This window comes from Eriocheir sinensis, chromosome 36, assembly GCF_024679095.1.
Source record: "Eriocheir sinensis breed Jianghai 21 chromosome 36, ASM2467909v1, whole genome shotgun sequence".
Classification (NCBI taxonomy): Eukaryota; Metazoa; Arthropoda; class Malacostraca; order Decapoda; family Varunidae; genus Eriocheir; species Eriocheir sinensis.
Window position 1 is genome coordinate 11,875,208 of NC_066544.1, and position 71,600 is coordinate 11,946,807.

General features: G+C 43.1%; 2 protein-coding genes and 2 long non-coding RNA genes across 15 annotated transcripts in view; 1 reads left to right on the plus strand and 3 right to left on the minus strand.

Annotated features, from left to right (window-relative positions):
- LOC127007801 (protein GUCD1-like) overlaps positions 1 to 4,613 on the minus strand; it is a 5,454-nt gene extending 841 nt beyond the window's left edge. The window contains exons 1-4 of one of the 2 annotated variants that reach the window (XM_050879169.1): positions 4,451 to 4,613; positions 3,000 to 3,188; positions 1,812 to 1,938; positions 1 to 1,386 (exon numbers count right to left, since the gene is read on the minus strand). The exon at positions 1 to 1,386 is cut by the window's left edge and continues 841 nt beyond it. In XM_050879169.1, the coding sequence (XP_050735126.1) occupies positions 982 to 1,386; positions 1,812 to 1,938; positions 3,000 to 3,184 (717 nt within the window). In that variant the 5' untranslated portion in view covers positions 3,185 to 3,188; positions 4,451 to 4,613 and the 3' untranslated portion in view covers positions 1 to 981. Of the gene's footprint in view, positions 1,387 to 1,811; positions 1,939 to 2,999; positions 3,189 to 3,689; positions 3,731 to 4,450 lie in introns of those variants that run through there. The other variant, XM_050879168.1, reaches the window with a different exon arrangement.
- Positions 4,614 to 7,102: 2,489 nt separating this feature from the next.
- On the minus strand, positions 7,103 to 51,994 carry LOC127007802 (retinoid-inducible serine carboxypeptidase-like). Its single transcript, XM_050879170.1, has 10 exons — positions 51,820 to 51,994; positions 26,602 to 26,840; positions 23,349 to 23,489; positions 14,991 to 15,080; positions 13,830 to 13,940; positions 12,851 to 13,109; positions 10,820 to 10,993; positions 10,145 to 10,222; positions 9,528 to 9,685; positions 7,103 to 8,994 (listed from the first exon to the last, which is right to left on the minus strand). Exons 1-10 carry the CDS (start codon positions 51,977 to 51,979, stop codon positions 8,929 to 8,931), a joined length of 1,476 nt encoding a protein of 491 aa, XP_050735127.1. The 5' UTR covers positions 51,980 to 51,994; the 3' UTR covers positions 7,103 to 8,928.
- LOC127007804 (uncharacterized) lies at positions 37,724 to 42,373 on the plus strand. 11 transcript variants are annotated; one of them, XR_007760580.1, is made up of 6 exons: positions 37,724 to 40,542; positions 40,578 to 40,822; positions 40,858 to 40,962; positions 40,998 to 41,172; positions 41,206 to 41,310; positions 41,346 to 42,373. It is a non-coding gene; the product is annotated as an uncharacterized LOC127007804 (long non-coding RNA). The 11 variants fall into 11 exon arrangements; XR_007760571.1 differs by having other exon boundaries at positions 40,858 to 41,172; XR_007760573.1 differs by having other exon boundaries at positions 40,858 to 41,172; positions 41,206 to 41,275.
- Positions 42,461 to 45,892, minus strand: LOC127007803 (uncharacterized). The gene is made up of 2 exons (XR_007760569.1): positions 44,508 to 45,892; positions 42,461 to 44,046 (listed from the first exon to the last, which is right to left on the minus strand). It is a non-coding gene; the product is annotated as an uncharacterized LOC127007803 (long non-coding RNA).
- Positions 51,995 to 71,600: the final 19,606 nt, after the last annotated feature.

Here is a 71,600-nt window from a genome sequence, read left to right on the forward strand (position 1 = left end):
AGCCAATTGCTGCCGGGGTGGTGCCAAGAAGCTTGGCTCCCCACAAAGCCACCTGGAAGCCTCTCCACACTAAGCGTTTACGTTCCTTGCTTTGTAGTCTGCACACAGCATGCCACACCTGACCACTGATTTAGTGATGGATGTGGATGTTGAGATTAGCTGTCAGCAATTTTTATGTGTACTGTCTTCCTTGAGAAGGGTGTGAAGCATGAGAGATTTGGCACATCAAGGCTGCTCACTGTGGCTCTGAGGGGAGGCAAAGCTGGCTGCCTCACATCAACAGGACGCTACCTACCACCTGACAAAAAAACTCTGTGCTCCAGGCATCAGGGAACAGGCTATTGTAAAGTTCTCAAATGAACCTGTTACTAACCATGAAGTTTGTGTAGTATTATGCAACAAGTGAATAACTGCTTAAAAACTAGTGGGAGGTAATGGAAAGGGTGCAGGTGTTTGCAGACATCAGCACAAATGGTGTGTTTTGGTGGCAGTCAAAGGTTTGGCAGGTCATGTATTGTTGAGTGTGGCCAGTAGAGCCACGCGAGGCACAAACCTCTCTCGTCACAGCCTTCAGGCCTCCATGGGACATGTGCAGACAAACACTTTACACTAAAACAAGAACAATAGGTCACACAGCATCATGAGCCTCATCTTCTTAGGTTTCCATTGTATAAAACTCCTCCATTCACAAGACCTTTCACTCATGTGATATTTAATGGGTGCAAAAGAAAGGACTTTACAGATGTGATTCCAAACAAAGATTTGAACTCTTAACTTCAAAGACAGAAAACTATTGTTGGCCCTCATGAAGGAGGAACTAGATTATAGGAAGCTTTCAAGTGTCTGCAAACCATGTCTATATGTCTTGGAAAATGCACAACTCTTGTTCCCTGAATAATCACTCACTTTTTACAACAGTAGATCCTTAACAGTAATCGACACACATAAATAAAGTATTAATTGGCTCCTCTACTTAAATATTCATACACAAACTGACTCTTCGCGTGAATCGTTTTTATATATAAATATTATGTCTTCATCAGTCCCATAACTCTGCCTCGCCTTGTCCAGCTTGACAAAGGATATGGAACAGATGCGATTACCAAACGAGGGATTCCTATAGTAGATGTGTCCCTTCTTCATGTCAAAGCCGACAAGGAGGATGTAGTGTCCCTGGTAGGGCGGGGAGCAGGGGAGGCAGGAGCGCAGGTGGGGCATGGCACGGGCGCAGCGCAGGCACACCAGCAGATGGGCGTTGGTCAGCAGGATGACGGGGCCTTCCTGGTGCAGGTGGGCCAGGATGTCGTTGATGGTTGTGACGCCTTGCTCCACCACCACCCCGTGATCCTTGGCCGCACGGAACCGCTCCAACACCCTCTGGGCATCCTGAGAGTGAGGAGCTGATGGTTATAATGTCTCCAGTTGTTTTCTTTCCTTTTTTTTAAGTTAGGAAGACATACCAAAGGCCAAACAAGCAAACAAAAAATGACATAAAAACACTACTACTGCAAATATATCAGATGACAGAAGGAAATTATCAATTCAGATTACATTGCTGTCAGATGTATGCACTTTATAAAGATATTTATACCTGGTGTAACTAAATGCACATGAAAAAGTTGATTTTCAAACTGTTTCCAAGTTTAGCGTAGAGTGTTGACCTAAACACAGCTGCTGTTCTTTTGGGACTTTAATGAATTTTTCAGTTGAACCTTTCATACTTGTTGTGTGGAAGGACAGAGGTTTATAGGCAGGTCATGCACTGTGTGTGAACCTTAATTTAAGACGGAGTTAAGAAGCACTGCGCTTACTTTATGGAGGACGTGGTCATAGAAGCTTTCAGAGGAGAAGCCCGGGTCCACGCCCAGAGTGATTGTCATGTAGCGGTGCTTGATGCCAAACCTTTGGAGCAGGTACGCAAGATCAATGCTCCATGTGCTGCAAAGAAAGAGTCTGTGAAAAACAATCCTAATGATTTGTCTTCCACAGTACTGAAGAAGAGGGGGAAAAAGAGGGGGGTGGAGTCAAAGTCAGTCGGAGTTGCAACCTTAACCTTAGTATATAACTTACTGTCGTAGAATAGTGGCAGCAAGACTGAGACTCCATAGCATGAAACAAAGGGCTGCCATTATGTCCCAATTTATATACAAAACTTAAATCAGCCCAAAAATATCATACAGAATTGAGGTGTATAAGGTATCTTCCATGCAAGTGTTCTGCTTGCTTATCCTCATCTTTATGCATCAGCTCTCAGACCAAGCAGATTATATATCACAAGATGAAATACTACAATTATGTACCAAGGAATGAATAAAAACATGCAAAATAGTGTTTGATGTGAAATTTTTACACTGACTGTACTGCAAACTGCTACTTTTGATGCAAGAACATAGAAACATGTTTTTCACAGTTCAGTTAGAGACCCCAACCCCCTTCAAGCTTAGACTCTAATGCTAAGCCAAGCTTTCCTATTCAAAAATATAAAAATAAAATATGTGTTTATTATTTATAAAAAAAAACATACAAACAAACTAGGTAGGGGTGGGGGTCATCTAGAGGTGCATGGTTGGGGTCGCCTGAAAAAAAGGTTGGGAACCACTGAGTTAGAGGATAGAATGGCCTACCTAAAAAAAAAAAAAATAAATAAAAAAAAAAAAAAAAAATGGTGCAATAAAAATGTTTGTGGTAACCCTATTATTTTTCACCACAATATAGACTATATGTTTTTTTCACCCCAAGCCACATTAGAAATAAGACTACAGTACTGAAAAAAAAAAAAAAAAAAAAACGTAATCAGTAGGTCAGCAACAAGGCAAATGTCTATTTCAGTAAAACAATTCAAATAAACCCAATAAAAAATACTTGTTTGAAGAAAGTTTTAACCAGAATGCTGATACATAGTTTTGAAGTGAATATGGAGGACAAGTCAGGTATTAAAGTGACAGTCCTGTCAGCAACACCTGCTGGAGAATAGCTGGGCCGCCCCTCCCATGCTGTACCTCTTATCGAAGCCCTCCTCTTGGCATATCTTGTAGAGCTGAGAGGAAAACCTTGACCTGGTGGAGGGCGGGAGCACCATGGTGACGCAGGCCAGGCCGCAGTCCCAGGTGTGCCGCTGCTGCACGTGCTCCACAACGAGCATCACTTGCTCCTCCGTGGGCTGCGTCCCCCCCATCCTCACCATTGCACTGAAAGGCAACCACAATTTCATTTTTGTGGGTATTGACTACAAGATGAATGCAAAGGGAAAGGTTTACCTGCAAGTTGTAGTAATTAATACTGTAGTATTGCAATTGTGTCAAGTTCAAGAAAAAAAATCACACCAAGATATAGGAAATTTCCAGTCTTTCACCAACGTCACTCCAAGCTGCCAGTTGTGATCAGTTGCCGCCACCAATGTGCATGACAAACCCGGTTACGGGGATTATTCATGAAAGGGTAGCCTATTAATTTCGAGACGCCGACTGTTTTTTTCAGGACAAAATATGATACTGTTTATTATGGATAGTATTTTTCTACAGAAATCACTAAATGATTGACTTTTCAATGCTTTTTGTGCACCTTCCACCAAAGCCACAAAGTAGCTCATAGAGAGGTTCTGTTAGCTTACTGTTTCTATATTTCGCTCACCGTTCACTAAGATCAAAAGTGGACAAACTAGAAAAAAACAAGGCAAGATTATGTTTTACCTGCTGCGTATTCCCCCAGTGTGCATGTGTACTAAACAGAAGAGCGACTTATTTCTGCAAGAAGGTATTTCTTGCAACACTGGCTGGACCGCCACCGCCATATCCCATCCTGTGCCAAGTATTTTTCCATCGCCCCGCATAGTGTGCCAGATAAATTTAAACTAACCTAACCTACCTATTGGGGGCTTTGCCCCCCTTGATCCCCCTTCCATTGCGACAAAAAAGCAATACGGCAGTGTGTTGTACACACAAAATATGCTTCATGTATGGGGCTTGGCCCCCTTCTATTTTCTGGAAGTCACTTGCTACTGCACTGCATTCAGGGACTAAAAAAGAATCCATGTCGTAAGTATTAACTTTGCCAGAGGAGGCCACCCTCTCGTGAATATTATCCCAGGTTACAATTTTCAAAATTTAATTTAATAATAAATTAAGGGGGCTTTGCACCCTCAAACCCCACCTGCTATGGGGGGCTTCGCCCCATTGACCCCCCTACATTTGAGTGTATGAAATATCGCTGAAACTAGTGATTTGCAACATTCAGCACAAAGAAATGTTGAAAAGAAAAACAGTTGCTGGGATTTCCATGGAGTGTTTCGTGATCCCAGTGATAGTGCCACACGGCCTGTGCACCACGGGCGGGAAAATGACCCGTGAACCCCAGGGGGCCAGTGTGCCGCGGCCTTGGGAGACAATGGGGCCGAGACGTTTAATAGGGTCGCCCCTGACACCCCTGGCCTCCTCAGGGCGGCCCCACGTACCTGCCTTACGGGCCCTTAACGCTGCCTGGGGGGCGGGGCGGGGCGGGGCGGGGCGGGGTCACGGGGCCACTCCCTGGCTGGCTGGTGTGCCGTGCCAGTGTCAGTGTGTGGCCTCCATGCTGTGTTGTGGCCATCAGCTGGGCGCGCACTGTTGCCAGATGACGCGCCTCTCTTATCTTCTTCCAGTGTTGCCAGATGGTGCAGAGGAAATTTCAGTAGATTATTGCGAGATAATTCAGTAAGTAATTTGGAAAAGTAATATACAAATTATTCATGAGATTGATAAATTATTTCTGAGATTAACTTTTCATTACATTTTTAACTGTTGAATTGAATTGAATTGAAATATTTATTGTTGTAAAATACAACAAAGGGGAATGGCCGTCTTGCAGACAAACCCCAACTGTTTTCATATCTGCAACAACTAACAAAATATGTAAAGCATAGGGCCGATACATTTTTTTTCATTATCTGTAATAACTTTAGCTTTTCTTACGTGCAATAACTCGTACTTTTAGCTTTTCGTTATATGTTTAGCTTTATCTTATCTACAACAGCTTATATTCTGGGCATTTTAGCTTACCTCTCATCTCCCTTGTTGTATTTCTCTGCAACAATAAACTTCAATCAATCAATTTACCTGCAACAATAAACTATCAATCAATCAATCTTCTTTCGTCCCGTTGAATTGGCGTGTGGTGCCGTTGACAGTGAACAACCCCCGCGAAAACCCTGCCATTTCAAACCGGAGTGTTGCACCTTCCTCTTGTGTTGCGGTGTGTTCCCCCTGAGCCGCCTTGATACGCTAGGTAGGTGGACACTTATAACTTTAAACAACTTAACTGTGGATTATAGAAAGTTAGGTCCATATTTTTAAACATATCGGGGCCCCATTACCGTTATCAGGACACTCTCCTCCCGAAATTGACTTCTCTTTCGGCCACTCGTCTCCAGTCTTTTTAGGGTAACTTCATTATTTTCTTTTTTTTTAAGCCCTTGATCTGTCCTTTGCTGTAAAAAAAAATCCCATGGCAACAACTTTTATTTTTAGCTTTTTAATTATCTACAATAACTTAAAGGTTTTTTTTCTGCAATAGCTTACATGTCTAGCTTTTTGTCACCTTAACAACTTATAATAATTAACCGTTTTAATAATAATCGGATTTTCATTGGTGATTTTTCTCTTCATGGTGCAGAGGTTGTGTATATTTAGCTTTTTAATTATCTACAATAACTATACTGAATTTTTAGCTTTTTTCTTCTCTGCAATAGCTTACATGTCTAGCTGTTTGTCACCTTAACAACTTATAATTAACCATTTTAAAAAATAATCAGATTTTCTTGGGTTATTTTTTTGTTCATGGTGCAGGGGTCGTGTATTTTCAGCTTTTTAATTATCTACAATAACTATAATGAATTTTTAGCTTCTTTCTTCTCTGCAGTAGCTTACATGTTTAGCTTTTTGTCACCTTAACAACTTATAATTAACCGTTTTAAAAATAATCGTGTTTTCATTGGTGATTCTTGCATTTATGGTGCAGAGGGCGTGTAAAACTATCACTATCATCACAAAATCGTCCATAAAAATCCTTGCAACTTCTATGAGAGGCTTTTTGGACAATTTACAGTATCACCCAACCAACGATTTTCTTAAGTGGCATAACTCGAAAAGTAGACATTTGTGACGGAAATGAGGTACAAAATCATGCAGTTCACTACATTTATCACCAGAAAACATGAACCACATGAGAAAATCGTTGGTTGGGTGCTGTAAATTGACCGGCTTTTCAAACAGGCGAACTTAGACGTTGATACATTTAAGTGAGATAAGCCGGTCAGAATTTATAAGCCAGTCAGGTTTGAAGATACCCAAGTCATGTTGAAAGATTATTAAGCGTTAGTTATTATAGTTTAGGAGGTATGACAGTCAGATTCTAAGATACACCAGTCAGAAGGTAGAGTAACATATCTGAGAAGGTTTATACAGTATCGTGCACATTGAGAACCGAGTGTGAAAAGACTAGAGTATTTGAGAACATAACGTAGCTACAGGAGATGGTTAAGAATCCTCTGCTAAGTCCAACCCCTTATGAACAAAAAAAAAACAGGCATCAGTAGACAGAAATAGGAATCTTGTGAAAATGACCTCACCTTGAATTGGATCTTATGATTTCCCAAGACGGTTGAACTGCAGTCTCGTTAAATATTCAGAATTCTTTAGTGATATCTGTATTAATTTCCAAGGAGTAATGTAGGGGTTGAAAATACTGGGAATTATCAAACCCACTAGATGAAGCTGGCTGTATTTATATGCTTTGTATTGTACGAAACAGCAAATTATATGGTAATACTTTCTAAGAGGTCCGCCTCCCCCTCCGCCACACCAGCCCCCCCCCTACCCCCCAAGACAAGCCTGAGGAACTGTGGGGAACCGGAGTTTTGGGGGGGAAGCCAAAATCACTGAAAAATGGGCTTCCAAAATTTCCCTAGAAAAAAAAAAGACCCTCTCTCCTCTGTTTGTAGATTCTATAGGATTATTTTCTTTTATCATCAACACCTAATTTTATCTCCATGTGCAGGTATAAACAGTGTATCCCCCAACTCTACCTTTCATCTTTACAGGTTAGTGAGGTATATATCAAGACACTCATGTTATAATAGTACCTTTATTAAACAATTATTAATATATAATGCATCACATATCAACGAGACCATCACACTCTTCCTTTATATGTAGTAATGCCTTGAATCCACCTTCACAATGTATACCTTCCAATTTATCAAGTCCTTATTGTCTTAACATCATCCTATTATCCTTTATCTTAGTATTATCCTATTATCCTTCATCTTATCATCATCATCCTATTATCCTTCATCTTATCATCATCATCCTATTATCCTTCATCTTATCATCATCATCCTATTATCCTTCATCTTATCCTTTACGTCTTCCTTGTAACAGTAAAACCACAGATCATTTTTCATTCCTCGGCAGGATATTTTCACTTATCTAACTACATGCACCAATCTAATTCTTCTAATCTAATACCCTGGGAATTGAAGGTCAGGCGTAAAGAAAATAAATACTCGTCAAAATTAATATTACTACTTCCTATTATTTTGACAGTTATTATTTTCATACCTCTGCTTAAGTTCTCCAGGTTGTTGTTGTTTAATTCTTGTCATGATCACTAATTAGAATGGCCACTAAAGGAGCATGCACTATAAATTCCCTCGTTCTTTTACATGGTTACTACACGAGAAGGCAAGAAAATGAGCACCTCTTCTCCGTCTTGTTTACGAGTTCTCTTCACAACGATACAAACACCTTCCTACATAACCTTGATAATCCCCCGCACAGCCTTTCTATCTATGAACTTTGTGCTTCTTAATATCTAACTATTCCTTTCACATCCAGTTGTTCAAAAGGCATCTCTGCTTAACTACAACTAATTGCTTCTCACTATCACAAATAAATGTCATTCGGATTATTGATATGCCTGAATGATGAGCGACTGATTAATATGCCTGAATGATGAGCGACTGATTGATATGTCTGAATGATGAGCGACTGATATGTGGACAAGCTTACTGAACAACCTGCTTTGCCTTCAGCCACTCCTTCAGGCCCCAGCACCGTTGCCAGATTATCGTACTCAGAGCCGCGTATTTACTGGTTTCTGGCCCGTAACTGTTGCCAAGAAACACCAATAATCAACCATATATGAAGGCAGTTATTTGGGTGATGGAAGCAGTTTTTGGGTTGGAAATCGGCAGACATAGAAGGCAAAGAACGACAATCTGGTAATGTTGAACCCCAGCCACCCAGGACATGAACAGAGTAATTATTGTAACCCCCATGACTCACACGCACCCGGCTCACACACACGCTATTTGCATTGACCTCACAACATAACTAATGACCTAGGTTGGACTCACAGGTCACAGCACAACTAGTGACCCAGAATCAGCTCACTAATGCTATCCCTGTGGGTTAATGTATCACAATGGCTCAGAGTAAAATGGCATTGCTTTGCCTCCAATATAGTGTGATATGCTATGCAAAGCTCATGCCCAAGCCCAACTTACATACTAGACTAAGTGAACCCTTTTGAAGACATGGAAGTATGCAAATGATCAATGTTAATACTGTTGGTTCAGCCTCCCAGCCATACCTGCCCCAGCCACACACACAGGTAGGCCACACTTAACAACCCACAGACACCATTCCAATTAGCACTTGTATCAAGGACAAAAATACCCTGACAAGTTGAGTTCAATTGTAAAAAGTAATCACAAAGTCAAGCATGATTATCCATCTTTATCTAGCCTTAACTTGCTTTTCTTTTTTATACTGCAACTCAGATTTTAGGGTTGTTTTCTTCTCTGATGGTACAAGTTGGAATGGTGCACGTGCATTGCTAAGGAGCCGTACCTGTTGTGCAGCTCACCAAGCACCTGTGAGGCCAGCGTGTGGGCTACTTCTTGGTGCCCACGATCTCCTCCATCACCCGCATGGCCACGTCACTGGCATCTGCGGGAACCTGCAAAATATCGCCATGAGACATTACACCATTGAAAAATTGGCATTGTGAAGATCTCAAAGTAATTCATGAACAGTTAGGTGTCTCTGTATGTTAGCCCAGTGAAACCTTCAAGTGATAATGATGTTTGACATGTTTCCAAGAGTATTGTTCATTGCTACTAATGTCAAGACACCCAAGACACCCCCTCCGTGGTGTGGTGGTTAGCACACCAAGCTACAATTCTTGAGCCTGAGTTTGAATCCCAGCCTGGGCAGTCAGCACACAGCCCATTCAGCCATTCATCTTCATTTAGGGCTGGTTGATTAATGGGTACCTGGGAAAGCCTGGGAAGGTTGAGTGGTAACCCAGACGTTGCACCTGCCCTGTGTCATAGGGCAATGGGTCCTCACCCACCACAGGCTCAGGGCAGTGGGACGGAGGTGAGCACCACTGCCAGGCGCAGCTATAGTGCATGTCTCCAACTTTGCCTCACTTTAAAGTCAAGAAAAATATTCAGAAATACACAAAATCAACTCTCTCATCTGGCTCACCATGTGCCCAGCATTGAGAATCCAGTAGAAGCTGAAATTCTTGAAGGACTTTGAGAAGGCCATGGTGCCGCCTGTGCTGTCCACCATCGGCTTCCTGGTGGACTGCACCCACTGCTTGGTGCCGGCCCAGTGCATGTTCTCAACCCACTTCTGGGCACCTGAAATATTCATCTCCATTAGCCATGATGTCCCTGAGGCTCTGAAGACAACTTCATCAGCTGACACTGTTGCTTAGTTTGGAGAACTTTCTGTGTAAAATTTGAATATTTTTAAATAAGCTTAATTAAAGTTTGTGACAATTTAAGTCCCCAAGACATGGGAAATAAGGAGATATCTCTGTACTGTATTGCAGTTTACAGAGTGTGACTAAAAGGGATGTAATTTCCATGTCCCAAGAGCGTGATGACACAAGATGAACCTTCCTGATCACCCGGGACACTGCTCAGAACAGTCACATGTGAAGTCTTTTCAAATCTTCACCTTCCTTACAATGTGAAGAGAAATAGTGAAGATAATGATAAATTTTTGTGTGTGTGTGTGTGTGTGTGTGTGTGTGTGTGTGTGTGTAAGGAAGGCAGAACATGGAGCACTAGTGTCTCGTTGGGTTGACCACTCACCTGGCGTGCACACGATGAGGTCCAGCTGGCCGTTGTACACCACCACCTTGAGGGAGGTTGTGTTCAGCAGCATCTCCACTGAAGAGGAAAAAATGGATCGAGTTCAGAAAGGAGGAGATAAATTTCCGGTGGCAGGGATTGAAGAAGAAGAAGAAGAAGAAGAGGGCAGAAGACGACCAGGAAGGCCAAGGAAGACGTGGAGAAAGGTGGTGGAGGAAGATATGAGGAGGCTGAACATCACGGCAGAAATGGCTATGGACCGGCAACAGTGGAGGAGGCTCATATCCCGTCCAACCCCACCATAGGGAATAAATGGACGTTAAGCGATGATGATGAGGAGGAGGAGGAATTAAACCTGCAACCAACTAGATGGGAGGCAGTGCTATATGCAATTGTCTAAAGAGGCAACACTTTATCTAAATGGGATTTTTGGAGCCTCTGTGTCTAATAGGTCACTACAAATGGAATGCAGACCAGATGCTTCCAGGCTAGTGCAGAATAGCATTTGAATCCCTTGGGCAAAACATTGGGTGCTGTTTTACTTTTATGAGTCAAACTCGTGTAAACAAAAAAAAAGGAGTCCGCAACACATTGTTTTATCTTTGTCTAGGAACCTATGAATATATACAACAGCACAGAACCCTCTTACTTTATTATCACTCACTGCACACTCACCATTTGGGATGGCCGAGGTCATGAAGTCTGCCGAGAGGGCGTCAAACACCTCCTCACTCTGGCCTCCCCAGGTGACGTTGGCGGGAACAACCTTGAGCTTCTGCTTGATTGGCCCGTTCATCAAGGCGTCCAGGGTTGCAGAGATTCGGCCCACATGATGGTAGTACAGGTATGCTGACGGGGGAATGAGAAGTTAGTCACTCAACAGACATGCCACACAACCCTCCTTTCTCACAGTCATACAGTATATTAGAAGTCTGCTGATTGGTGAGGAAGAACATGACACTATCTCTAGGGGAGGCAGTGGCTGAGTGGTCACTGTGTGGTCTTTGAGGGCCCAAGTTCAAGTCCCACCCGCTGCTACAAGCTGATAATTTGAAGTCATCGCTGAGTGACCTAACGGCCATAGTGTTAGTCTTCCCCATTCCCTACCCGTCCCCATCCCCACACACGGGACTGGGGTATGGACAAGCCACCCCGTTACCTTCCCATCCCCGGGACAGATATGAGCTACCAAGCCGCAGGTCATAATAATGTTGGCAGCACTTTCAAACCAATAATTACAGAAAACGAAATAAATAATGCATTTCTTACACACCATTGTATTCATAGACATTATATATCATAAAACAAAACAATAGCGTTGTTGATCTACAGGTAAATAACAAGTAACGTGGGTAAGTTAATTTATGAGACAGGTTGGTATCCATGACTCGTCACACACCTGGGCAGCCACACCGGGGTTGCCAGGTCGTGTCATTAATGGCATTTTTGTCTTAAATCAAGCCAAGAAATGCCCTTTTTTATGGTATATGTTAAGTATTCCCATAATAATGACATATTTAGTCATCAGTCTGCCGTCTTTTGACATTCTTGCGGACAATTATAAATGAATATTCAGGAATAACTGTACGTTTACAATCAAATGGAAACACCAGAGTCTTTACAAACTAAAAAATATATATTAACTTTAGCAAAGTTTGCGATATAATATCAGTCATACAAATATTCTGATGCTTTTCAATATATGTCCTTCTATAATAACAAATAGAACACTATTTACTCATGAAATATACGAAGGATAAGCCAAAGATGTCCTGCTCTCTACCCCGCGGAGTCAACACTTTTCCCACACCATCCGCACCCTCACGGGGTAGCGTAAAACAACCCCAACCACATAGGGACGCTTTACACCACGGTTTATGGCCACGGGTAAGGGATGGGAATGGAGAAGTCTAACACTATGGCCGTAAGACTACCCACATGCTGTCCTGAAGACCACCTATCAACCCGGACTCTAGAGACACTCTTTCAAGTGGATCAAAGTTGAGCTTTTAGGGGCAGCATGACCCGAGCAAGGCAGCACCACTATAAAAACATGCACCATTACGGGCTGGGACCAACCACCAGGCCCTATAAAGAGAGTGTACCAGAGCTGAAGGAAAAACAAAAAAAGGGGGGAAGGAAACTTTAGGAGCGTTACGAATAGATTCATCACTTTTCAGTTTGGATTCCTGATTTGCTTTGAAAGGCTACAGATGATTACATGTGCCAACCATGTTCTCTTAATACCAGCCCTCTTATAAATTACCATAAGAAAGTTGGGGAATTACTTTATGAGCACCAACCCTTTTAACACATGGGATACGAGACTATAGTGAAACCAAATTGTCGAGGCCGTTTTGGCGTTGGCTCTCATGGGCTCATTTCTCCCCTCTGCTCCGCCACACAGTCCCAACACCTATTTTTTTTCTCTCATATGTTACCTGTAGCTTACATATGAGAGGAAGAGATAGGTGTTGGGACTGTGTGGCAGAGCAGAGGGGGGAAAGAACCCACGGGAGCCAACGCCAGACCAGCCTCGACATATTTGGAAGACTATGGTGTGCAACTGACACAAACTCTCGATCATTTTAGCATGACTGTGATGAAGCAATAACAGTAGCAGGCTGGAGTCATGTTTAATTCATAACGTTATTTGCACCAGATGACTTTGGTGGTACATTTTTGAAGCCTGCAAATCCAGCTTACCAACTTCCGGGGTCTTGAAAGTGTGGTTGTCCCTTATTGGCAGTGGAGTTGTGGTCCCCGTGATGTGGTTGGCAGTGGAGGAGTTGTTGGGCGTCTTCAGGATGTTGTAGAAGTTGACTCCATTGGTGACCCTCTCGATGAGCTGCTCCGCCTCGCCCCACAGCTTGGTCGAGTCAGTCATCTTGCCGGCCTTCACTGCGGCGGCCACCTCGTCGGTCTTGGCGTCAACGGAAGCCATCCCGGCCGAGTCAATCAGGGACTGTGGAAAACGTCACATCATGAAACACCAGTCCGAGATATACATAGTGCACACCTAACATAGACCCGTCCAACCCCAAAAGAAAAAGGACACTGAACAAAGAAAGCAAAGAAAGAAGACACCTAACAGCCTCTTCTTTTATAGTACTCTACATATCTTCAATAAGTCTGCAAAACCCATAACTGAAGCAGGAAATACTTTGTCAACCGAATCATCAACAGAACCAATCACAGAGGCACCATAACATATAAACTTTTCTTCCCTTGGTTTGAAGTAGAAATAAACAGAAGCTTTCATTTTCTCCTCCCACACACTTACATATGTTTAATGAATCTGCAAAAAGCTATAACTGAAACATTGACTAATTTACCAACTGAATCGTATGAAAAAAAAATCACAGAGAAATATAGAACCTTCTCGTCCAAGTCTTAAGAAGCAAACAAGAGCTTTTATATTCTGTTCCAACCTTGTAAATGATAAAGAAGATGAAGATCGACTAAAAATATTTGTTACTGATCCTGCATGTCAGATATTACAATGCTGGACTTTACAAGAGAAAACAGAATCAAACCACTCTATTTGCTGTCATAAAAGTAACAATTGGAGTTTTTTTTGCTGTTGTTGTTTTTCTTTGCATATTGCCCTTGAGCTGTTTACTGCAAAAAAATCAAGGAGTTAACGGCAGAAAAGTTTGGTGTGTTTGCCTTCACTGTGACTCACCGTGGCATAGAGGTATGGGCCCCAAGCCTTGACAGCATCCACGGGAGAGATCCAGGAGTCCCCCATGACAAGACCCGCCAGCTGGCACCGCACCTTCTTCTGGAGCACCGCCTGTGGACCAAAGACAACCATGAAAATAAATAAAGGAAAATGTGGAAATGTATTATGTGTAGAGAAATTATTAAATCCACCACAAGAAGAAAGGATGATGGCATGGTGTTGAGGAATGGTAAGCCTAAGAAATAACTCAAGAAAATATGAAATGAGCGTAAAACAAGATGTGAATAAACTTGAAATAAGAAAATATGAAACGAGAACCTCTGAAATGAACTTGGGAATATGTAAAACAGGAACCTAAATGAACTTCAAAAAATATAAAATGAGCTTGAGAAAATATGAAACCAAATGAACTTGAGAAAATGTATGAGAAACAGTGAAGTGAATTAAACGTGGTATACATCCACATACGACTCAAGTAACAAATTTCACAAGTGGAGGAAAATCAACCCGGACCAATATCATTAACACAGAAAATGGGTCGCTGCATACTGAACGATTTTAAGGTTGGACTAACAGACACCAGAATTTTTTTCATGTTGTTCATTAGCAATTACATGGCTATTTTGGTTATTTAATTCCACTTACAGGACCAAGTTAGCTATAAGTGTTGGAATATCACAGTTAATTCGACGTTATTACAAGTTCAGTCGTAAAATGTTATAAAAAATCAAGAAAACCAACCAACTGTGCCTTGAAAAACAGGTCGAAGAAGACAAATTAACCACAATATTCTTAACCCGGCAGCAACACGGGCCAAATTTGTGGCTTTACCGTGTAGCAGCAACAGGCCAAATTTGTGGCTTTACCGTGTAGCAGCAACAGGCCAAATTTGTGGCTTTACCGTGTAGCAGCGACAGGCCAAATTTGTGGCTTTACCGTGTAGCAGCGACAGGCCAAATTTGTGCCATGATATAAACCCCCCAAAATAGATGATGCATAAACTGATCACAAATGCTTTGATATATATTATGAAATGGTTTGTGTGAGTGATGATTTTTTCTCATTTTTCTTGCTTAGAGGGACCATTAAGAAACATGATCCCCGCTGCTACCGGGTTAAAGACTAATGCAACGTTTTAAAAATTAGGCGACAGAAACCTACCTTGCTGAGAGCCTGTGCAAACCTGGCCCCCATCTTGCCGCCATAGGACTCCGTGAAGATGTACAGAGGCACCTTCTCGAACTCTGGCACCTGTGTGGGAGAGAGGAAGAATTACATAGATTTACATAGATCATCATACTACACAGGTCCTATGGTCCAGACTAGAGGAGGGTGTCAAACTCTGGCACCTGTGTGGGAGAGAGAAAATTACTTAGATTTACATAGATATTCAGACCACACAGATCCTATGGTCCAGACTAGAGGAGGGTGTCCTTAAACTGCGGCACCTTTGTGGGAGAGAGAATTACATAGATTTACATAGATAGAAAAATAAGAAAGATGGAATAAAACAAGAAAGAGATGAAAATTAACTGAATGGGTGTGGTGGAAGGAAGAAAATTAAAGAAAAAAGAAAAAGTAAGAAAAATGCATAGTAGACTTAGATAAAAAAAAAATATGGAAGCACTTTAAATTTAAGCATATGACTGCACTGAGAGAGAGAGAGAGAGAGAGAGAGAGAGAGAGAGAGAGAGAGAGAGAGAGAGAGAGAGAGAGATTAATAGCAGATAATGGAGCATATATTAAACTTTATTTGTGTGTGTGTGTGTGAGGGGGGAAGGAATATTTATATATGAGATTGATTACACGTCTGTTATCTGTCTTCCTGTCGAGGCGAGAAAGTTAATTAACCGCCCACGTGAACCAAGAACATTTGCACCCAAGACAGACAGACAGACAGACAGATGGATAGACAGACAAACACTTGGGATGTAATAGTTAAAGTGATGCAGAATGGCAGCTGATGCGTAAACCCACACACACACCCACACCCACACACACCCACACACACACACACACACTCACACAACCCACGCTGAACATGAATCTTTTTTTTTTTCTTCTTCTTTCAAATCCTTAGTTTTATTCTTTCTTCCTGTCACTTCTTTCCTTCATCATCACTTATTTACTTCTTCCTATTTATTTTCTCTCTCTCTCTCTCTCTCTCTCTCTCTCTCTCTCTCTCTCTCTCTCTCTCTCTCTCTCTCTCTTAAATACAAAATACAACGTTCCCTTTTTATTCACAGATTTTATACTTTATAATCTCAAATTTGAAAAAAATGTATGTATATGAATTAGTGTACATAGGTCTTAGCTCGTATTGTAAGTTATGCTATACAAATACATAAAGAGAGATGGGGGGAGGTTAAGGAAGCAGGAAGGAGGGAGGGAGGCAAGAAGGGAAGGATATATGATTATTAAGTAGAGGAGGTTGAAGAGAGGTGGAAAAAGAGAACACAATAACATAGGGAGACTGCAAGAGGTCGAATGGTCTACACAAGGCAGCTCCAGATTCCCCCCCACTACCACCTGTCATCCTCGTCCATGTAGCTATCAAGTCTACATTTAATTAAAACAAGCTATCGTCCCTGCACTAACTATGTGATTGCTGCGTCTATTCCATTCCCCCACCACCCTATTACTAAACCAATGCCTTCCAATTTCCCTCCTAAATCTATACTTTTCTCATTTAAATCCATTACTGCGTGTTCTATCTTGCTGGCTAATTCTCAGTACTTTATTTATATCGCCTTTGTTGTAACCCTTGACCCATTTGAGTTTGAAGATAAAGGGAAGGAGAGAAGGGGTTGAGGAAAGATGAAAAATCCATATCAAGTATTTTTTTTAGTTAACAATCTTCAAAAAATATCAAGATAACACTGAAGTTCAAATGAAAAAAAAAGAAATAAAAGCTTGCCATCAATTTTCCAGTTTTTTTTTATATATTACTATTTATTTTGCAGATGAATATTTTTAGTTAACAGATCCATCCCCATTTCACTAGACAACACTAAAACTTCACAAATGTCGCTATTATAAAACAAATTCAAAGCTTACATCATCAACAATTCATTTTTATTCATTCATTATCCTTTTCTCTTTTTTTCAGGGCAAATGAGAGTGTATGTGTGTGTGTGTGTGTGTGTGTGTGTGTGTGTGTGTGTGTGTGTGTGTGTGTGTGTGTAACTTCCCCTTCACAAGCAGTGGATTACTTCTTGGGCCTCGTTTCGGTAAGTACCCGCTAAAAACACACTGCAAAGAGGTGTTCCCGTTGCCTTACTCTGTGCCGTGTTTGCTAGAGTGCATTGGCCTATTGAACCCACTCATCCGTGCATTAAAACCCTCCTTCTTAATCCACCCTTCCCCTCACCTTCCCTTCCTCACTTCCTCACTCCCTCACTTCTTCCTCACTCCCTTCCCTTCCTCCCTCCCTCTCCCTTCCCTTCCTCTCAGACACTCTTCTTTTACAGTAACTCCTGATTTTAGTTTTAGTTTTATGGTTTCGACACATGATTCCATATAGCAAAGGTGTGTGTGTGTGTGTGTGTGTGTGTGTGTGTGTGTGTGTTAGAGAAAGAGAAAAAAAAATCAACAAAGAGAAAATAAAGAAAACTCAAGCAAATAAGATAAAAAAGTAAATCGTGGCTATTCAGGGAGAGTGGATGTGACGTCAGAGGTGTGTGTGTGTTTGTGTGTGTGTGGGGGGGGGCTGGGACAGGTGTGGACTCAAGGTCAGGTATGGGGGAGAGGGAGGGGGAGGTATGGATATAGAAGGAAGGTGGGGATTAGGGAGGGAGGAGGTAGGTGGGGAAGAGGTGTGGGAGAGGGAAGCAGGGAGGAGATATGGGCGAGAGAAGGGGAGAGGTAAGAGGGGCGTAGACTGGGAGGAAGGGAGGAGGTGTTGGTGAGGGAAGGAGGGAGAATGGGAGGGAGGAGGAGATGGAGGGAAGGAAAAGAAGGAGGGAGGAGATATAGGCGAGGGAAGAGGGGCGTAGACAGGGAGGAAGGGATGAGGTGTTGGTGAGGGAAGGAGGGAGGAGGAGATGGAGGGAAGAAAAGGAAGGAGGGAGGTAGATAAACAGGAAGGAGAGGAGGAAAAGATGAATAATGGAAATGAAAGGAGGGGAAGATAAAAAGAAGGATAGAAGAAGTAAAAAAGATGAAATATGGAAAGGAGAACAAGGAAGGAAGGAGAGGGGGAAATATGAGTAAGGGAAAGGAGAGGAAGACAAAGACAAAAGAAAGCATAGAAGAAGTAAAGGAAAGATGAAATATGGAAAGGAGAGGAAGAAAAAGATAAAGCGATAGATAGATAGACAGACAGACACAAATGTAGATAGATAGGGATAGATATATGGATAGATAAAGAGATGAAAGATGAAATATGGAGGAGAAAAGCGATAAAGGGAAGGATAGAGGAGATGAAAAATGGAAAGGAGAGGAAGATAATAGGAAGGACAGAGAAGGTAGAGGGAAGAAAAAACCAAGGAAAGGAGGAAAAGAGGATAATGGTGAGAGATGGGACGGGCTGAAAAGTAATTAAAGAAAGAGTCTAAGGAAAAAAAGGGAGGAGAACTAGGCCATTAAGAGGGCGGGGGAGAAGGGAGAAGGGAGAAGGAAAGGGTAGAGGAATGTGGGTCAAGTGGGGTCAGGTCAAGTCAGGTCAGGTGTCTTTCCTCTTGTATATTTCTCGTTCTTTCTCTTCTGTTATTTCGTCATGGCTTTTTCCACAGTATTTATTGAGTGTCTTTTTCTGGTTATTTTATTCAGTCTTTTAACTTCAAAGGTTCACCAAGCATGTCATGTTGTAACTTCACTTTTCTGCTAAATATTTTATCTTCTGCGAATGTCATATTAAACGTAAATCACATGTCTGTCTGTCTTCTAAATTTCCTCCCTTTCCATTCTTAATTTTCATGGTTATTTTGTGTGAGCTTGCAACTTATACCTCTAACAAAAAAAAATGTCCACGTGATTCACTATTCTTTTAATATATTTATCTATGTTTATCCCGGTCGTTGTTCATCATTGTCTTTCCCACTGTGTCCTTTTCATTATTTCAGTATTTTTTTTTTATTTACTCATGTGCATCATATAACGAAATCGAAGACAATAACAAGAGAAGAGTTGAAGGGAAAGGAAGGGAGGAAAGTCAGGAGAGGAGATGGGAAGAGGAGGAGGAGAGGGAAGAGAGGAGAGAGGATGGAAGGGAAGGGGGGGATCATGGAAGGGAAGATGAGGAGAGGATGAAAGGGAAGGGGGGGGATCATGGAAGGGAAGGAAGGAAGGGAAAGGGAATGGAGAAGGGTTGGGAAGAGAAGAGAGGAGATAGGATGGAAGGGAAGGGTGGGGATCATGGAAGGGAAGGAGAAGGAGGAGAGGGGAGAGAGGATGGAAGGGAAGGGGGGGATCATGGAAGGGAAGATGAGAGGGGGGAGAGGATGAAAGGGAAGGGGGGGGATCATGGAAGGGAAGGAAGGAAGGGAAAGGGAATGGAGAAGGGTTGGGAAGAGAAGAGAGGAGATAGGATGGAAGGGAAGGGAGGGGATCATGGAAGGGAAAGGGAATGGAGAAGGGAAGGGAAGAAAGGGAGATGAGAAGGGATGAAAAGGAAAGACAGGAAAAGGAGGGAGGGTGATGAAACGGGGTAGGGAGGAAAGGAAAGGAGAGAGAGGATGGAAGGGAGGAGAGAAGGAATGCATGAAAGGAAAGGAAAGGAAAGACAGGAAAAGGAGGAAGGTTGATGAAACGGGGTAGGGAGGAAAGGAAAGGAGAGAGAGGATGGAAGGGAGGAGAGAAGGAATGCATGAAAGGAAAGCAAGATGAGAAGGAAAGGAAAGGAAAGACAGGAAAAGGAGGAAGGTTGATGAAACGTAGGGAGGAAAGGAAAGGGAGGAGAGAATGGAATGGAAGGAAGGAGAGAAGGAAAGTGAGATGAGAAGGGAAGGAAAGGAAAGGAAAGACAGGAAAAGAAGGAAGGGTGGAAACGTAGGGAGGAGAGAATGGAGGGGAAGGAAGGAGAGAAAGAAAGTGATGAAAGGAAAGTAAGATGAGAAGGAAAGGAAAGGAAAGACATGAAAAGAAGGAAGGGTGGAAACGTAGGGAGGGGAGAATGGAGGGGAAGGAAGGAGAGAAAGAAAGTGATGAAAGGAAAGTAAGATGAGAAGGAAAGGAAAGGAAATAAAGGAAACGAAGGAAGGGTGGAAACGTTTTTGTCTGATCCCTCTTTTCCTCCTTTCCCCCCAGCCACAAGTGAGGTCAAGCAAGGCCAACGGTCAAGACAGGTGGGCAGGGAGGGTGCGGGGGAGGAAGACGTTTTGGTAGGGGATAATTACCTCTCGCCCAGGTGTCAGGTGATCGGCGTGGGTGACCTCCACTATATATACCTGCCAATAATCTCTCTTCAATGCTGGACTGACGCCATTCGAGGGTTTTTTATGATTACTTTTAAAACTCGTCAAATGTTTGCCTCGAGGTGATTTATACGCTTCATAGATAGATAGATAGATAGACATATATAGGTAGATAAACACATACGTAGGTAGATAGGGATAGATGGATAGATAGATGTATAAAAAGAGGGAGAAAAAAGCTCGAATCGTTTTATACACCTCATAAACAGATATTGAGAGAGAGAGAGAGAGAGAGAGAGAGAGAGAGAGAGAGAGAGAGAGAGAGAGAGAGAGAGAGAATGTTACTAAGCGGAAATAAGCATAATAGATTGCATTACACATAGCGACGGGTGACTCGGCAAAACCCAGCCTTTATAGCCAAGACGAATCTAGTTGGTCAAGAAACGGTTTTTCGCCTGGCTGAGAGAGTTTAACCCTTCAACATCTTGGCCAGACACACAGACACACCTCGTGCGGAACATAGTGAGGCAGGACTTAGCTCTCGGAAGGGGAGGTGGGGGGGGTGGGGCGATCGAGGTGGGTTGGTACGACTGATCTTCTTTTCGATATTGTGTTTACATTATCGTTCTTCATGGATAGACAGGTCAATTTAGAGTATGGAGACGATTAACTATGAGTGTAGAGTATGGAGACGATTAACTATGAGTGGCTAACTAAACTATCTAACAAATTAATCGACCAACTGATTTTTTTTTTTTTTAGCTAAGTAACTAACAAACAAAACTAACCAACTGACTCTTATTAATAACATAACTTATTAACTTAATTTAGAGAATGGAAACAGTTAACTATGAGTGGCTAACTAAACTATCTAACAAATTAATCGACCAACTGACTATTTTTTTAGCTAAGTAACTAACAAACAAACAAAACTAACCAACTGACCCTAATTAACAACATAACTTTAACTAACCAACTAATTAACCAACTAACAACGTCCACACACACACACACACACACACACACACACACACACACACACACACACACACACACACACACGTCAGAATTTATCAAAACTGTAATATCTTCACTTTTTTTCATTTGACGTCATGGGGTTATTAACATCATATCGTGGCGTCATTCACTAATATATCGTAATTACTCCCTACCTACTCATTTCTAATTCCATCTATTCGTTGCGTAATTACTCCCTATAGGCCTACTCAGCGGTCTATCGAATGACGCTGATTTTTTTTTTTTTTTTTGGGGGGGGGAGCTATTTTTTTCTTTATATTGATAGATTACCAAACGAAAATTTATCAGGCGGGAATAGATTAAGGTTAGGAATTAAGTTATGGATGTTTTAGATAGTTAGTTGTTTGTTTGGTATTTACGACACGAATTAATCTGTTAGGAATGAAGTTGTGGATGTTTTAGTGAGTTAGTTGTTTGTTTGGTATTTACTTCACGAATTTATCTGTTAGGGATGAAGTTGTGGATGTTTTAGTGAGTTAGTTGTTTGTTTGGTATTTACTTCACGAATTTATCTGTTAGGGATGAAGTTGTGGATGTTTTAGTTAGTCAGTTGTTTGTTTGGTAGTTACTAAACGAATTTATCTGTTAGGGATGAAGTTGTGGATGTTTTAGTGAGTTAGTTGTTTGTTTGGTATTTACTAAACGAATTTATCTGTTAGGGATGAAGTTGTGGATGTTTTAGTGAGTTAGTTGTTTGTTTGGCATTTACTCAACGAATTTATCTGTTAGGGATGAAGTTGTGGATGTTTTAGATAGTTAGTTGTTTGTTTGGTATTTACTACACGAATTTATCTGTTAGGGATGAAGTTGTGGATGTTTTAGTTAGTTAGTTGTTTGTTTGGTATTTACTTCACGAATTTATCTGTTAGGGATGAAGTTGTGGATGTTTTCGTTAGTTAGTTGTTTGTTTGGTATTTACTACACGAATTAATCTGTTAGGGATGAAGTTGTGGATGTTTTAGATAGTTAGTTGTTTGTTTGGTATTTACTACACGAATTAATCTGTTAGGGATGAAGTTGTGGATGTTTTAGTTAGTTAAGGAATGAAGTTAAGGATGTTTTAGTTAGTCAGTTGTTTGTTTGGTATTTACTACACGAATTAATCTGTTAGGAATGAAGTTATGGATGTTTTCGTTAGTTAGTTGTTTGCTTCGTATTTACTACACGAATTTATCTGTTAGGGAATGAAGTTAGATGCCGTTGTCTGTCTGGTATTTTCTTTTTTTCATTCATAAATATCCTTCCGCTTATTATATGTCATCCTGTCAGCCCCCCCCTCCTACTCCTACCCAATACCCCCTCAAGCAAGGATATGACACATGAACGCACTCCACGACAGACTCCAGTGACAGGCATTTCCGGCTGCGACACACACACACACACACACACCCACACACATACACACACACGGACTTAACCACATGCTTCACTACCAATTAACTTTTTTTTTCCTATATTTGCCATACTATTACGCAGAGAGAAAATTAGCATGTAGTGAGTAGGTAGGAATAAAAGTGGGGTAGGTATAGGAGGAAAAGTGAGTAAGGAGGAAGGAAAAGTGGATAGATAGGAAGTGGATAAGTGGGTTTGTAAGACGTTTATGTGTGTATATATATGTTGTTCTAGTATATTTATATTGTTGGAATTGATAAAGGAAATGGCCGAGGGAGGGAGAGCTTGTAAGAAAGGGAGGGAGAGCTTGCATACTTCTATAGGGAGGGGGAGCTTGTAGTAAAGGGAGGGAGAGCTTGTAACTGAAGGAAGGGAGAGCTTGTATACTTCTAAAGGGATGGGGAGCTTGTAAGAAAGGGAGAGAGAGCTTCTCAAAAAGAGAGGAAGGGAGAGCTTGTCAAAAAGAGAGGAAGGGAGAGCTTGTCAAAAAGAGAGGAAGGGAGAGCTTGTCAAAAAGAGAGGAAGGGAGAACTTGTCAAAAAGAGAGGAAGGGAGAGCTTGTCAAAAAGAGAGGGAGGGAGAGCTTGTCAAAAAGAGAGGGAGGGAGAGCTTGTCAAAAAGAGAGGGAGGGAGAGCTTGTCAAAAAGAGAGGGAGGGAGAGTTTGTCAAAAAGAGAGGGAGGGAGAGCTTGTCAAAAAGAGAGGGAGGGAGAGCTTGTCATAAAGGAGCGACTCACCTTTTTGAAGAATGCGCCCATGAAGTTAACAAGGTCGGTGGCGATGGCAGAGTTGTTGGTGGGCAGCAGCTTGGGATCCTGCACGTAGCTGTAGCCTGTGCCCACCGGGTTGTCCACGAAGAGCACGTTCACCTCCTTGGTCTGTATGGGGATAGGCGAGCGTTAGGAAGACTGAATACAAAAGCTGGAAGGGTTAGAAAAAAAAAGACCAAAGAAGGGGCCGTAGCAATGACCTTTCCTCCAAATAGACCTATAGTTCAGTTTTCCAGATGAGTGTTTCCCCTGATATATGAAATGTTGACATGAAAATTCGATAGCAAAAAATAAAGCTTGATTGTCAGACCTTGCTTTCCGATATATTGAACGTTAACATGAAAATAAGTCGGTAAACAAAAAAATGAGGGCCATATTAAACATCTCATGGCTTACACACCCACGCTTGACAAGGCTTTCGTGCAGGTTGTGAGTTTTTCCATGGGTAGTTTTATGAGCTCAGTGATGGTGTGACAAGGGTTCTGCACCGTGAATGCGAAAAACACTCATGAGAACCTGACTAATCCTCTTCGTGGCCCTTGGAGATGTTTGTTGTCAGAGCTGCAAGCGTCTCAGAATACGAGCCTCGAAGGAACGGAATATAGAAGCCTTTGGAAATAGTTCACGCGAGAGGCGGAAGCGACTATGAACACGGGCCACAGCTTGATTGCCAGACCTATTTATTTCCTTTGCCACGTGGAGTTCTGTCAGGCCCCACCACCACACGAGGCCTCCACCGCTTACGAATTCGCATATATTGGGGGTCCTGCGTGTGTGTGTGTGTGTGTGTGTGTGTGTGTGTGTGCACCTGCCTCACCACCTGTCTGCCCCGCGCCGAAGGAATATACAGACTGCCGACCGTGGGATTTTGTTGTTGTTGTTGTTGTTGTTGTTGTTGTTGTTGTTGTTGTTGTTGTTGTTGTGGTTGTTGTTGATGTTTATGTAATCGTGGGTCGCTTGTGGCTGTTTCCCTTTTATTTGTCAAAGTATCGATCGGTATTTAGTTATTTGATTGTATTTTTTTTTTTTTGTCTTTTATTTGTTTATCTATATATGTATCCAAGTCTTTGATCGTAGTTTTTTGCCTTTCATTTGTTTTATCGATGTATTTATGTTTTTTTTCTATTATTTATTTTATTTGTATTTTTTTTTTTTTTTTGCTTCTTATTGAATCATTTTATTTATTTTTTTCATTTATTATTTTCTCTTTTCGTTAGTTTATTGCTTATTTACTTATTTATTTCATTTATACGTATACTGTTTGAATTCGCTTATTTCATTTTATACTATTGCTTTCTCATTTTATTTTTTTATATTTGTTTTATTTACTCATTCTGTTCAAGTTGTTTATTTCCTCTGCAATGCTGATACCGCTCAATATTTATTTGCATACTGTTTAAACTCGCTTATTTCATTTCATATTATTGCTTCGTCATTTTATTTTCTTATTCGTTTTATTTACTCATTTTATTCAAGTTGTTTATTTCCTCTGTAATGCCGAGATCGCTCAGTAAAAGATGGCTTAGTGTTTTGTCCGCTCGTAAAGAACCAGCCGTGCGCCGCGCCAGGTCATGTTAGCGCAAAGAAATGCGGGGAGGCGGAGCGAAACTTTTCTTCTTTTTTTCATCTTTACCTCAACCCGCGTGACTGATCTGAACACGGCCGGATGATGACGATGATGATGATGAAGGCGTGTAGAAAGACGAACGAAGGTGACACTAGCCATTACTCTCTCTCTCTCTCTCTCTCTCTCTCTCTCAAATTTAATCCGTGTGACTTTGATTGAGACTTATATATTACGTATACCAGGTCATTCTCTCTCTTGGGGGGGTTCCTCTCTCTCTCTCTCTCTCTCTCTCTCTCTCTCTCTCTCTCTCTCGTGGTTTACCTATGGGTTTGTGTATCAGCGGCTCTCTCCCTCGATGGTCCAGTGCAAAAATCAATGAATAAGTAAATCAAGAAAACCACCGTCGCGTCAATTATTAAACATCCGCATCGAGGCAATAGTATCAAAATGCGTAACTTCATCAACTTAACTGAGTCTATTCCGTAGCTCTTAGTGAAGGAGTCGTATCACCTTAGATAAGTGAACAAGATATGCCTCACATTTGATAAGGCGCCTTTTTTTCTTCATTATTTTCTTCGGGTAAGATATGCGTCACAACTCTTTGATAGTAATCGACTTATTTTTTTTTCTTTCCTTCATTTCTTTTCCTCGTGAAAGATACGCGTTACAACTTTATCAATGCGACTTTTATTCTGTCTATCTTTCCTTTTTCCTCGAGTAAGATAAACATTACAACTCCTTAATTAGGCAACTTTCTATTCCTCATACCCTGTCCTTAAATAAGATATGCGGTACAGCTCTTTACGAAGGGAGCTTTTATTCATTCGTAATACCTTCTTCTCAAGTAAGACGTGGGTTAGGACTCTTTAATAAGGTGACTTTTCATTTGTATATTATTTTCCTTTCAGTATGATACGCGTATAAGTTAAATTAGGTGACTTTTTCTCCATCCATTTTCTCGTAAAGTTAAATAAGGCGACTTTTTCAACATCCTTCTTTATCTTTCATTTCCTTTCTTCATCTGCGTCGTCCGCCGGGGATCGCCCAAGACAGAGGGTGGAGTGTGAGGTTAATGAATCTTGCCTCGAGTGTTACAGCCTCGAGGGGGATGTGGACCACGTGAACCCGGCGTCTCTCAGCCTCGTGGAAGTGTTGTTGTTGTTGTTGTTGGCGGTGGTGGTGGCGGCGGGAGGGTGTGTGATAATCATGCATGCTCATTACCGCTACGGCCAACACATCTAAATTAGTGCGCTCTCTCTCTCTCTCTCTCTCTCTCTCTCTCTCTCTCTCTCTCTCTCTCTCTCTCTCTCAAAGCAGATCATTCTATTCACGTCTTTCTTTGTTGTGCATGAGAGAGAGAGAGAGAGAGAGAGAGAGAGAGAGAGAGAGAGAGAGAGAGAGAGAGAGAGAGAGAGAGAGAGAGAGAGAGAGAGAGAGAGAGAGAGAGAGAGAGAGAGGGGAGGGGGGGCAAAATATACAGTAAAAAAAAAAAAAATGAAGCCAAAATACAGACCACAACAAACAGGAGAAAGAAAGAGGAAGAAAAAATAATAATAAAAAAAAAAAGGATGACAAGACAGACCACATGAACCTTTACAGACGAAGGAACACATGCAAAAAAAAAAAAAAAAACACGAGACCCCATTTACTCACCCAGGCATTCGTCCGATTCTTGAGACTCGCATCCTGGGGGCCGATCTCAAGGAAGTTCCCGATGCCCGTAGAGGAAGCCCCGGGCCCTCCCTGCAGCCACACCACCAGGGGGCGTGAGCGGTAGTCCCCTGTGGCCGTGGTGTAGTAGAGCCAGAAGAACATGTGGGCCCCGGGGCGAACACTCACGTAGCCCCAGCTCTCCTTCGCTTCCCCAAGGCCGCCTCCATCTCTCCTCGACCCTGACATTGTACAGAGAGGGAAGTGAGTCACCGGTTGATCCGTGTGTGAAGGAGAAGGGGGGAGAGGAAGGGGAGGACCGGGGGAGGGGAGTGGGAAGGGGAAGAGAGAGGGGGAAAGGGGAGAGGGGTTGTTTTTGTTTGTGAGGGTGGAGAGGGAGGAGTGTGTGTGTGTGTGTGTGTGTGTGTGTGTGTGTGAAGGGAAGAGAAGGGTGAGAGGGGTTGTGTTGTGTTATGTTTCTCTGTTTTGATAGGAAGGGGGTGTTTGTGCGCGTGTTTGTGTGTGTGAGAGGAAAAATTAGGGGTTGTCAGATAATAAAGATAGATAGACATATAGATAAACAGACATACGTAGATAGAATAAAATTGACAGGTAAAAAGATTGACAGACAGACAGATACACAGCAATAAATACAACCATGAATTATGACTAAACATGTGTGCCTGTGTGTGTGTGTGTGTGTGTGTGTGTGTGTGTGTGTGTGTGTGTGTGTGTGTGTGTGTTCTGTTTGTCTGTCTGTCTATTTATCTGTTTCTGTCTGTTTCTCTCTCTGTCTGTCTGCTTTTTTTATTCTGTTGTGTGTGTGCGTGTGTGTGTGTGTGTGTGTGTGTGTGTGTGTGTGTGTGTGTGTGTGTCCGCCGATGATAGATTGGTATGCCACATGAAGCTCAGCACCTATACCTGTATACTCTTTGCACAGGTGTTCTGGAGGGGAAGGAGAGGGAGGGGGGGTAACAGGGGACAGGTGAAGGTCGGGGGGGAAGGGGAAGGAGGTGGGGGGCTATCATAGGTATACACGTGCAGGTGAATTTTGGGGGAGGGGGGGGGGGCAGAAGCTAGGTCTTTGCACCCAATATCATAAGGGGGGGAAGGGAAAGGGGGGAAGGGGAAGTACCGGGTGACTGGCCTTAGAGAGAGAGAGAGAGAGAGAGAGAGAGAGAGAGAGAGAGAGAGAGAGAGAGAGAGAGAGAGAGAGAGAGAGAGAGAGTCAAGGCATTTTCACATCAGGATAGGAAAGGAAGAGAATGGAATGTAAGAAAAAGGGGAGGAAATACAGTGAAGGAAAAAATGGGAAGGAAGGGAAAAGAAGGAAAGAAGGAAAGGGTAGGACAAGTAAAAAAAAAAATGGAAGGGAAGGAAGGAAAGGAGAATAAAGGGAAGGGAGAGAAGGAAAGATGGAAAAGGTAGGAGTAAAAAAAAAAGGAAGGGAAGGAGAGAGAGAGAGAGAGAGAGAGAGAGAGAGAGAGAGAGAGAGAGAGAGAGAGAGACTGACAGGCATAGACAAACACAGACAGAGGAAGTAATGCATGCAAGTCGTTATCTCACAAAAATTGCTTCCTATCATTACTTACACAAACATACGATTTCGGCAACGCGCGTCGATAAACAAAGACACGTGCCAGTATCATAACATTGGGAAACACTTTGGCATTTCGTCACCAGAACCGCGATTGTTTTGCCATTAAATATATGACCATGGTATAAAAAATAATAATAATAAAGAGTTAAAGATAAGAACAAAATAACGTAAACAAAAACTCCATAACCACGACAATAACAATGATAGATGGTGAGGAAAGGAAGGGGAAGGGAGAGGGAGTGAGGAGGGGAAGGGGAAAGGAGAGGGGGTGAGGAAGGGAAGGGGAAGGGAGAAGGGAAGATGGGAAGGGAGAGGGAGTGAGGGAAGGGAGAGGGGAAGATGGGAAGGGAAGGGGAAGGGAAAGATGGGAAAGGAGAGGGAAAGAAATGATGATACAGGAAGAAGGAGAAGAAGGAAGAGAATAAAAAAGAAAAACAACAACACTATCAGAACAATAACAATAACAAAAACAATAAATAAATAAGCATAATGTGAAAAAGTGTAATAATTAAAAAAAAAGAGAAAGAATAAAAAAGGAAAAAAAACAATAAATACCAACAGTAAAATAATAATAAAAATAATGTTACTCAAAGTCTGCCCAACATCGTATATCAACCTTTTTTCAATATACATCTTTTTCTCCTTTAAAACACCTCTTACTTTTCCCTTCTAAACTTAAACAATGTCACTCAAAGTCTGCCCAACATCGTATATCAACCTTTTTTCAATATACATCTTTTTCTCCTTTAAAAAAAAAAACCTCTTACTTTTCCCTTCTAAACTTTCACTCGACTTTCTCTTTCCACGGTCTTCTCCAGGTAGGTGCACTAATTAACCAACTAACGTGCGACAGGTGTTACAGGTTACTCATGACGGCCTACACCTTTTTAATCCACTGTAATCGTGTATGTCATAAACTTTCTTTTTAACTTTTTATTCTCTTCTTTCACTTTTTAACAGCCATGAGTAGGTAAGTCCATTTCAACTTTTTATTTATTTAAACATGAGAGTATTAATATATTTTTAAGTGTTATGAGCTAAGGAGAAAGGGGGAAGAGGGAGAGAAGTGAAGGGAGAGGGAATGATTGAAAGGAAGAGAAAAGAGGGAGAAGAAAAGGAGAAAGAGGGAAAGAAGGGAAGGAAAAAGGGAGATGAGGGAAGGGGATGGAGGGAAAAGAGGGAGGGAAGGGAAGGAAAGAGAGAGAAAAGGGAAGGGGATGGAGGGGAAGAAGGGAAGGGAAAAGAAAGAGAAAAGGGAAGGGGTTGGAGGGAAAAGAAGGGAAGGGAAAAGAGGGAAGGGGGAGGAGGAGGGGAAGGGAAAGGAAAGAAGGGAAGGGGAAGGAGGGCGAGGAAGGAAGGGAAAGGAAGGAAGGGCGAGGAGGGAATGAGGGAAAGGAGGAAAAGGGAAAGAAGGAAAAGGGAATAGAGAGAAAAGGGAAGGGGATGGAGGGAAAGAAAGAGGGAGGAGGAGGAGAAGGGAAAGGAAGGGGGAAGAGAGAATGAGGGAAAGGAGGGAAGGGAAATGAAGGAAGGGGGAAGAGTAAAGGAGGGAAAGGAAGGAAGGGAAGGGGAAGGAGGGCGAGAAGGGAAGGGAAAAGAGAGAGAAAAGGGAAGGGGATCGAGGAAGGAAGGAAGGAAGGGAAGGGGAAGGAGGGCGAGAAGGGAAGGGAAAAGAGAGAGAAAAGGGAAGGGGATCGAGGAAGGAAGGAAGGAAGGGAAAGGAAGGGAAAAGAGGATCTGCGACTACATAAAGAGAGTTGAAACGGAGGTAAAGTGGAGTGATGATTGGCAAGGGGCAAGAGCACAGATGTTTCTTTTTGGTGTATCTAAGTAAAACGAAGGCCATTTATCCCCCCCCCCCCCTCTCTCTCTCTCTCTCTCTCTCTCTCTTCGTGTATGGTTAGTTAATAAGTTGACTAAATACTATCTTCCATTACTTAATTATTTCTGTAATGTGTAAATTTGTGGGTTTATTTTTGTTAGTTTATTTCCACATCTAAAATTGTTACCGTTTTTTCTACTTTATTATTTTTTTCTTGTAACTCTTCTTTTGCGTTCAGTCCCCCTTCCAATTTCTTTTATCTTTCTCCTTCTTCCTCCTTGTTTCCCTCGTTCTTCCTCCTCACTCATATCCCCTCCTACCTCCCCTCTGTTCCTTATTCATTTCATTTATTCCCCATCTTCATCCTCTTCTGCGTCTATTCCCTTCTTTTAATCTTTTCATTCCCCTTTTTCCCCTCTCTCATTCCCTCTTCCTCTTGTTTCCTTTCCCTCATTTCCTTTTCTCTCTTCCCCTCATTCCTCCTCCCTTCTCTCCTTCATTCCCCTTCCTTTCTCTTCCTCCTTCCCCTTCCCTTCGCTCCCTCATTTCCCTTTTCTTCCTTATCATCATTCCTCCTCCCTTCTATCCCTCCTTCCCCTTCCCTTCTCTCCCTCCTCCCTCCTTCCCTTCTCCCCTCTTTCCCCTTTTCCTCCCCTTCCTTTGTCTTTCGCCTTACCTTCTCTCCCTCTCCCCCCTTCCCTTCTCCCTCTGTTTCTCCTTCCCTTCTCTCCCTTATTCCCCTTCCCGTTCTTTCTCTCCCCTTTCTTCCCCTCTTCCTCCCATTCCTTTGTCCCCTCTCCCCAGCATCCCCCCCCCCCTTTTTCTCTCTACACAATATACCTGGCAGGGGTTTTTCTCAGGTGCATCCCCCCCCCCCCCCCCCTCATGCATCTACTACCTACATACACCTTACCAATCATCTCTCTCTCTCTCTCTCTCTCTCTCTCTCTCTCTCTCTCTCTCTCTCTCTCTCTCTCTCTCTCTCTCTCTCTCTCTCTCTCTCTCTCTCTCTCTCTCCAACGCCACGCAGCCCGACCTCATGGCGCCAAAACCTCCCCCCTCCTCCTCCTCCCCACCTCATTACCTATTCCCTCCCTTCCCCTCCCCCCCTACAGCTGTGTGTGTGTGTGTGTGTGTGTGTGTGGTTGGTACCTATTTCACGCATTTGGGTGTTAGAGATAGAGAAGTGATCACTGTATTTTTTTCTCTCTCTCTCTCTCTCTCTCTCTCTCTCTCTCTCTCTCTCTCTCTCTCTCTCTGTCTCTCTCACAGCAATGCATCGATGCAAATAAAGCGAACAGAATGTTCTTCATTAAAAGAAACTTTTATTCAAGAATAAAGATGTAAGCTCTACAACAGTTTAGTCAGACCCCACTTGGAATATGCGGTACAGTTTTGGTCTCCCCACCATGCAAAGGATATAGCTAAATTAGAAGGTGTTCAGCGTCGGGCAACGAAAATGATCCCTTCCTTGCGCAACAAATCCTACGAAGAAAGGCTTTCTACCCTTAACATGTTCTCTCTTGAGAAACGTCGCCTCCGAGGAAAACTGATCGAATGTTTTAAAATACTTAATGGTTTCACGAATGTAGACAGATCAACATTGTTTCTGATCGATGACACTTTGCGCACGAGGAACAATGGCGTAAAACTCAGATGTAGACAAGTAAATTCAGATTGCACCAAATTTTTCTTCACCAACGTTGTAGTGCGAGAATGGAATAAGCTTCCACCATCAGTGGTCCAGTGCAACACGATTGACTCCTTCAAAAATAAGCTCGACCGTCACTTCCTTCAACGTAATATTAACTAGAGTAGAAATGCAACGTTTTGGAGTCTTCTGATTAATGTAAAATCACTTAGGTTTAAGGACAGACCACCAAGTCTGGACCATGGGGTCTGTGTGGTCTGATTTTCTATGTAAATCTATGTAAATCTCGATGGGATTTGATTTGGGCCTAACGTTTTTTCTCTTACGAAGGTGACTGGAGAGAGAGAGAGAGAGAGAGAGAGAGAGAGAGAGAGAGAGAGAGAGAGAGAGAGAGAGAGAGAGAGAGAGAGAGAGAGAGAGAGAGAGAGAGATGAGAGTTTGTGCACATGACGCAATATTTGTGTGAATGTCGAGGACTCTCTCTCTCTCTCTCTCTCTCTCTCTCTCAGGTATTTCTCCAACACTAAAAAAGAATAAAAAGAATAAAAACAGGTTAGATGATAATAGTTTGGCGCCAGAAAACACCAGAGAGAGAGAGAGAGAGAGAGAGAGAGAGAGAGAGAGAGAGAGAGAGAGAGAGAGAGAGAGAGAGAGAGATGAGAGGAAAAGGGACGCATACCGGACTAAGCCTATGACCAAACTAGGCAATCTCACTCCTAATGTAGAACAGTTGTTGACTTTGGGACTGGCGGACTCACCGAACTGATCTAAGTAGTAGTAGTAGTAGTAGTAGTAGTAGTAGTAGTAGTAGTACGATTATGTGTCGGGAAAATAGACATGGATGGAGGTATCTTTTGTAGTAGTATTAGTAGTAGTAGCAAAGTAAATACAACAGGCAGGGCAGGTAGAGTGAGGAGAGGGGAGGTGAGGAAGAGGAGATTGCCAGAAGAGTGTGAGGCGAGGGAGAGAAGAGTGTAAGAGTGAGGAGTTGAGGAATAGTTGAGTGCTCGAAGAATGCGAGGAAGGGAAGAGTGCAAGAGTGAGATATGAGGAAGAGTGCAAGAAGAGTGAGAGGTGAGGAAGGGTGCAAGAAGAGTGTTAGGGGAGGAAGAGTATGAGAGTGAGTTGAGGAATAATAGAGGGCAAGAAGAATGCGAGGAAGGGAAAAGTGCAAGAGTGAGATATGAGGAAGAGCGCAAGAAGAGTGAGAGGAAGGGAAGAGTGCAAGAAGAGTGAGATATGAGGAAGAGCGCAAGAAGAGTGAGAGGAAGGGAAGAGTGCAAGAAGAGTGAGATATGAGGAAGAGCGCAAGAAGAGTGAGAGGAAGGGAAGAGTGCAAGAGTGAGAGATGAGAAAGAGTGCAAGAAGAATGAGAGGAAGGGAAGAGTGCAAGAAGAGTGAGATATGAGGAAGAGCGCAAGAAGAGTGAGAGGAAGGGAAGAGTACAAGAGTGAGATATGAGGAAGAGCGCAAGAAGAGTGAGAGGTGAAGAAGGGAAGAGTGCAAGAGTGAGTGGTCAGGCAGAGTGAAGATTGGAAGGAGGGAGGAAACCACGATCCGAAGAATTTTCCTGGTTATCCCCCCTTGTCCACCCCCCCACCCCCCCCTAAAGCACTCTACGCCGGAAATGTTGCAGTCACTTGAGCCGCGGTAAATATAACCCAGTCAGTCCTTAGATACCGTTAGGGAGCAATATTTTAGTCAACGTCGAGCATCGCCTCCCACTTTAAACATATTCCAAGAACCGTGACTCTAAAAGGCAGGGGGCTTCGTGGTGCAGTGGTTACCACACTCGGCTCGTAACCGAGAGCGCCCGGGTTCGATTCAAGGGCGGAGTGGAAACATTTGGGCGGCTTTTCCGATACCCTACGCCCCTGTCCACCCAGCAGTGAATGGGTACCAGGTATTAATCGGGGGTTGTGTCCCGTCTCCTATAATTCCTTCCCCTTCTGTCTTTCTCCGGCATATGACCACAGATGTTGCGCCGACTAAACGAAACTTTCCAACTTTTTTCCCTGTAAGCAAAAAACAACGAAGGCATAAGTGAGATGAGAATACATTACGAAAAATAAATGGTTGTCATAAATTAGAACTCAGGCAGTGAGGAGCAAGAGAAAACATTACGAAAGAAGAAAATAACGGAGGCACAAATGAGCAGCAAGTGGAAGCAGGCAAGTTATGTCGACGTTGGTTGGCCTTTTGGGGTGGACTAGACCTCTTCAGACGACCTTCAGGCGGGGGTGTGGGGGAGAGTCTAGTTCTTGGCGCGATCTAGATAATGGCCATTGACGTCACGGGTGTTGTTTACAAGATGACGTTCTGTGCATGCGCTTGATGTGTGACTGCCCTTAACCGCGTACGTCCTACCAACTATTGACCTGCCGTATCCTTTCTTTCTTGTTACCTTCGTTTGAGGTGATGTAGCCATGTACGAGTATGCTTGCCAACTACTGACCTACCCTGGCTTTTCTTTGTTACCTTACCTTAGCCATTCTTAATACCTTAGACTTAGACGATGTAGCTATGTATGCTTGCCAACCTACTTACCTACCCTTGCTTTTGTTTCTGTTACCTTACGTTCAGGGGCCGTATACTGTATGCTGCCTCCCACTATCCTACCCTTGGCCTCTCTTAGTGTTACGTTAGTTTGAAGCGGTGTACGTTGCTATACTGTATGCTGCCTCCTACTATCCTACCCTTGGCCTCTCTTAGTGTTACGTTAGTTTGAAGCGGTGTAAGTTGCTATACTGTATACTGCTTAGGGAGGGGGACAAGGTGGGGTAACCAGGAAAATTCTTATTGGATCGTGTTTTTTTCTCCTCCTTCCCATCTTCACTCTGTCTGATCACTCACCCTTGCACTCTTTTTTTTTTCTTCACCTCGACTTCATCTCTCACTCTTCTTGCACTCTTCCTCATCTCTCACTCTTCTCTTTCTCACATCTCATTCTTCTTGCACTCTACTGCTTCTCAACTCCTCACTGCCACACTCTCTGTTACACTTTCCTTCCTTGCTCCCCAAAATTGTGACTTTATTGCCTGCCTGCCTGCCTGCCTCTCTCTCTCTCTCTCTCTCTCTCTCTCTCTCTCTCTCTCTCTCTCTCTCTCTCTCTCTCTCTCTCTCTCTCTCTCTCTCTCTCTCTCTCTCTCTCTCTCTCTCTCTCTCTCTCTCTCTCTCTCTCTCTCCAGCCACGCTTCAAACCCATTCACACGTCTTTGCTTGATCTGTTAACACGTCTCTGATTTTGTAACCTTTCTTTTTCCTTCCTTGCCAAAACTGTGACTTTATTGCCGCCCACTCTGCCTCTCCCCAGCCACGCTTCAAACACATTCACTTTTCAAATTCACATTCAAATTTGACCTGTTCACACGTCTCTGATTTTGTAACCTTTCTTTTTCCTTCCTTGCCAGAATTGTGACTTTATTGATGTGACTTTATTTTCACCCACTGTCCCCAGCATCCGACCCATTCACATTCACTCTTGTTGCTTTACTTTCTTTGTCAAAAATGCGACTTTATTGATGCTTTATTGACCTTTTATTGTTGTTTTTTCCATGTCTTTAATTTTAACTTGTTTTGTATAGTTTTATTAGTGTTGTTTTTATCACGTTTTTAATTTTAAGTTTTATTTATTTATTTTCATTTTATTTTATTTATTGTTTTATTTTATACGTTTCTAATTTTAGTTTTATTAGTGTTTTTTTTTTTATTAGTTTTATAAAGGTTATCAGTAAGTTCGGCGCCATATGACCTTGCAGTTGTGGCGCTAAGCAACGAACGCCCCAATAATCAATCAATCAATCCGCCCACTCTGTCCCTAGCTATGCATCGGACACACTCACATTCCTTTTCGTGTGTCGCCTTACTTTTCTAGCCAAGCAAATTTACTGAGGTGATTTTATTCCCCGACAGGTAGCGAGCAGCGAGTAGCGGGCTTTTTTTTATCATTGTTTCCTTTTTTTGTGTGCCCCTGAGCTGTCTAATTTGTTGTAAAAAAAAAAAAAGAAAAAAAAAAGATTGAAAGTTTCCGTTCATAGGTATTTCGATGGTCAGAGATTCCTTTAAAACGTATCCGATCCGTGCAGGCGAAGGTCGTGCCGGAGAGGGAATGCAGTAGTGTGAACAGGCGAATTAAAATGAAAGTATAGAATTCACGAAAAGTATTACGAAGAGGAACCGTTAATTACGAGAGAGAGAGAGAGAGAGAGAGAGAGAGAGAGAGAGAGAATATTACTGCTTGCACATGTAACTCTCCCTGAGCTTATCAAACACACCCACCCACCCCAGCACACACACACACACACACACACACGCGCACAAGCAAATAACTGGATGGGTCGTAAAGCCGTCTCTTGGCGCCAGTCGGTCAGTGGCGTATACTATAAACAAAAAAATAAGAAACTAGTCAAGATGATCAGCAGAAAATCCGGCTCGTGTTGCACCGCGGGAGATTAGGAGGAGGAGGAGGAGGAGGAGGATAATTATGAAGAGATAAGTGGAAGAGGGGGAGGAGGATAGAGGAGGATAAGTATGAGAAGAGAAGTGGAGAAGGAGGAGGATAAGTATGAGGAGAGAAGTGGAGAGAAGTGACGGAGGAGGAGGATAAGTATAAGGAGAGAAGAGAACAGAAGGAGGATAGAAAAGAAGTGAGAGGAGAGAAGAAAAGAAGTGGAGAAGGAGGAGGATAAGTATGAGGAGAGAAGAGAAGAGAAGAAGAGGAGGATAAGGAGGAGGAGAGAACAGAAGGAGGATAGAAAAGAAGTGAGAGGAGAGAAGAAAAGAAGTGGAGAAGGAGGAGGATAAGTATGAGGAGAGAAGAGAAGAGAAGGAGGATAGAAAAGAAGTGAGAGGAGAGGAGAGAAGAAAAGAAGTGGAGAAGGAGGAGGATAGAGAAGGAGAATAAGTGTGAGGAGAGAAGTGGAGGAGGAGGAGGAGGATAAAGAAGGGAATAAGAAAGACTAAAGTGGAGAAGGAAAGAAGGAAAGGAAAAGTAGGAAGAACCATAAGAGGGAGAAGATAACAAAAACAAGAGCAAAATAAAAAAGACTAAAGTGGAGAAGGAGGAAAGGAGAAGGAAAGGATAAATAGGAAAAAAAACAGAAGAGGGAGAAGTAAGAGAAAACAAGAACAAGAAGCAAAACTAAGGAAACGGAGGAGGAGGAGGAAGAGGAATAGGAGAAGAGTAGGAATAGACTGATAAGCAAAAAATTGGATGGTGGAGATTGAGAGTAAATATTAGACGAGGGAATAAAAGATACGAATAAAAAGAAATCATAAAGAAAAACGAAGCAAAAGAAAAGATGTAGAGAAGAAGCAGAACAGAAGTAAAAGAACAAGAACAAGACACTGAGGAAGAAAGAGGCTAAGATGGAGTAGTAAAAAAAATAGTAGCAGGAGGAGGTGTAGATGGGTGAGCAGATAGGAGGAGGCTGGAGGGGAAAGTAGACGTAGAAGGAGGAGGAGAAAGAGAAGGCTGTCTACTGCGTATCATGACTGTCTACTCTCTCGTCTTGTGTGTGTGTGTGTGTGTGTGTGTGTGTGTGTGTGTGTGTGTGTGTGTGTGTGTGTGTGTGTGTGTGTGTGTGTGTGTGTGTGTTCTTGTTGTTGGTGTTTACGTTGTTGGTGTTTACGTTCAAGGACTCATCTCGCTTTCATTCCTTACCCACGTACTGACCTATCCCTGCCTCCCTATCCTACCCACGCCACTGACCTATCCCTGCCTTCCTACCCTACCCCTACCCACCCTTTCTTACCCTTGACTCCTTACCCTACTAGCTACTGACCTATCCCTGCCTTCCTATCCTACCCACGCCACTGACCTACCCCTGCCTTCTTACCCTACCCCTACCCACCCTTGAGTCCTTACCCTACCCAAGTACTGACCTAACCCTGCCCAACTACTGACCTATCCCTGCCTTCGTACCCTACCCCTACCCACCCCTGATTCCTTACCCTACCCAAATACTGACCTAACCCTGCCTTCGTATCCCACCCCAAGCCACACTTTCCTACCCCTCCCATGCCTGATGCTTCCCACCCTCCTTCCCTTCCCTCGCCAGACACATTCACATTGCCCAGCCTTGTCTGTTGTCTATCTCTCTGGTTTATCTCTGCTTCTGCCTGGCCTAAAATGCCTACCCATCTATTCAAGGTTAGAGAGAGTAGTAAGAAGCTAGTCCACCTTTCCATACATATATCTAACATTTCAAACCTATAATGATCTATGCGTTTGATTTTGTTCTTTCATTCACCTATGGAGGAGGAGGAGGAGGAGAAAGAAGGGAATAAGTATGAGGAGAGAAGAATACGAAGAAGAGAAGGGAGAAGTAGGAAGACCCAGAAGAGGGAGAAATGAGAGAACAAAAACAACAGCAAAATAAGAAAGACTTAACCCTCATTTCCAGCACCCTCTTCTGTTCTTTAGCTTGTTCGTAACCTTCATTTCACCTTATAATCGTGTTTGCATGATCTCGCCCCTCTCATTATCTTGTTCCATTCACCCATAACCTTGCTAAACCAGTTCTTGCATCATGTCCTTCGAGTCCTGCCCGTCATGTACCCCTTTATTATCACCCCATGTATCCCTTCAGCCCTTTACCAGCCAGATCATGTTTCCCTTTTAACCTTTTACCCCTTATATATTCTTCTTCTGACCTGTAACGCTTTGTATCGCTTCTTAGGTCCTCCTCCTCTCGTTCCTTCTTATTTACACTTTCCTTTTCAGTATTACGTCACTTTCTTAACTGCAATGGTCACTCATTTAAGCATCTGTGCCCTTTTTTTCCCAGCACTGCGCGAGGAACACTTTAGCCAGCTTTACCATTCTTCTCTCCGTTTCCTTTTTGTCTCCAGATATCCCCAACACTTTGCAGATTGCCCCGCTGTCCTTTAATCTAGCCCATTCCTCTCTGCCCTCTTTCCCCTAAAACCCCCTACCCACCACCACCATCCCATGTATCCCCTTTATCCCTTTACCAGTCACATCATGTATCCCTTTAGCCTTTTACCAGCCACATCATGTATCCCCTTTAGCCCTTCACCAGCCGCCACCTCATGCCAGTGACTTGTATATTCCCTAATCCCTCTTTTAGTCACTCTAGTTTTCATTTCTATCCTCTATGAGTCACGTAGTCATCTTTTTTTCTGTTATGATTATATACTGTATCCTAACCATATCTAACAGTCAGTGATTAATGGTGATGATGATAATAATAATAATAATAATGATGAAACTACGGAAACCAATCAGTCTCGCTCGCCCCCTCACATTTGCCGTTGCTTCTCCTTGTCTGTTCTGCTCCATATTTCAGGCATTTTCCTCTTTGGCTGAAGCGTCCTCCTTGGTTCTATACTTCAGGAAAACTATTCATATTTACACCAATCTATCAGTCTGCCTTCCTGTCCACCAACCAATACCACTGGCTAATATCCGTAACCTCGCCACTTATATTACTCTCTATGGAATCAGTTACCCAACGAGATTGTCCTTTCTGCAGACATTTCTACATTTAAGTCTCGTGTGAATGTCTTATTGAAACAGTAATTTAATTTTTCCTCCTTTTGGCTTTGACTGGAGTTTCTTAACTATTCATTGCCTTTGCTTCTCTCCGGTACCTTTTGGTATTTTATGGGGTTCAACTTGTTGTATCTGCACCCTGAAGGGAGGCTTTGGTAGCTTATCATCATAATAATAACAATAATATGGCTACCTCTTCTCTTCCTATGCCACCTTGTAACCTCTCTCTCCGCCACCTACTTTCCATGCGTCGCAGCTTCCAACTACGCACACCACGCCTGACCCATTTCTTTATCTCCGCCTAACACAACTAACACCTTACCATAGCATTGGGTAACTCGCCCCTTCGCTGTGTCAAGTACTCGATCTTACTCTTTACCAATCCTGCATCCTTGACCTTTTTTTTCTCTCTCCTTCTTCCTGCCTCGTTAGTAAGAATGTCATCGCAAATTAAATGAGTGTATAGGCCTACCTTCATTTTTTTTTCATACCTGCTCACCTGAAAAACCTTAGTTAGGACATTTTTACATTTCGTCTTGCTGGAGATTTAGATTTTTTAACGTAAACTGACTTATTTTACTCTACGGAAGCTTAACACCCATCCCCCATCCACCTGCACCCATCATCCACTCAACACATCCATTTCATCCTACATCCAGCTAATGGCAATATGATCACCACTTCTCCATACTCTTACAACTTGTGATCTATCCTTTTTACTTTATCATCTACTCTGATCTGTCTCTCTTTTTCCAACATCCAGCAAACATTATATACCAGCCCATCCTCAGTGCCTCTGTAAGCATCTCATAAGCAAGTAATTGTACTCTCAAGGTTATCCAAGTACACTTCCACTAATCTTCTGCGACAGCCACCATTTCTGTTCGTCGTGTCCTCTCTATCCAACTTGCGACCTATCCTTTCTTTGATCTACCCATTGTGTGCTTGGCCATATCCAAATCCGTTTTCATTACCCATACTAGTAACCGTTACCTATCCTCTGTGATCCATCCCTTTATCCTACTCATTCTGTACTCACCTATTTCCAAAAACCACTGTCACCATAAGAAAATATTTACCGTACACCATAACCCCCATCACCATAGGAAAGTGTGGCTTGGGGTAGGGTAGGGAGGCAGGGATAGGTCAGTAGTTGGGAAGGATAGGGAGGCAGGGATAGGTCAGTAGTTGGGAAGGATAGGGAGGCAGGGATAGGTCAGTAGTTGGGAAGGATAGGGAGGCAGGGTTAGGTCAGTAGTTGGGAAGGATAGGGAGGCAGGGATAGGTCAGTAGTTGGGAAGGATAGGGAGGCAGGGATAGGTCAGTAGTTGGGAAGGATAGGGAGGCAGGGATAGGTCAGTAGTTGGGAAGGATAGGGAGGCAAGGATAGGTCAGTAGTTGGGAAGGATAGGGAGGCAGGGATAGGTCAGTAGTTGGGAAGGATAGGGAGGCAGGGATAGGTCAGTAGTTGGGAAGGATAGGGAGGCAGGGATAGGTCAGTAGTTGGGAAGGATAGGGAGGCAGGGATAGGTCAGTAGTTGGGAAGGATAGGGAGGCAGGGATAGGTCAGTAGTTGGGAAGGATAGGGAGGCAGGGATAGGTCAGTAGTTGGGAAGGATAGGGAGGCAGGGATAGGTCAGTAGTTGGGAAGGATAGGGAGGCAGAGTTAGGTCAGTAGTTGGGAAGGATAGGGAGGCAGGGATAGGTCAGTAGTTGGGAAGGATAGGGAGGCAGGGATAGGTCAGTAGTTGGGAAGGATAGGGAGGCAGGGATAGGTCAGTAGTTGGGAAGGATAGGAAGGCAGGGATAGGTCAGTAGTTGGGAAGGATAGGGAGGCAGGGATAGGTCAGTAGTTGGGAAGGATAGGGAGGCAGGGATAGGTCAGTAGTTGGGAAGGATAGGGAGGCAGGGATAGGTCAGTAGTTGGGAAGGATAGGGAGGCAGGGATAGGTCAGTAGTTGGGAAGGATAGGGAGGCAGGGATAGGTCAGTAGTTGGGAAGGATAGAGGCAGGGATAGGTCAGTAGTTGGGAAGGATAGGGAGGCAGGGATAGGTCAGTAGTTGGGAAGGATAGGGAGGCAGGGATAGGTCAGTAGTTGGGAAGGATAGGGAGGCAGGGATAGGTCAGTAGTTGGGAAGGATAGAGAGGCAGGGATAGGTCAGTAGTGTGGGTAAGGAATGAGAGGGAGAGCGAGATAAGTCCTTGAATGAAAACACCATCAACTATGACCCCGACCATCAACTTCAACTTAACAACCATCATTTCTTTAGTGTTATTCCCTTTAACTATCCATTGCATACTCCTCTATATCCTGATCTCCTTTCACTTCACATACTATTAACTATTTACCATAACCACAACTAATACCATTGTCCAAAAAAAACAAAAAAAAGCTCGTCCACCTTCGCCCACCTTTCTAACGCTCACAGGTAACATCATTTCCTATCCGTCGCCGTAGACTTCCGGGCCGTAGGTGAGCCGCGTGTTCCGACTACCTGGCGCCACTCACTGACTCGAGCGGTCGGTCTGTGTTAAGACTATCGGCTCGCCCCAGATACGTTAGGGCCATATTTTAAGTTTGGTTCCCATAAACACACATTCGACTGTTTTCGTAGGAATTTCGGGCATTTTCAGGGGTAGTTTTACGACTGGTGGTAGTTTGATCCTTCTGTACCATGAATCTAAAATACCACTCATGAGAACGGATATTTTTTTTTTTTAAGCTTTTGGGAATAGTCGATGTGAGGGGCCCCCAAGTCATAATACCCCTAAATATGTAGCTATTTATAGTAATCATTGGTCCCTTAATCCCATTTTTATAGTGTCCTTGAAGCCTCCACCCAGCAACTCAACTAAAATTTGTTTGTAGAGTAACAGCTAATTATAGACCAGCGGTAGACAAGTGAGCAGTGTTGTTATCCAGTGTCTAATTTTGTCTCTTGCCTCAACCTCACCCTTCTTGTCTCCTGCCTCAACCTCACCCTTATAACAGTAACCTATCCCAACCCGCCAGCTTCTCCGCTCTCCCCTACCCTGTCCAACTACTGCTGCCGCCACGAAGAACCGGTTTTGTAGGGGTGAATCACTAGCATAGTAGCTGACGCCGGTCTGTCGGGCCTTTTGTTAGTGTGTGTGTGTGTGTGTGTGTGTGTGTGTGTGTGTGTGTGTGTGTGTGTGTGTGTGTGTGTGTGTGTGTGTGTGCAGTAAGCCTCCCAAATACAGTAAGCCTCCCAAATACAACAGCTTACCCTAGAGTGGGAAATTATAATACATTTTCATATGCGTTTTTTTTAATCAACAAATTACACAAAAGGTGTACAAGTATAAAAGATTGGTTGCATCACGACACGGGGAAGGACTGTCCCGGGTGTCACAGCCTCGCCTCCACCAGCACCTGACGTAGGAACTTGACAGTGTGGAGGGAGGGAAGGTAGGGAGGCGAGAGGATCATGTCACCCTCGGCTTTGAAAACCAATATAAGCACAAGAGTTTGAAACAGTGTAGGCATCCTGCATGTTATCCTCCTACTTTACTTCCTTGTCCACACACACACACACTTTCATCTCCACACACACACACACACACACACACACACACATTCATCTTCCGACAACCTGCGCACTCCATGACTCCATCCACACACACAAACTCGCGAAGTATGAGCTAAATAAATACAGTAACTATGGTATGGAAAGGTGAATACCGTGCCTCGGCTAAGCAATACAACACCTGACTTGAGCAACACATTACATTCTTGGCACACGGCGGGGACGACAAGACACTTGCGGAACGCCTAGCACTGCGTCGGGCACAACACATCTGGACTCAACTGGAGCCGTATAAAACATCCTTAAGTAACGTACAAAAATAATTGCATTGACAACTGGTATTTCTCGGCTGGATCCAAATGCACCATCACAATACTGTTAAGACGAGGGTTCTCGCTCTCTGTCACACACACACACACACACACACACACACACACACACACACACGTTGCCGCCCACATGTAACAGGCGGCAGTCAACTGATCACGCGCCCACCAAGCACTCAACCCACACACGCGCGTCACGAGCCTTCATACTGCATCTCAACACCAGCTTCGATCCCCCGGAGCACACACCAAGGCGGGGCGGGAGCCATCTAACAAGCTCCGTCCTCCCGGCACAAGGATCTGTACTCACGGGCACCAGCAGGAGTAGAAAGGAGCGCCGCCTCAACACACGGCGGCCCAGGAGGCACTTAGGAGATGACACACAAACACTCGCACTCTTCTCTTGGTCTTCTGCAGCTGTTGCACCACCAGCTGCCTCCCCGCACGGGTGTGGAGGGCGGGGTGGGCGTGGAAGGTGTCTGGCCGGTGGCTGCGTGGCATGCCTTCCTGCGGGTGGAGGAGCCCCCGACGGAGGAGAGGTTCCATCTGGCTGGGGGCACGCTGACCGGCAGGCTGGCGGTGCGGGGCGGGTTGTGGCGCTCCATCACGAGTTTCAACTGGCTGGTAGGCTGAATGTCGCCGCTGTAGGCCGTGAAGGACGTAAAGTGTACGGGGTCGCTACTTGTCGGGAGGTGCAGGAGTCCTCAATGCTGTGTCAGGGGCGTGGATGTCCCTCAAGACTCAAGCAGTGTTGTTGGGTCAAGCTTCAGGAGTGGTTGTCGCTAGCTAAGCTTCGCCGGCGGTATGTTGCTAGTGCTGCGTCAGGATGTGCTGTGCAGGAGTGTGGCTGCTACTGGTCCAGGGGTCCAGGCTCCTTCAGGAGTGTGGCTGCTGCTCCGTCAGGCTCAAGGAGTGTGGCTGCCAGCTCGTGCACAAAGTCACTGAACGTCTGATCGCTGTGGCGCTGCCCAGAGTTCTACAGTCCTGTCGCAGAAACCAAGCCTTTATAAGCTCACCGCCCCCCCAACATGCATAAACAAACAAATCTCAAAGATGCGCCTTACCCTCACCCCCCCCAAGCACACCCAGCCTACTTATCCCCCCTTGCCTAGCCCTAAAGCCCCTCCCTCCTAGCCCAGCCCTAGAATCTCCTCCCTCCCAGCCCAGCCCTAGAATCTCCTCCCACCTCACCCAACCCTAAAGCTCCTCTCACCTCACTCAGCCCTAAAGCTCCTCTCACCTCACTCAGCCCTAAATCTCCTCTCACCTCACCCAGCCCGAAAGCTCCTCACACACACACACACACACTTTCGAAACATATAAAGCAATTCCAGTAATTTCGAAACTCACAAACAACACTTCCAATCACCAACTTAACCTCTAACACTTCTACCCACTTGGCTGTGTATCGAACAAAGCGAAGGTGAAGTAATACGTATACACACCTATCGAGACGTGGACACCTGTTGGCGGAGGGAGGGAGCGAGCGAGCGTGTGTTCTGTATCGCCTCAAGCCCGGAACTGTTCTATCCACGGCGGGGCGGTCAGATTTATACATATTTTGTATGAGTATCGATAAGCTATCAGGGGGTGAAAGTCACGGTGCATGTGATTGCGCTACACACACAGGTTTAGTCTGCTGGTTTGGTTGGTAGTTTTCGTGACCAAAACATTACATAACGCCTTTTCACGCCTCCCTCGCATTACATAACGGCACTGGGCCCCGTCAACGGAACTCCCCCATACGACTACTATCACCCACGGCCTTGAACCTCAGCGGGCCACGTGTAAGTACAGTGCCCCGTCAAATACTTGTTTTAATACGGCTTCTTTTTTAGCATTAGAGAAAGTAGTCAAAAAGTTACGGGAGAAAGGACACAAAATTGACAGCTCTCGAATTGAAAAGTTAATGAAGAATTGTTTAATACGGCTTTTTTTAACATTAGAGAAAGTAGTGAAAAAATAACGAGAGAAATGACACAAACGTAACAGTTCCCGAATTAAAAAGTTAATGGTGAATTGCAAAAGATTACAAGGAAACGGTTCGTAACATATTTTGATATTTTTCTCTGCTTCACGCTGCTTACGTAACCAAAAAAAGCACTAAAAAATAACGAGGGGAAAGCAGGCAAGAACTACCATCCCCCTGTAAAGAAGAAAGATTGTTCAGAAATGGTTCGGGAGGTGTCTTGATACTCCACTCTCTGATCCGCGCTGCTCAACAAGTAACAAATTCATAGGTACCGAGACTTTACGATGGAGGTGAAGCAGCGTGAAACCGAAGATGTCAGGAGAGAGAATGATATAACCAAGAACACAACGACCTGGGTAGCTAAAAGAATATAAGAACATAAGAACATAAGATCCCTGCATATTTAGGTTTGACAGACTTACTTTCATCTCTTGTAATGTACTGGTGAGGACTGCTTGTTAAGATGCGCTGAATCTCTATACGTACTGCAGTTATGAAAATCGTTGTTATTCTATTCGTTCTGTTAGGTCTTTTGCAATTCTCCATTAACTTTTCAATTCGGGAGCTGTCAATTTAGTGTCATTTCTCCCATTATTTTTTTACTACTTTCTCTAATGTTAAAAAAAATAAAAAAAAAAGGCCGTTTTAAACAATTTTCCATTAACTTTTCAATTCGGGAGCTGTCAATTTTGTGTCATTTCTCCCATTATTTTTTTACTACTTTCTCTAATGTTAAAAAAAATAAAAAACGGCCGTATTAAACAATTTTCCATTAACTTTTCAATTCGGGAGCTGTCAATTTTGTGTCATTTCTCCCATTATTTTTTTACTACTTTCTCTAATGTAAAAAATATATATAAAAAAAAGGTCGTATTAAAATTTTTTTTTAACTTTTCAATTCGGGAGCTGTTTTTGACTACTTTCTCTAATGTAAAAAATATATATAAAAAAAGGTCGTATTAAAACAAGTATTTGACGGGGCGCTGTACTTACACGTGGCCCGCTGAGGTTCAAGGCCGTGATAGTAGTCGTATGGGGGAGTTTTACCAGGCTTAGCACGTGGTCTGCAACAAGGCTCAACTACAAGGATACAACTGAGCGTCAAACCGGACAGAAAGAAGAGAGCAGCTTGACCTTCACTTGACAGATAGGTAGATTTAAGGCGGTTTAACATAAGGACCTGCAACAAGGCTTTAACTACACCGGCAAAACAGCGCGTCAAACGTAACATAACGAACAGAATAGCCGAACGACCTTCACTTCATTGATAAGTATTTATATTTAGCACAACTTCACATGCGATCAGTAAAATGGCTTAACTGCACTGGTAAAACTTCGTCAAACCTAACAGAACGAATAGAATAACAACGATTTTCATAACTACAGTACGTACTATATAGATTTACTGCATCTTAAACAATCCTCAACAGTACATTAAGACAGATGAAAGTGAATATCAAACCTAAATATGCAGGGCGACCATAATATCATAACGACCTTCATTTCATAAGCTATTCTGCACGGTATATATATATTTTTTTTAGCGCACTCAGCAAGCAATCATCAACAGTCCTTCACAAGAGAGATAAAAGTGAATGTGTCAAACCGCTATCAGTCCTCAAGACCTGCCAGGGCACTGATTGATTACTCAGCAACACTCAACACGTTAGGAATGATAGATCAACGACAGGAAGTGACGAGGCATATGTCTACCCAATCAGTGGAAGGATGAGGTCTTAGGTAGTTGAGTAATTGACTGATTAGGTGAGGTATATTTTTACTCAGTTAATAGAAGGAGTATGTTTTAGATCGTTTAGTAATTGATAGATATGAGATGAGGCATATGTCTACCCAATCAGTGGAAGGATTATGTCTTAGGTAGTTGAGTAATTAATTGATTATGTGAGGTATATTTTTACTCAGTTGATGAAAGGAGTATGTTTTAGATCGTTTAGTAATTGATAGATATGAGATGAGGCATATGTCTACCCAATCAGTGGAAGGATTATGTCTTAGGTAGTTGAGTAATTAACTGATTAGGTGAGGTATATTTTTACTCAGTTAATAGAAGGAGTATGTTTTTAGATCGTTTAGTAATTGACAGACGTAAGAGATGAGGCATATGTCTACCCAATCAGTGGAAGGATTAGGCCTTAGGTAGTTGAGTAATTAATTGATGAGATGAATAGTTCTGCTCAGTCAGTGGAAAGATTAGGTCATAGATGGTTGAGTAATTGAATGATTTTGGAATGCAGTCATGGCGTCACAATTGCAGTGGTCATAATCATTTTCTTTTGCAAGAGCCGTGCTTAGCGGGCTTTTTTTACTCCTGTTTTTGCCTTTGAGCTACTTCTTTGCTGTAAAAAAAAAATATATATGGCGCCAGAGTCGTTGAGTGTGTGAAAGCAACGTCCAAGAAAACAGCAAACCTAAGGCACAACAGCAAAAACTCAACAGTCGAGCGCAACGAACTCAAATAACGGTTCATTGTAACATACTGACGAACTGGTTATGTCTGATGAAAGTTATATGGCTTATTTTTATTTTGAGAGCAGGAAGGATGGCTGTCAGGCGGGGGGAGGGGAGGATTCATCTTGCCCTCAACTTCTTATAAACATCCTGGACGGCTCCGGAAGAGATAAGGTGCTTCTATATGGGGACTGCCAAGGAAGGGGACGGATTTAGGGTACGGAGTAATGGATAAGGACTGAAGATTGTTTCGGGGTCTGGCTGTATTCGGATGAGCGCATGAAACGATGAACGAACACACACACACACACACACACACGCAATTGTAGCTAATAATATATCTTGAATTGGACAACAAGCTTCAGCAGTCTCTCTCTCTCTCTCTCTCTCTCTCTCTCTCTCTCTCTCAAGGTCGTAATTTTCATTGGCCACCCCATAGCGAAGGCGATAAACGTTGTCACATGCACACCAGGGCGAAACTTGCATTTAATAAACTGTGACAAATTTTAAACATCCATTTACCTAAAAACCCGAAATTTGACCTTAACTGAACCGAGCTACTTATCAACCAAACGAAAGGATTCTAATATAGGCCTGAAACTGCCCAAGACGAAATGTAAAGATAATCAGACGAAACCCGCGAAACGCTTGATGAACAACTGAATAACGAAGAAGCGAATAATAAGAATAAATAGCGAAATATGTGAATAACGAAAGAGGGACTACTCAGACATCAAGAATAGTTTACAGTTATCATTAGCGCCCTTATCACTTCGTCTAACCAGCCAAGGACAAGCCTGCCATCAAGACCAAAATACCTCCCTTATTAGCGTCTCCAACACCGTTCAGCTAATCTTTACAGCAATACAAGCTACGTGTATAAAGTGAGTGAGAAAACGTCGTACAGGAAAGCAATAATATATCCCGTGTAACACCATCTCCCAGTTTCCTTAATAGACAACAAGTATGTTCTCTCTTGCTACACTTCATAGGCTGTAAGTTATTACCAGAAAGTTTATGGCACTGCTTACGATACAGATTACGGCGCTATTCATAAAACCAGCCTCTGTTACCATAGATTAGCGTTATGTAGATAAAAGTACAACACTCACGCCCTTTAAAATTGCATGCGTAGTACTACACATGATAATTTAACCCTCCTGTGTGTGTGTGTGTGTGTGTGTGTGTGTGTGTATCGAGGCGCGAATATTGATCACGTGGCCTTGGGGTCGTGACTTGACTGACTGACTGACAGACTATTTGGCAAGTTGTTATTCCGTCCGTGGCTGCATTACATCGATCGCACCCACCGCCTTCCCTTTCCTTCCCCTTCAAATAGAGACGACAGGACGCAGCTGGGAGAAAGACGAGGGAATGGGAAAGTGAACAGAGGTGGAAGGAAGTAGGAGAGAAGGGTGGATAGAAGAGCGCGGTAAAGAAAGGAAGAGGTGTAGAAGAAAGGTATGGAGGAGATAGTGAGTGCAGGGACGATAGCTTGTTTTAAGAGTAGACGATAGTTAAATGAACGAGGATGACAGGCGGTAGTGGGGGGAATCTAGAGCTACCCTGTGTAGGACATTCGGCCTCTTGCAGTCTCCCTATGTTCTTATAACAGAAGAGATAAGAGATAAAGGGAAAGGAAAGAGAGAAACTAGATCATAGCAACAAAGATATGGAGAGAAAAGTAGATGGAAGAAAAAGAAAGATAGGGAGAGCTGATAATGAAGTGTATAATATAGGGCAAGAGAAAAAGGAAGATGGGATAGAAAGAAGAATGGACTTGAATAGCAGATAGGGAGAGAACAAAAAACAGTAGATGGAAGAACGAAAGATAGGTAGCGGGGGAGCTAGACGCGGAGTACAAACTGACTGGGGGGAACAGAGGTCGCTGGGTGCGCACATGCCGCCCCGCTCCGCTCCCCCCCTCCCCGCCTGCCTTCCTCTACCTCACCCCCCGCCGGGCCAGTAGCCAAGATTGGAGCCTTCCCCTTATTGTTCAGCCAAGGCAAACGTTCCTCAAACATAGATATTTCCTCGCTAAAAACAGACCCTACGAATGATCATCTGTGGTTATATACAGCATCCACGAACACATACACTCGTTAGAAACCTATTTCCATACTAAAATAGGTATTTTATAGATATTAGAAATATATATATATATATATATATATATATATATATATATATATATATATATATATATATATATGCATCCCTTTAAACAGCATCCACGAACACCCTTTCACTCACATACCCATCAGGAGAAATGCATAAGTACGGTTTAACATCCCCCAAAAAAAACAAGCATCATCCAGGAACGTCTCAAAGAACCCGTAAGCCCAGTAACAGTCTACAGTACACGGATATCCCCCTTATCACTACCTACGCACCGTATGTTCGTTCGTCCGGTCGACCTACGCAGCGTATATCCTGCTCCCCATTCAAAGCGTCTCATCTGTTGCCAGGAGGGTGATGCGCATCCCCCCCCCCCCCCCCGCGCGAAGGATTTCTGCCCCCCATGGAAGGCGTGTAGCTATAATCTGTCCTCTTGCGGTGGACTAGCGGCCCCGTGACCCTGTTGTTGACTCAGACGGTGGCTAGTTCCTTTGTCATGGTCATGTGTGGGGGAGGGAGAAGGGAAGTTTTCTCTAACCTGCTTACATGCCCCCCCCCCCCCCACGATTTCCCCCCCACGATCTTACCCTCCATTAGCCACTTTCTATTCACCCACAAACGAGTTCCACCTGAACGACTGCCTTGGTTTGTGCCTCTTGAGTGGGTTTTCCAGTAACAGGTGCGAAGGGAAGGTGACGACTGCTTCATTTTGACGTGTTGGGGCATGTCTTTTTTTTTGGGGGGGGGGGGGGAGCGTGGGGGATGACCATAACTAATGTTCGTGATATTTTTGGGGCTTGAGATTTTATGAAGCGATTCTGTATTTATAAGTCCAGTGAAATGAGGTGACGATTAGCTCCTGTCAGATGTATTAGAGGCATCAGCTTTGTTATTCAGTGACGTCGCATTTCTTCCTTGCAATCAGGGTTGAGAAAGACGCCTTCTTCAGCTGTGCCAAGTTAGCAGTGGGGTGGGGAATGTGTCCACGGAGCTGCTGACAGACAGGACATTCTCGTTGGGCGGTGATGAGCACCAATAACAAGATGCCGTCGTTATATTATTAGAGGGGGACATGAGGAAATAATTTAATGGCCTTCTGCGCCCTGAATCTATATAGATACTGTCCTGCGAAGAAGGAATTGTGGTTGATAATATCCACCATGACATGCGTATTACAATCGCCTGACCCAAATTGTTTGGCGATATGGGTCTCTGAAACAAATGGCGAGGCATGTGTAAACTTACCCCACTCTTGTGATATGAATGCACAGGAAGTTACTATTTTTGCTTTAAGGAGACTGAGTCACAAGCTCATGACCTCACTTAAGTCTACACACCAGTCCCGTGACAAGAAGGATGAAGCCTCCAAGAAGCCATACAACATTGCTCCATGTGACACCATTCTTCAACGGAGCCAATAAATGATACACCTCTATGCTTCCCTGTTTAGGGCTACTAAAAGAGTATTTTTCATGAAGAATAGACCCCAGACTGTCAGTGCTGCGACACAATACACCGATATCCGGTTACCAGTCACTACAATAGGACGTTTCTCTGCTTTACCGCTTTTCCTGGTTAACCGCCGCTGGGTCTTCCCTTACAAGAAAACTTGAGCAGCAATGACCTCTGCCTCAAGATTGCACCATGACACACCAACCAGCCATCTGCCAGAAGGATACTGAAGCATTGCAACACGCTACACAATTATGTAGTTACTAGGCACCAAGAAACATAAGCTACTCTGTATTTTCCTACTTTAGCAAGGTTATGACTTCCTGATAGAGAACTGATCGAGCAAAGGAGACGATTAAACACTATGCTGTCAGCTCGGCGCCCGGGAGCTGTCCTCACGTGAACAGCGACGTGCGGCTCATCAGGGTTACGTAAGAGGCGAGCCCCGCCACCCCGCATCATGCACACCCACAAAGCCCCGCCTGACGCTCATGATTCACACACCTGAGCCCGGGAACACCTGAACCAACCCTTTACACGCCTTATTAGCTCCTAAACATTACAGACAGACATTCTTTTTACCCCAAAACCCCCAACGTAAGGTGTCCTTGCCGCCATGGACGTCCAGCCACCGTGATCGATGTCTCGCCATCCACCAACACACGCCAGGCTGCAGAAAATGCACCCCCAGCACCCTCAGTCCCCCACGCCACGCCCCAGACGATACCTGCCCCAATATTACATACCGTGGGTGGAGGACGCCGCCAGCAGAGCGAGGAACAAGAGAGCGAGTGTCTGTCGGCCCATGTCCTCGGCGGCACCAGTGTAAACAAACTGGGCACGAGAGGAGGGACGGGCGGCGGCGACTGGCGACGGCCGCGCACCTTCCGCCGCTAGCTGCCGCATGCCGTCATTGGCGGCATCTCTTACAGGTTATTGCGGTGTGAAGCGGTGTGAGACATTGCTGCAATACGGGGATTTTCATTCTTATATTGAAGCGAAGCCGTTGTAGTCTTTTTCCCACACAAGAAAGAAAGGGATCGGAGCGAAGGCATCTGCTGATGCGCTGCGTGGCGGTGGGCGGGATGGTGGGGGGTGGGGGGCGTGCACGTGGTGTCTGCTCGAGGCGATGGACCTTCGTGTGGTCGCCTACCCATGCATGATGCACCTTGCCTGCCTGCAATGTTGTGTTGTGGGCCACAGCCCCGCGGGGGATGAACGGCCGCCGCGGAGCCCCGCCGGCGCCGCCCTCGCCCGTGGAAGAGGATGGCGGCGAGGATGACAGGTGGCAGCAAGGAGACAGGGTACTGGAGCGTACGCCCGTACCGAAGGTAAACGAGGATCAAGACTCTACCTGAAACCCCTGAAACTACACCTCTCCCATCGTGAGTAGTGGGGGGGAATCTGGAGCTGCCCTGTGTAGGCCACTCGGCCTCTAGCCGCCTCTTGCAGTTTCCCTATGTTCTTATGTTCTACACAGGGCAGCTCCAGATTCCCCCCCACTACCACCTGTCATCCTCGTCCATGTAGTTATCAAGTCTACTCTTAAAACAAGCTATCGTTCCTGCACTCACTATGTGATTGCTGAGTCTATGCCATTCCCCCATCACCCTATTACTAAACAAATGCTTGCCTATTTCCCTCCCAAATCTTTACTTTTCTAATTTAAATCCATTACTGCGTGTTGTAACCCTTGACCCATTTGAATGCTTCTGTCAGATCTCCCCGCATTCTCGTCTTTCTTGAGAATGTAAGTTGAGATGTTTCAGCCTATCTTAATATGGGAGGTTCCTAGCCCCTGAATGATGATGATGATGATGATAATCAATGGCACGAAAGCCAGAAGGACTATGTAGAGGTAGAGCCCATCAGTGCTGGGGCCGAAGGGATGTGGTGAAGTATTACTTAACCACGAACTCACTGAGGGCCAGCGAGGCGCTGCCATGAGCCACGATACGAGCTTTTTTTTTATTTTTTCTACGAAGCGGGTGGGGGTTCAAGAGCTAAAAAAAAAATTAGTATATATATATATATATATATATATATATATATATATATATATATATATATATATATATCTATATATATATATATATATATATGCAAGACGCTTCTCCCGAAACTGCCCTCTCTTCTGGTCTCTTATTTCGTTTCCTTTTACCAGAGCAGCGCCTATCGGGCTTTTTTATGTTATTCCCCTTGAGCTTGCTGTAAAACAAATGCACACTTACATTATGGTTTCCGTGTAAGAAGTGGGCGATTTTTCTCATTATTATTCCAGTGAGTGCCGAAAGCATCTTGATAACTCTTCCATAAAGTCCTGTAGGATATATATTGTATATAAAAGTTATGAAGATAATTAAATTCTTTCATCCGTAAGATGAAGGACCTTCAATAACGGGGTTTAGCGGGCAGAGGTGCGGAAGGGATACTGCAAGGGGACACACATGCAGTAACAATTTCAGAACATATATTATATAAATGAAGACAGCATCACGGAGGACTATGAGGCTGAAGACAGACAAGAGGAGTGTAAGGGATAGATGAGATTAGATAGTAGACGCATTCAGAAAAGACGCCCCACCCCCCTCGTGCTCCACGTGCTGTTGATACCATGCATGCTTTACATCCCTGGGGTAAATACATGAAACCTCAAAGCCACCCCATTAGGTACAGTGCAGCGCAGAAATGGTCAGCTCCTCTAATCCCCTATCTCCTCAGGGCAGGACGAGCCTTGCTGTTGCTGGACAACAAGGCAGGGACAGGGTGGGGCCCGAGGGTTCATCCACCACGTGGGGTCAACACACCTTCGACCCTAATCTGCTTTGACCATAGGCCTTGACGAAGGCCTTCCCTTGGCGCCTCGGCCAGCCCGCGACGTCGGGCTGGGGAGGCTGGGTGAGGGTGGTGAGTCAGGTCTCAGGACCTGACTGCGCCCCGCACCGCCCCGCCCCGTCTGGCTGAGATCGGGAACACAGAACGGATACAAGAGCCTCGTGTTTGCTTGTGTTGTGACTTTACAGCCGCAGCCACGGGGCAGTCAGTGCATCGGGAGAAGAAGCCTCTGAGGGACTGAAGGGCGGAGGGCGCGACAACGTCCCGTTGGCGTAATGCCCCATTGATGAAAATAATTATAGGCTTCCAAGGTCCTTCGGGAAAGCACGCATGCCTCCTCCCTCTGCCAAGCCTCCCCACCCCCGCACCCTCTTCCTCTATCTCCTCCCCCCCACCCCCACCCCCCGCTGCCCAACAAGCAAACAAACGCGGCTCAGTCTGAGGACCTTGGGCAGGCACCAGGCGAGACGCCAGACGGCGCTCCGAAAAATTAAAAGCATAACATTGGGACACTGGACAGCCCTGACTGGTCCCTGTTAGGCGCGGCGGCATGGCAAGGCCGCGGCGGGGCACTCCAGCAGGCGTCGACGTGGGATAAATCCGGGAAGGAAAGAGCGGCGGTGACGGGAAGAGGCTGCGGTGCGGGGCGGGTGGGGAGGCTGTGACGCCCTCCGTCCCTTTGTTTGTCGGCAGGTTGTGTTATCGGAGAAATCTCACCCGTGTCGTGTATTGTTGTGTCGGGTTGTGTGTGTGTGTGTGTGCTGCGTATTGCGTGGTGCCGGCCAGATAGCGCTGGTGGCCCGGCACTCCGTCACGTAGCACGATGCAATATAAAATTATCACATGGGTAGTCACACGCTTTTAGTCTGCTGCCCTCCTGACTACCTTCATGCCTCCAACACTGTATATACTTGATAAGTTAAGCACTAATTTAAACACTGCCACGTAAAACACAAGAAAACAAATAACATGTCCCTCCTCTTCCTCCTTTCCCTCCTGTCTATCCTTTTCCACATTATAAGGCATCTCTGGGACACCTCCCTACTTTTAACACTAACACTCACGCCGTACATAATCGATAAGTCATATGAGTTAAGCACTACTACGTAAAATACAAGAAAACAAACGACAGCAAAATGACCCTCCGGTTCCTTTCTTACCTTGGAAATTTCCTGGAATTTTCCCCGCCCATTCCTCACACTTCCTCTCTCAGCCTTTTTCCTCTACGGCCCAGACATCAGCTCCCCATCTCTCCTCCCCTCGCCCCTACTGTCGCCTACCTATCAAGCATTCTTCGCGGGTAAACACCAGCCTCTGTCTTCGGGGCACAACAACCTCACCGCCCATACAGCACTCGGGGGTGGGGGTAGGTTATGGCAAGGTCCAAAGAAGGGTTATGGCTGCCCGTTCTGCGTTGACTTGCTTGCTTGTCGAAACACACAGTGCATTGTTTAACTATTTTTGCCTAACTTTGAACTGAAGCTTATTACCCAAGGATATCGGTTATGACTTCGTTCTGCGTTGACTTGCTTGCTTGTCGAAACACACAGCGCATTGTTTAACTGTTTTACCACTCATTATATTGCCTAACTTTGAACTGAAGCTTATTACCCAAGGATATCGGTTATGACTTCGTTCTGCGTTGACTTGCTTGCTTGTCGAAACTGTCAAAGCACATTGTTGAAATATTTGGTCACTTATTATGTGGCCTAACTTTGAACTGATGCTTATTACCCAAGGATACAAGGTGACTACAAGATGCCAGACGTCCAATATTCTTTCTTAATTAAACTGGCATAGCGTGTTGCTGAAATAGCTTATCTTTTTTTTTCTCCTCAAATTATTTTTTTATCGTTTAGCTCTGAAATTTTACTTATTGTATTCGTGTTCAGTCTGTCTACTTATCAGAAATGACTGCAATTTATTATCGAAATGATTTGTTTATGTCTTAATGTATTTTTTAGCTGGTTAAATTTACCCTAGCTAGTTTGAAGGGAAAAAATTTGTCATTTTAATAAGTAAGACTGAAAAATAAATACGAAAAGTAAAGTTTCAGAGCTAAACGATAAAAAAAATAATTTGAGTTTTTTTTTTTTTCTTATAAGCGATGCAGACATTCATATAATTATTTTTACTCATCTTACTTATTAACTTTTTCATATAGGCGTTTATACATACCTAAATTTAACTCCACTGACATCTAAACGGCCTAAGTATCTATAAAGTTCTTCCTAGTTGTTGTGTTTTTTTTCTTATAGACGATACTAACATTACTTTTACTTATGTCACTTATTAATTTTTTTTTCACATAGACGTCTGCTTATAACTAAATTAAACTGTACTAACATTCGCTTTCCGCCCACTGACCCTCAAAACTAAGCATGTATAAAATCCTTCGTCTTTTTTTCCTCATAGATAATACAGACTTCCATATCATTGCCTTTTATTAAACTCTATTACCATTCGTTTTCCGCCCACTGACTCCTCAAAACTAAGCATATATGTGTGTGTGTGTGTGTGTGTGTGTGTGTGTGTGTGTGTGTGTGTGTGTGTGTGTGTGTGTGTGTGTGTGTGTAAAATCCTTCGTCTTTTTTTCCTCATAGATAATACATACTTTTATATCATTCCCTTTACTTATCTAACTTATTTTCTTCCTATTGACGCTTGCAACTTATTTTTATCTCGCTGGAGTTCACGTGTCCGTACTTTGACCGCTCCGTGATGGTGGCATTGTGCGGGCGATAGTGAGTGATAGTGAACGATAGCGAGGCGCCGACCTGCCCGTCCCATGCCCCGCGACGTCAGGAGGCGGCGGGAGTGTGAGGATGTGGTTAAAAGACAGACAGACAGACAAGTTCGGGGAAGCACGTAAACCACACCCACACAAACAGATAGACAGACAGAAGACAGACACAATAGGACGGATAGACGGACACTGGGACACACACACACACACACACACACACACACACACACACACACACACACACACACACACACACACACACACACACACACACACACACACACACACACACACACACACACACACACGGAAACCACAGGCCATAGATTCCACCCCCATTATTTGTTTAACGGTCTGGCACACGAAAACATCTTAGGTAACACACACACACAAACACACACACACACACACACACACACACACACACACACACACACACACACACACACACACACATAAAATCCCCGGATGCAAAAACTCCACTGGTAATGTGTGTGTCTGTGTGTGTGTGTGTGTGTGTGTGTGTGACTTATTTTCCTTTTAGCAGAGGCCACATTATCAACAAGAAGAGCATGTCTATTAGATGTGGAAATTTCCTTACTAATATACATAAAAAAGGTTGTTTGAGAGCCTGAACAAGCACTTATATATTAGTTCATCATTATTTTCTTACTAAACACCCCTAGAATAAACAGGAGTAAGTGCATGGCTCCTGTTTTTTTTCTCTTCTTTAATTTAAACAAGGGAACATAGGTTTAAAATATATTTGTAGGGCATGCTATTTCAAGAGCTATAGGTGACCGCTTCCCTGATGACACCTACTTTAAAGCTTATGTATTTCCTTATTACCGTTCCACAATTTAAGACAAAGAGAAGAGTATCAAGACATCTCTTCACCCGAATTGACCTCTCTTTTGGCCTCTCGTTCTTTCTGCTTTTGTTCGTAGCGGCGTCTAGCGGGCTTATTCTGTTGTTTTTGTTTTCGAGCTGCCTCCCCGAAAGAAATAAAAAACGAAATCTTCAGAAGGAATGCGCGTCCGTTCCGTAAAAGATAAATGGGAAGCGTCTGGAAGGAGCGTGTGAGTCATGCGCGGTGACTGACACACACCTCCTGGCCGGTGCAAGATATATATAGATCTTGGGCCGGTGTATGATGGGAGGTGATAGGCCTAAAAGCACGCAGGATTTTCGGGTAAACACGTGACGTGACATTTACTAGAAGCAGTGACGGCTGAAGGTGAAGATAACGATGATACTGAAGGGGCTTGTGTCTATTTATGCCTCAGCGACTGTAATATCAGCTGCGTCATAATGAAACGCCAATAATAACAATAGTAGTAATAGTAATAGTAATATATAATAATAATGATAATAATAATACCTAATAGCTTGATTTAGCCCTGAGGCATAAAAGCGGGCATACAGAATAAAAACAGAACCGACTGAGTGCAGAGCCAGGTTGTGTTTAGTTTCTATGCCGCCTAAATCGAAGATGAATACACCTAAGAAGATACAGATTCCCTTTTTTGGGGTTCCCATGCGCGCCAAACAATCATCAACTTGGTGTTTGTATTTAGCATTATTTAATCATTATTATTATTATTATTATTATTATTATTATTATTATTATTATTATTATTATTATTATTATTATTGTTATTATTATCATTATTATTTTTTTATTGCGGTTGTTATCATTATTATGAATTATTATCATTATCATCATCATCATCATGAATATCCCCGCTCTCTCGATGTTTGGTTTGCTTCGTCGTCGCTTTAAGGTCACGCAGACCAATTATTTATCCCATCAGTGGACTTTCTCATATGGAAATCCAGAACTTGGTGGCTTACTTGCCTTAATTAACACACACACACACACACACACACACACACACACACACACACACGAGGAGCCTGGTTGGGTGTTTTCCTACTTGATTTCCCAAACAATGTAAATAAACAGCCAGATCAATGTATAAATAAACAAAACAAATGCAAAGCTGTCGATACCCCGCGTGAATTGAGACATAAATGCAATATACCCACATGTCGTAACACACACACACACACACACACACACACACACACACACACACACACTAATCTCCGTAACAAGTCCAACCCCCCCTCTAACCTCCCCCCCCCCCTCTCTCTCTCTCTCTCTCTCTCTCTCTCTCTCTCTCTCTCTCTCTCTCTCTCTCTCTCTCTCTCTCTCTCTCTCTCTCTCTCTCTCTCTCTCTCTCTCTCTCTCTCTCTCTCTCTCTCTCTCTCTCTCTCTCTCTCTCTCTCACCGTGCCGGGTCGTGGAGGGGGGCGGGGGAGAGGAGGTTCTGTGTCAGTCAGTGGAGCCACTCACTCGCTGCCAAACTGGAAAGAAGGAAAAAAAAAAAAACTTAGAAGACAACTCTGTGGGTGAGGTGGATGAGGAGGGGAAGGTGGGTGAGGGGGGATGACTGGTGGATGAGGGCGGAAAGGGGAATGTCTAATGGGTGGCGGGTGAGAAATTGAGATGGGGAGGAGGATGACTGGTGTGTAGTGGGTGAAGGGGGACGGGTGATGAAGTGGATGAAGTGGATGATTTTGTGAGTGTAAGGGAATGGGTGAATGGGGAAATGAGGGAAGAGGAGGACATGGGGGGGAAGGGAAGGGCATGCGAGAGAGGGGAAAGGAAGAGAGAGAGGGAAGAGATAAGTAGGGAAAGTAAATATGTAGAAATGAGGAAGGGAAGAGAGAGGAAGAATAGATAAGTATGGGAATTAAAGATAAGGAGGAGAGGTAGGGAAGAGGACACGCAGAGGAAAGGAGATAAGAGAGAGGGGGGGAGAGGAGAAAGAGGAGATAGGTAAAGGAGAGAAAGAGGAAAAAAATAAAGGGAACGGAAACTTGAAGGAAGAGAAAAACACAGATTGAAAGAGAAGGGGAAAGGAGAAGAGAGGAAGAGAGGAGATAGGCAAAGAAGAAAAGGATTATCAGGAGAAAACAGTAAAAAGAACAACAATGATAAAGATAGGTATGGGAAAGGAAATGGAAGTAGACAGAGATATAGGAGAGGAAGGAAGAGAGGATAAGAAGAGAGGAGGAGAAGGAAAGAGGAGAAAAATAACAAAGAAGAGATTAAGAAAATGAAAACTTAAAGAATGAGAAAATAGAGGAGACGGAGATAATGGGAGGAAAAAAGACACGAAGATAATAGGAGAGAAATAAAAGGAGGAGGAGGAGGAGGAGAAAATAATAAAAAAGAGATAAAAAAATTGATAAAGAAAATGACTGGGAAAGGAGATTGAAGATGACGTGGATATAGAGAAAGAAAGAAACAAGGAAAAGAAGAGAAAAGGAAATGATGAGAGAGGAGGAAAAAATAACAGAAAAGAGATAAATGAATTGATAAAGAAAATGAATGGGAAAGGAGATTGCAGATGACGTGGATATAGAGAAGAAAGAAAACAAAGAAAAGAAGAGAAAAGGAAATGATGAGAGAGGAGGAAAAAATAACAGAAAAGAGATAAAAGAATTGATAAAGAAAATGACTGGGAAAGGAGATTGAAGATGACGTGGATATAGAGAAAGAAAGAAAACAAGGAAAAGAAGAGGAAAGGAAATGATGAGAGAGGAGAAGAAAATAACAGAAAAGAGATAAAAGAATTGATAAGGAAAATGAATGGGAAAGGAGATTGAAGATGACGTGGATATAGAGAAGAAAGAAAACAAAGAAAAGAAGAGGAAAGGAAATGATGAGAGAGGAGAAGAAAATAATAGAAAAGAGATAAAAAGAATTGATAAGGAAAATGACTGCAGGGAAAGGAGATTGAAGATGACGTGGATATAGAGAAGAAAGAAAACAAGGAAAAGAAGAGAAAAGGAAATGATGAGAGAGGAGAAGAAAATAATAGAAAAGAGATAAAAAGAATTGATAAAGAAAATGACTGGGAAAGGAGATTGCAGATGACGTGGATATAGAGAAGAAAGAAAACAAAGAAAAGAAGAGGAAAGGAAATGATGAGAGAGGAGAAGAAAATAATAGAAAAGAGATAAAAAGAATTGATAAAGAAAATGACTGGGAAAGGAGATTGAAGATGACGTAGACATAGAAAAGGAAGGAAACAAGGAAAAGAAGAGGGAAGGAAATGATGAGAGAGGAGGAAAAAATAACAGAAAAGAGATAAATGAATTGATAAGGAAAATGACTGCAGGGAAAGGAGACTGGAGATTACGTAGACATAGAAAAGAAAGGAAACAAGGAAAATAAGAGGGAAGGAAATGATGAGAGAGGAGAAGAAAATAAGCTGATAAAGAAGAATAGGAAAGATATGTAAGAAGACGTATATTTGGAAGAGGAAAGAGAGGAAGATAAAAAAAAAGAGAGACAGGAGGAGGAAGAGGAGGAGACAAAGTGGAAGTAGAAATATAGCGGCGCTGTTTACTGTAGTGGTGGTGATAGTGGTGGTGGTGATAGCGGGCCTTCCCCCTTCCCCCTCCCCCCCACACCACCACCACCACCACCACCACCCGCAAACGGCCTTGGTATAATGTGTCTTCCTGGTGCTATCGTCGTTTTGTTGCGTCATGCACTCACACACACACACACACACACACACACACACACACACACATGCACGCACACACTCATTCATAAGGGCACGTGATAGATTAGACTGAAAATATTGTGACTGTGTGTGTGTGTCGCTGCCTGGTTGAACGCCCTTCCCTCTTCCTCCTTCGTCTATTCCTTCGTTTTTTTTCCTGTTCTTCTTCCTTTTATACTTTCCTCATCATCCTTTTTCCCTTATTATCATCTTACCTCCCTATCTACCTTATCTTATCCCTCAACCTTTTTCTCCACTTTTTTTCATCCACTCAAAAAGGTAAAAACACATTATCTCCACTCTCTTTTTATCCACATCCACCTCCTCCACTTCCTACCATACGCTCTTTTTTCCCATCCACTCTCTTCTCACATTCATCCACCTCCCACTTTTTTTATATCTTCATCCACCCCTTTCTCCTCCTCCTTCGTTGATTTCTTTTCTATACATCCTCTTCCCATCTTCATAAACCATCTACTCCTTCTTCTACACTTTTTTTTTTCCCATCCACCCTCTTCCTTTTCCTTCCCCTATCCATCTTCCCCTCTTCCTCCTTCGTTTTTTTTTTTCATTCATCCTCTTCCCATCTTCAGCAACCATCTACTCCTTCTTCTACACTTTTTTTTCCCATCCACCCCCTTCCTTTTCCTTCCCCTATCCATTTCCCCCTCTTCCTCCATTCACCTCCTTCTCTTCCTCCTTCACCTTTTCTTTTCCATTCACTCTCTTCCTGTCTTAATCCACTCTCTTCCTTTTCCTTCCCCTATCCATCTACCCCTCTTCCTCCACTTCCTCCTTCGCTTTTTCTTTTCCATTCACTCTCTTCCTGTCTACATCCACCTTCTCTTCTCTTCCTTTCCCCACCTCCTACCTCAATCTACCTCCTCCTCTTCCTACCTCAATCCACCTCCTCTTCCTCCTCCTTCTCTTCCTACTACGCCTCGCCTACGCCCACCACAGACTCTCATCCTTGTATCTTGTTTGCCTAGCCAGTTCTCGAAGCTCTCCTGGTGATGTGGGTTGACAGCTTATTCCTCTTAGCCGCCACTCGACCATTACCTCCAGCTGCGTGTGTGTGTGTGTGTGTGTGTGTGTGTGTGTGTGTGTGTGTGTGTGTGTGTGTGTGTATAGAGGTGATGTCATGTTGTTATTATAGTTAGATGGTTGGGTAGAGGAGGTGTGGCAAGGTCGATGTGCACATATTTTAAGATGGACGGTAAGGTAGTAGTGGGTTATTTATAGGAGTGTAGGTGGTGGTGGTATTTTTTTTTTTTTTTTTGTGTTTATACCACGGCTGCCTTCCTTCCCCCCTCCTCCCCCTTCTCCTTACTCTACAATTAAATGTCACTTTTTTTTTTACAGCAGAGGGAGAAGCTGAAGGACAAAAAAAGCAATAAATGAATAAATAAATAAATAAAGCCCGTTAGTTATTGCTCCTTTAAAGAAAAAAAGAAAAAGTGGACAAAATAGAGAGGCAAATTTCGGTTAGAGAGAAAAATAAACACTAAAAAGCAAATGAAATAAACAGAATAAAAAAAAATAAAGAAAAGGAAATATTACATCACTTTAAAATAAGGCACAAATATCCGCGTACTTTTTTCCCTCTCCTTTTTCTTTTCATATTTTTCCCCTTGCTAAATTCCTTAAACTGTTCTAACCGGCGCGTAAATTTCTTCCCTTATTCTTAAAACTCGATCTTCTTTTTCACTAACTAACTTTTTTTTCCCTTCCTCAGACTCAATGATCAATCCGACGGAGATGAGCACTGAGGCCACGCGCATTTATAAGGTAAGCCCCTCAACTTTACCTTATATCTATGCTTGAATGTCTTTTTTTTCGTATTCGTTTTTCCATCATTCTTTTAAAACCCACATTCTCATCCCTTACCTAATTCATTTCCGCTTCTTCCTTCCTTCCTATTTAATTTTCTTCCTTTGCTATTTACATTCACTTCTTCTTACTTCTTATATTATTTTTTTTATCTCTCACTTTCTCATCGCTTACTTAACTCATTTCCTTTTCTCCCTTCCGTTCTTTCCTATTTCAGTTTCTTCCCTCACTTTTCTTTCACTTCTATTTTCTTTCCTACTTTTTACTCTACACTGTTTTTCATTCACCCTCATCCTCCATCTCTTCTTCCAAAATCTCACTCTTTTTTTTCCATCCACCCCCTCTTCCCATCTTCATCCACCATCTTCGTATACCTCGATCATCCACCTCCTCCTTCTCTTCTTACTGCGCTCTTTTATTGCATCCACCCCCGTTCCCATCTTTATCCGCAATCTTCGTATGCCTCGATCATCCACCTCCTCTTCTTACTGCGCTCTTTTATTGCATCCACTCTCTTTTTATCTTCATCCACCCCTTCATTCTTTAACATCCGCATTCTCATCGCTTACTTAACTCCTTTCCACTTCTTCCTTCCTTCCATCGTTTCTTTCCTTATTATTTTCATTCACTTATTCCTTCCTTCCTTCTTAATTTTCTTCTCTCACTCTTTACATTCTCTTATTCCTTCCTTCCTTCCTTTCTTCACTAACTAATTACATCCACTCCTTCCTTCTTTCCTATTTCACAGTGTCTTCCCTTACAATATATTTACATCTATTTTTTACATCTACGTCCCTTTCCATCACTAATTATTTTCTTTTCTTCCTTGTCCCTAAACTTTTCTTCTTTTATTCCTTCCAGATCCATTACTTGAGAGGAGGAGGAGGAGGAGGAGGAGGAGGAGGAGGAGGAGAGAGCGTGGAGCAAAGACCTTTTCTCTAGACGTTGGGCAAACACTGAACGAAGCAACTGTTTTTCTCTTATCTTGACAAGGCTAAGGGGAGGGAGAGAGAGAGAGAGAGAGAGAGAGAGAGAGAGAGAGAGAGAGAGAGAGAGAGAGAGAGAGAGAGAGAGAGAGAGAGAGAGAGAGAGAGAGAGAGAGAGAGAGAGAGAGAGAGAGAGAGAGAGAGAGAGACTGCGAAAGAGAAATAAAACAAAGAAAAGGGAAGGATAGAAAAAAAAGAGAAAACAAGAACAGAGAGAGAGAGAGAGAGAGAGAGAGAGAGAGAGAGAGAGAGAGAGAGAGAGAGAGAGAGAGAGAGAGAAAAAGAAAAAAAAAAAAAAAGTAAAAAAAAAAAACACACACACACACACACACACACACACACACACACACACACACACACACACAGAGAGAGAGAGAGAGAGAGAGAGAGAGAGAGAGAGAGAGAGAGAGAGAGAGAGAGAGAGAGAGAGAGAGAGAGAGAGAGAGAGATTTAATTAGTGTTGGTATTATATAGAAGAATCAGCTTCCAACAACAACAGCAGCAGCAACAACAATAACAACAACACTTCATAATTTACACTTAATTCACTATATAAACTTTCAATGGCTGTCTAGTTATTATTATTATTATTATTATTATTATTATTATTATTATTATTATTATTATCATCATCATCATCATTATCACTGTCATCACCATAAAGAAGAAAGAAAGATGAAAAGAAGGAAAAAAAGAAAGAAATTAGTCTAGTATCACTTCATGGAAAGGAAGGAAAAAAAAACAGAGGAAATGCAAATTAAATTCAAGGAAAGAAAGAAAGGATATGTAGTAATGTAAGAAGGAAAAAAACTAAGGAAATAAAAGAAATGGAAGAGAAAACAAAGGCAAGAGAATTATAAAGGAAGGAAAAAAACAAAACAAAACCGGAAGGAATAAGATAAAATAAAGAAGAAAAAAACAAAGGGAATAGAACAATAAAAATGAAGGAATAAAAACAAAACCGAAGGAAATGAATGAAAATAAAGAAAAAAAAAACAAATAGATCGAGCATTAATATTAAAATGAAGGGATGAAAAAAAAAACTTAAGAAAACAAAACCAAAGAAAAAAAGAGAAAATAGTTAGAGAAACGAAAAGCAAAACCCAATAAAATAAGATAAGACAAGAAAAAAAAGAAAAGAAAGGTCGCCTGAATGCACGAGGTAACCCGACACCCTTCACGGAAACCCTCGAGTCACTGGCGGGAGGAAGAGGAGAGGAAAGGCGGCGCTCCGATACCCCTTCCCGTGCTGCCGCTCAGGAGGAGGAGGAGGAGGAGGAGGGGAGAAGGAAGAAGAAGAAGAAGAAGAAGTAGAAGAAGTAGAAGAAGAAGCAGAAGTAGAAGAAGAAGTAGTAATAGAAGAAAAAGAAGAAGAAGCACAAGTAGAAGAAGAAGAAGTAGAAGAAGAAGAAGAAGTAGAAGAAATAGAAGAAGAAGAAAAAGGAAGAAGGAGAAGTAGAAAGAAGAATAAGAAGGACAAAAAGAAGAAAAATCCAACACTAGTCATTTCTTCATTTAAGGTAGGAAGGAGATGAGAGGAAAGGAGGAGGAGGAGGAAGGGAGGAAGAAGATGAAGTAGAAGAAGAAGTAGAAGAAGCAGAAGAAGAGGAAGAAGAACAAGAACAAGAAGGACAAAACGAAGAAAAAAATCCATCACTTATCATTTCTTCATTCTAGGTAGGAAGGAGACGAGAGGAAAGGGGAAGGAAGAAGAGGAGGAGGAGGAGGAGGAGGAGGAGAAAGAAATCAGCTACTTATCAAAATCTTCTTCATTCAAACTAAGGAAGGAAGGAGGGAGAGGAGAGGGAATGAAACACGATATTGCTTGTTTTCCATGGTTGTGACGGGAAGAATGAAGAAGAGAAGAAAAGAGAAGAGCTGTGACACTGAGGACAAGAAGAGTAAAGAAGACAAGAGAGAGGAAGAAATCTGACTGATATTTATTTTCCTTATTTTAGCTCGGAGAAGTAAGAAGGAAGAGAAGAGAGAGGAGAGAAGGAGGGGTAAATATATACTCATTCTTCTCCCTTTCTTCCTCCCTCTTCATTCCCTTCCTCCAGCTCCTCGAAGTCCGCCTCTCCCTCCTCCCTCAACCCTTCTTTCTCCCTCTCCTACAATTCCCAAAACCTATACAAAACCTATTTATTTACTTCACATCACTTCCTTCTCCCGGTTCAAAGCTATACAAGTCACAGGAAGCAGGAAGGAAGGAAGAAGAGAAAAGAAAACAAAACATTTCTTCCTTATTCCCACCCACCAATGGAAGGAGGAAGAGAGAGAGAGAGATGAGAAAAAGAAACCGATACCTGATATTTACTTTTCTTCTCTTCCTTCCAGTTAATAAAAGAAAGACACAGGAAGAAAATAAGACAAATGACACTATGTAACATCCCTTCTTCCTTATGCTGAACCAAAAAAGGAAAAGAAAGGAAGAGAAAGGAAACACATTAATCTCCTTTTCATCACCTTCTTCCAATTAATAAAGGAAAAGACAGAAGCAGAAAGGAAATAAGTAAGACAACATTGCATAACATCTCTTCTTCCTTATTCTAACCCACAAAGAGGAAGAGAAGAGAAAAGTAAAAACCGCTATTTATAGATATTCCTCCCATCACTCTCCTACTAAGAAAAAAGAAAAGAAAACAGGAAGGAACGAAAACAGACAACAAAACAAAAGGAGAAGAGGAAGAGAAGGGAGAAGAGAAAAGAAGAAATCGCTACTTATTTTCTTCTTATCAGTCTCCTAATAATAAGAAAAAGAAAAGAAAAGCAGGAAGGAACTGAAAGAGACAACATTAATGCATATCTTCCTTATTCTAACACATTAAAAGGAAGGAAGAAGAGAAGGGAAGAGAGAGAGGAGAGGGAAAAAAATCGACTACTTCTTATCCCTTCCCTTCAGCTAATAAAAGAAAGCAGGAAGGAAATAAGAGAAATTAAACTATGTAACATCTCCTCTTCCTCTAACCCACAAAAGGAAGGAGAAAGAGAAGGGAAGAGAGAGAGAGGAGGAAAAAAAATCGACTACTTCTTATCCCTTCCCTTCAGCTAATAAAAGAAAGCAGGAATGAAACAAGAGAGATTAAACTACCTAACATCTCCTCTTCCTCTAACCCACAAAAGGAAGGAGGAAGAGAAGGAAAGAGAGAGAGGAGAAAAAAAATATTCCTTCCCTTCAGTTAATAAAAGAAAGCAGGAATGAAACAAGAGAGATTAAACTATGTAACATCTCCTCTTCCTCTAACCCACAAAAGGAAGGAGGAAGAAGAGAAAAGAAGAGAGGAGAAAAAAAAGAAGAGAACCCGCTTCGCAATATTTCCCCCTTATCACCTTCTTCCATGCGCGTCATAGGAAGTAGGAAGGGAAGAGGAAGGACGCTATTCAGTTATGCCCTCCCTCCTCCTCCTCCTCCTCGTGGGTTGACTTGCTGGTAAACACGACATATAAGTTGAGTAAATACACGTTAGTCATTGCACACACTAGCTAGGCGACCCTGTTCCTTCCGTCTCGTCCCCCACAAACTCTCGCCAGCAAACAGAGAAGGATGAAGGATGAATGTCACTTTCTCTCTCTCTCTCGCTCACACACACACACACACACACACAAACACGGTATCTATAGGGCAAGAGAGAAAGGGTTGAACAGTTAAAGGGAATGTTGGTTTTGTCATTTAATCCGTGTGTGTGTGTGTGTGTGTGTGTGTGTGTGTGTGTGTGTGTGTGTGTGTGTGTGTGTGTGTGTGTTACATCGAATATCTGGCGGAAAGAAAGGTTGTTGACTTATTTGTACCCACACGTGTCGGTTGGTGTGTGTGTGTGTGTGTGTGTGTGTGTGTGTGTGTGTGTGTGTGTGTGTGTGTGTGTGTGTGTGTGTGTGTGTGTGTGTGTGTGTGTGTGTGTGTGTGTGTGTGTGTGTGTGTGTGTGTGTGTGTGTCCTCAGCAGGGAAATGTTATGTTCGATTTCTGAAACACTTAAACAAACGAACACTAACACATGACTGAAAACTTAGTAAATTGTAAAAAAAAAAAAAAGGATTAATAAACAAAACAGGAAAACTGATAGACAGACAAATATATAAGTAGGTAAATACATACATACATACATACATACATACATATATACATAGACAAGAAGAAAGACAAATAGCCAGTTAATTAGAAATATAAGTCTACAAAATATACCATGAGAATAAAATAAAACACACACACACACACACACACACACACACACACACACACACACACACACACACACACACGAGTTCAAACTATTGACATAGTCAGAGAGAGAGAGAGAGAGAGAGAGAGAGAGAGAGAGAGAGAGAGAGAGACAAAACAGACAACACAGCAGATAAGTATTACGGGTAATATTGTATAATCTTGTAAACACACACACACACACACACACACACACACACACACACACACACACACACACACACACACACACACACACACACACACACACACACGTCTATCAAGAACAATAACAAACAAACAACTTCATAAAACTGACACTCTTAATCGTGTTGGAACATTGCCACCTATCTGAAACGATTTCCTACCCACCCTCTCTCTCTCTCTCTCTCTCTCTCTCTCTCTCTCTCTCTCTCTCTCGTTCTTCGTATTTTAATTTTCTGCAACTTTCCTTCCATACTTTTTTTTATTTATATTATTTTTCCTCCTCTTCCATATCTCTACTTTTTTTTCCTCCTTTGCTCCTTCTTTTTCCTCCTTCAAACACTGTAATTTTCTTTTTTTAATATTTCTTCCCTTTTATAACAGTTCATCTTTAATCATTTTCTTTCTTTTCTCATGCTTTTTCTTCATACATACATACAGCAGCAGCGAATGCCCTTAACTTTAATACATATATACATACATTATACATCTCTCTCTCTCTCTCTCTCTCTCTCTCTCTCTCATTAACAGCCTTGCAATAGAGATATCAGTGACAATTAGCAAGTCGTTGAGAACCGTTATGCGAAACACTCTTGTCCGCCCTTATCGCCCGGACAAGCAGACGAGAGATAGTGTGTGTGTGTGTGTGTGTGTGTGTGTGTGTGTGTGTGTGTGTGTGTGTGTGTGTGTGTGTGTGGTGAAGATGATGTATGGTTGCTGGGTTTTTTGGGGGGCAGGATATGATATGTATGTGTATGTGTGTGTATGTATGTATGTATATGTGTATGTACGTATGTATGTAGGGCAGTGTATGTTTGTTTGTGATTTGTATATTATAGTTGTCTTCTAATACTCACTAATGTTTGTTTTAAGTGAATTATTATTATTATTATTATTATTATTATTATTATTATTATTATTATTATTATTATTATTAGTTATTATTTTTACTATTATTGCTACTATTATTACTACTGCTACTACTACTACTACTGCTACTATTACTACCATTACTACCACTACTACTACTACCACTACTACTACTGCTTCTGCTACTTTTATTACTACTACTACCTACCATTACTACTACTACTACTACTATCACATTAAGGGAAACTGGGTCACATTTTTTTTCTCTTATAACCACGAAATAAATCTACTTTAATCCAAATCGGTGGAAATATCAAGGTCAGTTTTATTTTTCCGTGTTTAACGATTATCTTCCTTTATAAAGCAAGTCGTCGGCGGTTTTGTTACCCTTCTTGATTCATGAGTTTTTTGTTATTATTTTTACTCAAGGACGAGAGAACTGAGCAGGCAGTGTTGTTGTTGTTGGTGGTGGTGATGGTGGTAGAGGGAGTTGGCAATGATGATGGTGGTTGTGCTGGTAATGGTGACGGTAGGGTAAGGTGATGATGGCAATGGTGATGTTGGTAGTGGTGGTGATGGTGGTTAAAGGCGTGGTATGGGGCAGATGTATTGGTAGTGTTCGTAGTGGTGATGGTAGGGGAAGGTGGTGATGTTGGTAGTGGCGGTGATGGTGGTTAGTGGAATGGTAAGGGGTAGTGGGGATGGTAGCATTGGTGTTATGGTGATGATAAGAGGTGGTGATAGTGTTCGCAGTGGTGATGATGGTGGTAGTGATGGTGGTGGTGGTAGTGTTGGTAGTGGTGATGAAACTAGTGGTGGTGTTGGTAGTGGTGATGGTGATAGCAAGACTGATGTTGGTAGTGGTGGTGGTGATGGTGGTGGTGGTGGTACTGGTTTTGGTGGTGATGGTGGTGATGGTGGTAGTGGTGGTGGTGATGGTGGTGGTGGTGGTAGTGGTTTTGGTGGTGATGGTGGTGATGGTGGTGGTGGTGGTAGTGGTGGTGGTGATGGTGGTAGTGGTTTTGGTGGTGATGGTGGTGATGGTGGTGGTGGTGGTAGTGGTGGTAGTGGTGTTGGTGGTGGTAGTGGTTTTGGTGGTGATGGTGGTCTAGTTACATATGTCAACAAGAAGAGTTAACGCCATATTTGTTTGTTTGTTTGTGAATTGTTTGTGTATCTATAGTTGTTTGTTGCTACTTTATTTCACTGAGCTTATCTGTTTATCTATTTACTTATATTTTACTTATTCTATCTAACTTGTTCTGTATAAATATTGTGTTGCCTCAGTTTTTTTGTTTTTTTCTGTTTCTCATCGTATTTCATTGTTGTGTTCCTGTTTTTTTTATCAGTTTGCTTTTTTATTTGTTTTATTTATTTATTTATTTATTTTCGTTCTGTGGGTGTTTCTTTTCCTGGTTGGTCTGTTATACTACAAACGTTTCGTCTCGCCACTTGGTCACCTTATATTGTCTGAGTGTCATATTGCCTGAGTGTCGTCATATCGTGCAGTATAATTAATGATAACTCGAGTGTTTTGTGTGTTATTGTATTCGCTTCATAACTAAACACCAACGTTAGTGTCTTCTTATTCTTATTCATCACTACTACTACTACTACTACTACTACTTTTTTTTCACTACTACTACTACTACTACTACTACCACTACTACATCAGCAACAACAACTACTACTAATGTCCTCTTCGTTCTCTCCCTGTATCGTGGTTGCAGTGATCTAGTATCCAAGGGAGAACATCAGAGGGCGGAAGCAAGGGAGAAGGGAGGAAGGGAGGGTTAAAAGGAGAGAGAGAGGGAGGGAGGGCACGGGAAGGACAGGGAGAGAGAGGGAGACTAGTATAGGCAAAAGGGCAGATAGGGGGAGGAAGTGGGAATTGCAATGGATGGGCAGGGAGGGTATAAGGGATGGGGTAGGGAGGGTAAGGCTCGTGGTAAGGGAGGGAGAGGGAGGAAGGGAGGGAAAGGCATTTGAGGGGAAGGGGAGGGGGGAGGAGAGTTGCAGGGAGGGGGGATAGGGGGAGGGACAGCAGGAGGAGCAGTTGGGGAGAAGGAGGGGAAGGGAGGCAGAGAAGGGGGAGGGAGGGATTGTGAAGGAGGAGAGGAGAGTTGCAGGGAGATGAGGAGGGGGTAGGGAGGGGAAGCAGGAGGAGGAGGAGGTTGGGAAGAGGAAGACGGCAAGACAAGGGAAGGAAGGGAGACAGGGATTGGTGGGGAGGGGAGGGGGAAGGGGAGGGGAGGGGGAGGGGAGGGGAGTACCA

What these genes read in the sequence shown, in the direction of transcription:
- LOC127007802 (XM_050879170.1), bottom strand. Translation starts at nt 51,979, where the DNA reads ATGCGGCAGCTAGCGGCGGAAGGTGCGCGGCCGTCGCCAGTCGCCGCC. An exon ending in TTGCACAGGCTCTCAGCAAG is followed by an intron (nt 13,941 to 14,990) that starts GTAGGTTTCTGT and finishes TTTGGTCCACAG; the next exon opens with GCGGTGCTCCAGAAGAAGGT. An exon ending in TTCTCAATGCTGGGCACATG is followed by an intron (nt 8,995 to 9,527) that starts GTGAGCCAGATG and finishes GATATTTTGCAG; the next exon opens with GTTCCCGCAGATGCCAGTGA.